This window comes from Peromyscus maniculatus, chromosome 3 (assembly GCF_049852395.1).
Source record: "Peromyscus maniculatus bairdii isolate BWxNUB_F1_BW_parent chromosome 3, HU_Pman_BW_mat_3.1, whole genome shotgun sequence".
NCBI lineage: Eukaryota > Metazoa > Chordata > Mammalia > Rodentia > Cricetidae > Peromyscus > Peromyscus maniculatus.
In genome coordinates this window covers 78,104,698-78,169,296 of record NC_134854.1, presented here as the reverse complement: position 1 = coordinate 78,169,296, position 64,599 = coordinate 78,104,698, and the positions used below count along the sequence as shown (strand labels likewise).

The 64,599-nt window shown below is 52.0% G+C and overlaps 1 protein-coding gene across 5 annotated transcripts; it reads left to right on the top strand.

Moving 5' to 3' along the window:
- Nucleotides 1-14,367: 14,367 nt before the first annotated feature.
- On the top strand, nt 14,368-58,265 carry Crhr2 (corticotropin releasing hormone receptor 2). Of its 5 annotated transcripts, none has more exons than XM_006986914.4 (13): nt 14,368-14,572; nt 23,786-23,879; nt 30,479-30,604; nt 43,440-43,525; nt 45,268-45,374; nt 45,673-45,790; nt 47,269-47,422; nt 47,955-48,015; nt 49,042-49,114; nt 55,499-55,584; nt 55,775-55,910; nt 56,305-56,346; nt 57,372-58,265. In XM_006986914.4, exons 1-13 carry the CDS (start codon nt 14,504-14,506, stop codon nt 57,510-57,512), a joined length of 1,293 nt encoding a protein of 430 aa, XP_006986976.1. In that variant the 5' UTR covers nt 14,368-14,503; the 3' UTR covers nt 57,513-58,265. The 5 variants fall into 5 exon arrangements, with proteins under 5 accessions (XP_006986976.1, XP_006986975.1, XP_076422962.1 ...); XM_006986913.4 differs by having other exon boundaries at nt 45,265-45,374; XM_076566847.1 differs by lacking the exons at nt 14,368-14,572; nt 23,786-23,879 and adding exons at nt 30,086-30,345; nt 43,330-43,367 and having other exon boundaries at nt 45,265-45,374.
- The last annotated feature ends 6,334 nt before the right edge of the window (nt 58,266-64,599 follow it).

Below are 64,599 nucleotides of genomic sequence, written 5' to 3'. Positions count from 1 at the left end.
AGTGAAGGGATTGTCTGGATGTAACTTAGCATCTGAGTCTCTTTTAGTAAAGCTGATTACCCTCTCTAATGTGGATGGACTTCATATAGTCAGGTAAAGGGTTAAGAGCAAGGACTGAGGTTTTCACAAAGAAGAAAGAATTGGGTCTCAAGACTTCCACATGGAGGCCCCCGCCTGTTCATCAGCTCTCCCGAACGTCATCCCACCTGTGTGTTAGCCCCCTTAATCACAAGCTCTCCTGTTCATCAGCCCACCTCTGCATCATCAGGGCCCGTGTTATCAGCTCTACCCACACATTAGACTTCCTGGCCTGTCTGGCCTGTTCTGCAAATTGCTGGCTCATGATTGCAACCACAATTCCTGAATTCTGCCCTGACTGATGGAGTGCAGACTTGCCACATTCTACAACAGCATGAGCTAATCTTTTGAAACATCTGTCTATTTATTTATCTATCATCTATCTACCTACTTACCTACCTACCTATCTCTATCTTTCTGTCTCTCTATCTATCTATCTATCTATCTATCTATCTATCTATCTATCTATCTACCTACCTACCTATCTATCCATCTCACTGGTTGTGTTTCTCTGGATAACTCCGAGTCTGTGAAAAGCAAAATGTCAGGGCTGCTCTGAGACCCTTTGATGGAGTTACAGCAGGCCAGAGATCCAAAGACGTGAAGGAATGGCCACCGTGGCTCTGATCATTTTGGGGCACTCTTTTCTACTGCAATCGACGTCTCACCAGACACACCCTGTAGCTCTCCTCTACCAGGGGAGCACATTGCAGAGCCCTCTGTGGCCGACACAGTGGACAACATGCTGGCCCCAGATAGTCTCGCTCCCCCGGCCAGAGCCTGTGCCTGGCCGAGGCAAGGTCCTAGACAGCAGAGGCAAGAACAGCCTGTGAGGAGAAACGGAGCACTGAGCCCACAGGAAGAGGACAGTCTCGTGGCTGAGAGCAAGAGCGGCTGCACCCTGTTTGCAGCTAAGGAGCTGTGGCGGGGCGGGGTCCACGTGTCAGCTTACGTAAGCCACCGAGAAGAGCTATGCGTGGGATCTAGAAGCTGGAACCCTGCTCAGGGGTGACCATGAGAACACGAACTTCCTGGGATGTGTGATGGCTTGACCGTCCCCTGGGAGGCAGGAGAGCATGCGCAAAGCAACTTGAGTCAAATTCCAAGTGACAGCGGCCACCACACTCAACGCTAAGAGATACAAATGGGAGAAGCTTTGAGAAAGAAGTTTCACAAAGCAAGTCCCCTTGCATGAGCCACCTCATGGAAGGCAGGGTGTAGTGTAGGCACGGTGCTCTGCTCAGGCCGTGCTTTGAGCTCTGGTCACTTCCTTGCCCCCTGGCTTACGTCTAGCCTTCGGTATCGTTGATGCCTTTGCCTGTCTTGGGAAGGGGTGTTAGCTCCACCCTCATGACCTCCCTGTCCTCTAAATGTGCTTTGCAGGACTGTGTCTTATTTCGGAAGTTCTAAGGGTTGGGAGAAGAGGAGCGCCGAGTGGAAGGAAGGGCATGCTACTCTTTAGGGGCAGGTGGCCCAGGTCAAGGAGATGAAGGACAGCCTCCACCAGCCAGTGGACCATGGTAACGCTCCGTGTATCTAAGGGGCCATCAGCCCTCAGCCAGAACATGGCCAAGTGGCAACCAGAGGGACACTGGGAAGTGAGGCCTTGAGAACCCCAAATTCCCCAGCCTCTTCCAGGACCCAAGGTATTACAAGACAGACACTGGACAGATGAGACACCTGAGGCCCTGTGGGTGGAGCTGCTTTCCAAGGGCTCCCAGGGAATAAGCTGTTTAAAGGACTGGGATCCTTCATTCCTGTCCACGCACTAGGCCGAGAGGAGTAGGCAGATGACAAACCTCCCAAGCTGCTGGCCTCATGGCCCCACCCCCTCCTTAGTCTTGCTGGCTACCAGGACAGCACACTGATGTGGCATGCTAGCTCTTATAGTCTCAACACCAGACTGGGCAGTTTGTGATGATTACAGACATTTCTTGGCTCTGGTAACTGGGAAGTTCAAGGTTGAAGGACTTCCTCCTGTCTTCATATGCAGAGGGCATTGCATGGGAGAAAGTGGGGAGCTTATAAGCTCAGATCTCTCTTCTCATAAAGCCTCAGTCCCAACACGGAGGCCCATCCTCACGACCTCATCTAACGCTAATGGCCTCCCAAAGGCTGCCCTCCAAATACCATCAACACACAGATGTGGGGATTACCTTAGCCAGGATTTCTATTGCTGTGATAAAACACTATGACCAAAAGCACCCGGGGAAGGAAAGCGTTTATTTCATCTTACAGCTTGTAATTCCATCATCCAGAGAAGTCAAGGCAGGAACCTGGAGGCAGGAACTGGTCCAGAGGCCTTGAGGAATGCTACTTACAGGCTCGTTCCTCATGGTCCTCATGGTTTCCTTGGTCTGCTTTCAAACAGCACCCAGCCCCACCTGCCCAGGGGTGGCACCATGCACAGGAGCTGAGCCCTCCCCCATCCATCACCGATCGAGAAAATGCCCTACAGACTTGCCTACAGGCCAATCCTAGGAAGGTATTTTTCTTAATTAAGATTCCTTCTTTCCCGATGACCCTCGCTTGTGTCAAGCTGACATGAAAACTAGCCAGCATAATTAAGTTCCCAGTGCATGAGCTTTGGGCACACCGTCAAAGCACTGCATGGTGATGGCTTGGTTTCCTCTGACTCCCTCCTCTGTCTGAGGAGAGTGCAGCTTTCTCAACACAGTCGACTCCATTAGAAAAGGCAGCCCCCTGCCCGGCCAGTCTGATCCCACCTGCCTATAACCTTTAGCCAACATCTTTCAGAAATGCCTTCAAGCCTCTGGGCCTGGCATTTGCCCAATAAAGACCAAACCGAGGTTCCACCAGCCACACGGGACTCTCTGACCTGATGTCTCAAGTTCCCATCCCCAAGTCCAAGGTCAAGTAAGTCACCACACAGCAGAGACAGCCTGGCCCCCAGATCATAAGAGGCTATGTCTGGGCTCCTCTCACTGCAGGTGGGTGGACTGAATGGCTGTGGAGGCCCCTTCCAGCTCAGGTCCTCTGGGGTGTTGCATCTTGTCTTAGGTAGGGTTTCTATTACTGTGAAGAGACACCATGACCATGGTAACTCTTATAAAGGAAAACATTTAATTGAGGCTGGCTTACAGTTTCAGAGGTTGAGTCCCTTATCATCATGGAGAGAAACATGGCGGCATGCAGGCAGACATGGTGCTGGAGAAATAGCTGAGAGTCCTACATCTTGATCCGAAGGCAGCAGGAGTGACAGTGACAGTGACACTCACCCTTGGTTGAGCATCTGAGACCTCAAAGCCCACCCACATTGAAGCACTTCCTCCAACAAGGCCACACCTCCTAATAGTGCCACTCCCTGTGGACCAAGCATTCAAAGACACAAGTCTATGGGGGCCTTTCCTATTCACCCACTTCACCCAAATTTTGGAGTGAATGTGTGCCCCACCCCACACACAAGTCTACTTGTAGAGGTCCTAGTTGCCAAGGCAATGGAGCTGTAGGTGGATCCTTCAGAAGGTAAGGAGACCATATAGATGGCATCCTCACAAGAGGATCGATGCCTTTAACTCTACAGCTTGTCTGCATGTGAGGACACAAGGGGATCGATCACTCAGTCTACAAACCAGAAGGTAGGTCCAGACCCAGGATCTAGAACCTTCATCTTGACCTCCTTAGCTCTAAAACTGAGAACTAAACGTCTGGGGTTTAAACTCAGTGGCATTTCGATGCCACTGAGGCAGCTGCCCCCACCCACTATCCGTCTACCTCCCCCAGCCCCCAATGCAGGGGAGAACCCTCTCAGGCAAACCAGTGGCAGGTCGTGGTCTGTCTTTTGTTTGTTTGTTTTTTTAGACAGGGTTTCTCTCTATAGACCAGGCCAGGTTGCCCTCAAACTCACTGAGATCCGCCTAGCTCTCCCTCCTGAGTGCTGGGATTAAAGGCGTGTGCCACCCAGCTCTCGGTGACCCATTCTTCCATCACAGCATCCCTCTGTCTGCCCTCTCTCACCTTTTTAGGAGCCAGCTCCATGCAGCCTCTCCGCCCACCTTCCTGATCCATTGTCGGTCTGATGATGACGACACTCACTCCATCTTGTGACCTTGGTCTCATAACTTGTCCTCCCCACCAAGCTGCAACAGTCGGTGTCTTCTTGCCCTCCCTGCACCCTGCACTTCAGAGCTACTCAATAAATAAATTAGTATTGCATGCCAATGGTGACTGTCTTCCACTGTCCCAGCTCCTGCAGTCCAGAGAAGGGGAGAGCAGAGGCCTGCTGTGTGATGGGCTCCTGTAGTCCCTCTGTCCCTCACTAGTTCATGCTTCTCACCTTGTGACCCCCACGCATTCAGTCACTCCGCCAACACTTGCTAAGGACTTGCCCTGTTCTAGGCACCCATGGCCATATTTTGCATTGAGGTCTTGAGTGTAGTAGTTTCTATTGGCTGTGAAAAGAAAAAAGTGACAGCCCCGCAGCATCTATGGACGTTGTCAGTCAAGAAGGGGCCGCATACCATTGTATCCCTTGGTAGCATTGCATCCAACGTGGTAGACTCTGTGGGGCTTGCACCACAATAAGGTCACCTTGTCAAGGCATTTCTGAGTGCTCCCATTGTAAAGTAATGCGTAGCCATAAATAACCGGATTCCTTCACGTTTCTTAGCAGCAGTATCCACACAAGCTCCATCTGGCTCCTCCCAGTATCCCCTATGAGGCATATATCCCTTTCTTACTTTATAGATGAAGGGACTGAAGTAGAAGAGGTGGACGAAACAAGCTGCATCACACTCCACAGCAACCAGCAGAGCAGGGTCAGAAGCAGGACCCACAGAGAGGCTCCTGAAGGCCCTGAACAGGCCACCTCCTCCCAGGAGCCAGCAGCAACCCGTCCTGCACTGCCCTTGGGATCCCGTCCACGGGCCTCTGCCAAGGCCAGCTTTTGGGCCCTGCTCCTAGGAGGAGCTTCCACATGGGACAAGGGAAGAACTGTGAAACCGCAGGCACGACAGCTGGAGTCAGGCTGGAGTCAGTGCCACTCCAGGACCGGAGTCCAGACCAGTCCAGAGAACAGAACCCCTGCAGCTGTTCCCGGGCATGCAGGCCAAGGCTTCTTTGTGAGGGGGGGGGAACCTCTGCCAAGGCTAAATCTATTGCTGTTAATCAAAGACGGTGACTAGTTTATCTTTAAAGACAGATGTCGGTGGAGTTGCACCCAGGCTCGTGTTCAGGCCCAGTGTTCCTGAACCAACATCTGAGAAGAGGGAGGATAATATTCCGTGGAAACTTTGGAGAAAAATAAAAAATAAAAATGAGCAAAATCAGTACCCATTTTTCTCATCACCGCTATAGAATTATATCTGAAATTTCACAGCAAAACAGCCTGCGTCTGAGGTTAAATCTGCGCAACTCCAATTCACATAACAGCTTCCCACAGCTGTGCATGCCTCCTGGCGGCAGGTGGGGGCACGATGAAGAGGACTCCCTCCGTGTGACTCAGGTTCCTTTCCTGCTGTGATGCCTGGTCCTAGAGAAGACCTGGTCTAGTGTGGTGTCTTAAGGGCAGTCGGAGCTTCTGGCTATCATGGGCCCTGCCTTTCCTGAGGCTCATTGTTGAGTGGAGAGGACCATCTGATGTCTTGCCTGAGCTGCCAACCAGCCCACTCAGCCTCTTTCACTTCAAGCTCTATCCTTAACCCAAGACCATCCTGCTGCTTAGGTAGGTGTCCTGAGCACTGACCGCCCCGTGCTCCAAGACATGTGCAACCCAAAGTCCTGAACCCCCAATTTTCAAAGTCACCTTTTCCTTTCATAGTCACACACATGCTTAACAGAAAGCCCACGCTCTCCTAAAAGTGCTGGTTCCAAGGCTTGGGGACAGTGTATTGTAACATCTTTCTGGAAGCCTTTTACGCTGGATTCTCCAAGCACTCCTCTCCATTTCTCAGAACTCCCTGGGAGATGAGCACCCAAAACATACATGAAATCACCCTAGCGACAGGGAAAATTTGTTGGAAAGCTCCTTCACTGGAGGAGAGGAGGCAGGACTGGCTTCTGGTCCAAATGAAACCAGAGGCTTGAAAGCCACAGCCTCATGGTCCTCTCACTGTCTCCTCCATTCCCTTATGTGTGGGGGTTCACACTTAGCAACACAGCCACTGATTCCGTGGGGGGGGGGATGGACTCTCCTCCCAAGGCAGGACCTGATCAGGTGCAGTCCGATTAGCTGTTCATTTCCTTATTGTAGATGGTAGAGTAAGGCCATCTCATTGGTCCCCGCCCAGTCAGTGCACTGAGAGGACCACAGCAAGCCACCTGCCAGACAGATGACATGGCTGGAGAAGAATGTGCAGTCCCAAGAAGAAGCACAGGTTCTTGGGAGGTGGGACACCCTTAGAATTCATGATGGCCATGGCCTTCCAAAAACCAATGGCGTATCAGATATGGGGTGTGTCTGTGGTGTTAAATACCGTGGGGGAGGAGTTAAGAAGCAAGTAAGTATCTAAGCCAGGCACACTGGCAAACCGGACAGCTCTGGGGAGGCTAAGGTAGGGGGATTGCATTATTAAGGCCAACCTGGGTTGCTTACACAGAAAGGGCCAGTCTCAAGAAGGAGGAGGAGGAGGGGGGAAGGGGGAGGAGGAGGGGTATAGGAGGGAGAGGAGAAGGAGGGAGGAGATTAAGAGGAAAAGAAAAACCTGAAAATGTCCTGTCTCCATCCACTCTCTATTGCTGTAACAGAAACCCTGATCTGGGTAATTGATAAAGGATGGAAGTTTGTTTTGATCACAGTCCCACCGTCCTGGAAGCTCTGGAGCCTAGCAGTGGCATCTGGTGAGAACTTCCTGCTGCACTGTTACGTGAATGACAGAGGGTATTCCATGATGCACTTCAACAAGAGGGCCAGACAGCTCACTGTAATAACCAAGTCATTTCTGACAAGGAAACCCATCCATGAATCCACACATGGGTTAGCCCATGCTTTTCTGACCCAATCACTTCACAGTCTCCCAAACCATCGTCTTCAGTAACAAGTTCCACACAGGAAGTTGGAATGCAGGTATAGTTAAACCACAACAGCTCTTTATAAGATAATCATGAAGCCAGGCAGTGTTGGCGCACGCCTTTAATCCCAGCACTTGGGAGGCAGAGGCAGGCAGATCTCTGTGAGTTCGAGGCCAGCCTGGTCTACAGAGTGAGTTCCAGGACAGCCAGGACTGTTACATACAGAAACCCTGTCTCAAACAACAACAACAAGAAAGAATAACCACGAGGAAAGAGTTGTGGTGGAGTACTCCCAGGAAGGTACCATTCTGGGACAACAATGTTGAGTCCAGCTTCCTACCTCCTGCCTCTGCTGACCCCTCCCAACTCTGTATCCTCCAGGATGAACACAGTGTAGTGCCTCTTCCTGGTTCCCCAAGTCCTCCCAATGTGAGCTAGTGAGTATCAGGGAGTCTTTGAAACAATGGATCAGTGACAATCACTGCTCACATGCACTGACCATGGGTGTCTCTCTCTAACCCCTCTTTGCTCCTTATATGTGACTTCAGTTCTGTCCCCTATTCTAATACTTTCTCTCTAGAGCACAGACGCCAACCCTCCACCCCTCCTCCCTCTGTCTAGTCCTTTCTGTTGCTTTGCTTTATGAAGAAAGTTGAGAAAAGGTGGTGAAAACTAGTCAGGGGAACCTAGAAGGCACACGGTGGTTGGTTTGCTATTGCTATAACTTGCTTCTTTTTAGCATATTATACCCAGAAGGTTGAATTCAGATATCTCTGCTCTCTGACCACACAGATTCTCCAGGACAAGCCATAAGCATCCCTGTACAATGATATGTAATGGAAGTACCCCAAGAAAGGCAGCTCAGAGAGGGGTGACTGTTCACACTTCCCTCAAAGAAATTAAATATCTAGGAAGAAACCTAACTAAGGAAGTGAAGGACCTCTACAGAGAAAACTTTAAACCCCTGAAGAGAGAGGCTTCCTCTTGCAGCAGATAGGAACAAATACAGAGACCCACAGCCATACATGACACACAGAGAGAGACCTCAGAACACACAGCTCTAAAGGAGATATCTCCATCAAATCCCTTCCCTCACAGTTTAGAGAATCCCACAGAAGAGGGGGCAGAAGGAGTGGGGGAGACAGAGGGGACAAAGGACACCAAGAAAGCCAGGCTCTCTAAAACAATTGAGCTGAGCTCATGTGAACTCACAGAGACTGAAGCAGCAGCAATCACAGCCTACATGGGTCTGCGCCAGGTCCTCTGCACATACACTGCAGCTTTCAGTTCCATGTTTTTATGACATCCCTGAATGTGAGAACAAGTGGGTCTCTGATTCTTGGGCTTTTTCCAGGGGTTCTTTCATTTTTCTTTTGGTTTGTCTTTCCAACTTCAGGTTTTGTTTCATTTTATTTTGTTAAAAATAAAATATTTTTAAAGATAAAAATAAGTAAAACTCTGAAGAAAGAGTATAGAAAGACACTAGAGAATGGAAAGACATTCCATACTCAATAATTAGTAGAATTAACATTGTGAAAATGACTATTTTACCAAAATCTATTTATAGACTCAATGTAATCCCAATCAGAACCTCCACCTCATTCTTCAGAGAAATAGGGGGAAAAACTATCCTAAAATTCATAGGAAACCACAAAAGGCCCCCAAATAGTAAATAAAAAAAGTCCTTTGCAAAAAGATCAATGCTGGAAGGATTACCATTCCAGATCTTAAGAAGTATTATAGAGCCATAGTAATAAAAACAGTATGGCATAAACACAAACACAGACACATAGACCAATGGAACATAATTAAAGACCCAAACACGAGTACATGTAACTTCTGCTTTTAATATTTGACAAAGATGTCAGAAGCATATGCTGGAGTAAAGAATGCATCTTCAACAAATAGTGCTGGGAAACTGCATGTCTACATGCCAAAGAATGAAATTAGACCTATGTCTATCACCCTGCACAAAAACTAACTCCAGCTGGATTGAAGACCTAAACCCAAAACACTGAAACAGCTGGGAGAAAACACAGGCAGTGCCCTCCAGGATACAGGTGTAGGAGTAGGCTTTCTGAATAGGACTCCATTTCCCAAGAATGAAGGACATAAGTGGACAAAAATTCATAAAATTAAAAGGTTTCTGCACCACTAAAGAAACAATCAACCAGGTAAAGGGGAAGCCCACAGGACAGGATCTTATCATTGCCATCCATGCAACTGACAGGATTAATAATCAGAATCTACAAAGAACTCAAGAAACAGAGTAGAAAAAAAAAAAACAAATGACCTACTCTTGGGCCTGAGACCTAAATACACAGATAGTTCTCAGAGGAGGAGAAGGGAAGGGAGGAGGAAAAGGAGGACAAATAGGAGGAGGAGGAGAAACTGGCTAGGAAATAGTTTAGAACATATTCATCATCCTAAGCAATTAGAGAAATAAAAATCAAAGCAACTTTGAGATTTCATCTCACCCCAGTCAGAATGATAAAGATCAACAAAACAACTCACAACAAATGCTGGAGAGGATATGGGGTAAGGGGGAGCTCCCCATTCACTGCTGGTGGGATTGCAAGCCGGGAAGGCCACTATGGAAATCAGTGTAGAAAATTCTCAAAAAGTTAAAAGCTGTACCACTCCTTCGCATATGCTCAGAGGACTCAGCACCCTCCTCCACAGACACTTGCTCAGTCATGTTCATTGCTGTTCTATTCACACCAGCTGGGAAATGGAGCTTTGTTTCCGTAGCGTAGTGGCTTTCCTGTTCACCTCACTATAGGAAGTGGAAGCAACAGAAGTGTCCTTCAACCAATGAGTTGATAATGAAAATGTGGCACATATACACTACAGGATATTATTTAGCTGAAAAGAAAAATTAAATCATATCCCTTACAGATTAATGGAAGGAATGAGAAAGGATCCTATTGAGATAACCTAGACCCATAAACACAAATGTTGCATGTTCTATTTCATGTAAGGGTCCTAGCTTTAAATTTTCAGATGTTAGTACATATCCTAGAGTAACTGCAGAAACCAGGAAAATAAAAAAAAGATCATTGCTGGCATGGGGGGGGGGAATAGAAAGAAGAATACCAGGGTAGAAGTAACCCACCTGATGGAGGAAATGGGAAAGATGGGTGAACTCTAATTAGAGAGAGGGAGGGAGATTAATACAGAAGAAGGATAAAGGAGAGTAGAATAATAGTAAGGATAGCTGAAAAAGCCATAAGGAGTAAACTATCTACTTAAAAATACCTGTTAATACTCATTAAGTCACTTTATAAATACATATACAGAGTTTAAAATAAATTTTCCCATCTGAGCTGGCAATGCTTCTTCTAGAGCCAATGACCATGTCACAAAACACCAGGCATGAGAAGCCCTCTACTGATATTGGTCAGGGTTGTGCAAGAGACTCCCCAAACATTACAGGCTATTATTGTCCTTGGTTGCCCTTCAAAGGTGGAAGGTGTGCCCCTATTGCTGAAGACACCATCACTTCAGACACAGGGCCCAGAGGCCCCTGAGCTAGAAGTGACTGAAAAGCCTCCTCCCCGAGCGCTAGATTTCATGGAACAAGAAGGTGCAAGTTTCCAGAAGCAATCGATGGTCCTACTCAACTGTGACACCTGTGAAACACATCAACAACAAGCATGGCACAATAACCTTAAGGGTGCAGTGGTGGTACACATACCTGGGCGATAACCAGTATCTCTCTAATTAGGTCTGCTCAACAAGAGGGAAACCATGCCTAGTACTGGAAATATAGCCAACTGCCCAGGGCTAGTGGAGTCATGGATCTTGAAGGTGAACCTACAGCCACCACTTTACTTAACCAACATAATCCATAACTACATTCTAAATATTTGTCCTTATACCCAAAGATAAGTGTAGCCTTCATCCCTCATCAAGGAAACTTCTCTTTGCAACAGACAGAAACTAAGTGAGTTAGTTTTGTGTGTCAACTTGACACAAGCTAGTCTTCAGGTTTGAAGGAGCCTCAGCTGAGGAAATGCCTCCATGAGATCCAGCTGTAAAGCATTTTTTCAATTAGTGATCAATGGGGTAGGACCCAGCCCATGGAGGGTGGTGTCATCCCTGGGCTGGTGGTCCTGGGTTCTATTAGAAAGCAGGCTGAGCAAGCCATGGTAAGCAAGCTAGTAAGCAGCAGCCCTCCATGGCCTCTGCATCAGCTCCTGCCTCTAGGTTTCAGCCCTGCTTGAGTTACTGTTCTGACTTCCTCCAATGATGGACTATGATCTGGAAGTGGAAGCCAAATAAACCCTTTCCTCCCCAACTTGCTTTTTGGTCTTGGTGTTTGACTGCAGCAATAGAAACCCTGACTAAGACAGAGACCATTACAGAAAACCACAACCAATCAAAATGCAGAAGAGTTTTGGAGCCCAGTCCCAACAAATACATCTACAAGTCAACACCTACACCCAAGGCTCAGGGAACATTGTGGGCTAGAGAGCCGAAAGACTGTAAGAGCCAGAGGATCAGGGAGTTTGCTCTGAGACTGTGTCTCCTATTCATGTTGTAAGTTACACCCACAAAGTCTCACCAACCTGACTGCCTAAACCAGAGCTGAACAGGGACAACAACAAAAGACATACTAAAGTGCATGAGGGACAGACCAGGAGGCTTCAACCCTACACAAAGAACTGCAGGCAACTAAGGAATGCTGAGAGCAGGAGACACCAATCGGCTGTGCCACACCCAATGGTCAGCCCTGAAGACGTGTACGTAAAAATAACATCACACAGACTGAGCAGGTTGTACTTACCTATTTAAGACTATATATGTATACACATATATGTATGTAACAACCGTTAACGGAAAAGAGGCCATGATTTTGAAAGAGATCAAGATGAGGAATGTGGTAGAGTTTGGAGGGGAAAGGGAAAAGGAGAAATGATGTAATTGTACTATAACTTTAAAAAAAAAATAAAAGAAGCAATAAAAAAAGAGAGGGGTGATGCAGGACAGCCAATAGAAAGATCTTAGGAGAAGCTCCAGCCTGGTCCCTTGGGGAGCTCTTGAGAGTCGATAATTCCTCCAGGCAAAGGTCTCTTGCCAATGATGCTAGGGCTGCCCTGGAGGCTGGAAGGAGACACACTTCTGGATACTTGGGGACTCTAACTGGTTTTTTTTTTTTTTTTAAAAAAAAAAAAAAGGAAATCTAGTTTTTTGAAGGCAGTTCTTCAAACAGGGATCAAGACTGGGTGTGGACATGTATTTGGAAACTCAGGAAAGCCAAGACAGCAACACTGCTAAGGACTGAATGTATATGTGCCACCCCCACCCCCCATCCTCATGGATTTATCCTACTCCATGTCTCTGAGAGGTTTTCGGGTTAGAAGAAATTGTGAGGATGTGGCCCCAAGAGAGCACTCTTTCTCTTATGAGAAGAGAAGGCACAAGAAGGCAGCCATTTACAAGTCAAGAAGACCCTCATTGGGACTGCCAACAATGGCACCCACAGCTCAGATTCCCCAGGCCTCAGAGCCATGAAAGCCCATCTGCTGATGAGCCACCCAGCCTGTGGCCTTGTGCTATGGCAGCCACGTGACCAAGGCAAAGCTACCATGAAGGAATGTGTGCTGAGTGTCACAACACCAGCCTGCCTCCCACTCCGGGCCACACCACCCTACCCCAGCTAAACTCTGGCCATACTCTAGCATCCTGCCCTGGCCCAGCTCCTGCCTACGGCCCATCCTGATTCCTCCAAATGACTGGAGGTCTCCCCTTTTCCATTGTCGTAAGTCCGTCAAAGCGTGCCTGTAACGCCTGTCCCAGGAAGTCCCGAATGCACACCACAAACTGCCTGCCCAGAGCTCCTGCAATCCCATCCCTTTCTCTCCCTTATTTTTCTGCCCCACCCTTTGGCTAATCCCCTCTCTCTTCCCTTTTCCCTCCCCTCCCCTTCTCTTTCCCTTCCCTTCCCTTACCCTAGAGGTTGTGATGTTTGTCCTGAGGACTCCCTCTTTCATCTTGGCACTCACTGTGAGGTAGGTCCCAGGCATGTTCCACAAAGTGGGCTCAACAAAACTACACACTCTCCTGCTGGCCCAGTCAACTCTCAGAGCCTACCACCCCAGGTCGTGTTGAGCCCTTACTTCCTACAAGAGCCCTCTCTGATCAAGGCCATTTACCTGAGTCCAGTAAAGCCACTTCCTGCCCGGGGTTTGGGAAGGAAGTTGCCTCCCCTACCCCTGTCATCTCCAAAATGAACAAGAAATCTGGTCCATTCTTCCTCAGTTTTTCCCAAGAAGATTCCCTTGCACCAACCATGGGGTCAAGTTTTTTGGCAAAAGAGAGGGAAGGGGGAAGAGGAAGCAGGAAGGGAAGACCACACTCATCCAGGCAGGGAAATCGGAGAAGAGTCCCAACAGGTGAGCAGGTGAGCGGTGACAGTTCCCACTGAGTCCCTGAGATTTCAGGGAAGGAGCAGGGGAGAAATCTGCCCAGAGAGATGGAGCAGAGGTCCTGCAGGAACAGACCGGGCAGAAAGACCGGAGGACAGACACATGGAGTGTCTGAGTGTCTTGAACCAGGCTGAGTTCTCCACAGCCTCTCCTGGATGGCTGGGAAAAGCCTGTGCCTACCTCTTAATCACATTCCTGGAATGCCTTCCCCTCAGAGTTTGAGGACAACCACTGCTTAAGCTTTAACCCATGCACAAAAGGCCTACTTGCCAGGAACATTGCCTGTGCTTCCCAGATCTGCAGCTGTCACCAATGAGAGCAGGGATGCTCAGCTCTACATGGTTCTAGGACTCTGGATCCCTATACCAATCTCTGAGGTCCAAATCCCCGGGAGCTCTCCTCCCCAACTTGCTCTCACTGCTTCAGTTGTCTTTATTTTCAGCATTTTTGTTTTGATATAAGTTCAGATGTACAGAAAAATTGTGCTGTGATTGGATTATACGCTCGTCCTCTTGTCCAGCCCTTCCCTGTATATGCTACACCAACATACTGACCTCCATGCTCCTGTAGGCTTATGGACCAGTTTGAAGCTTCCTGGGTAATTGGGACCTCTCAAACCAGTGGGGATTGCTGGTCCAGATGGCCTCAGGAAGCCCCCGTGAATCCGTGGGACCACCCTGCCTCTCTATTCCTGGCTCTTGGCTCTGAGAAGCTTCAGTCCTGGCAATGCTGGTGGGAAGACCATGCACATTAAGCCCTGCTCTGGGAACTGGAGTTTGTCCCCAGGCCGCCTGCAGAAGTTGCTGCCCAGAGCCAGCTATAAATAACTTGGAGGCGGCTGGCTGTGGGGTGGTGTCACTGCTACCCTGGGGGAGGCGGGTGAAGAATGCCCTGGTGCCCAGGACTTTACCTTGGCCCCGTAGGTCGGGCAAGGCAAGACAGGCCTGGGGGAGGGACCAGGCAGACCTCCTTCGGGAAGCAGCCTCTTCTGGTCCCCATCCCCTAGCGGCTGTATCGGGAGTCCCATGGGGGCTCCAGGCTGTCTTCCCAGTGCACGGCTCCTCCGCCTGCTTTGCCTGCTCCCGCTGCTCCAGGTAAGTGGCTGAGTGGCTGTGCTGGGGGCATCAGAACGGGAGCTCCCAGCTCTGTGACAGAGGGCAAGAAGGGAGTCTCAGGATTTGGTGGCTGGGTAGCACTGGGGATCTGTGTCTCTGAAAATGAGAGAGAGGAGTCTCATACCCAGAGGGGTCAGGAAAAGGAACAAGGAGAGTGACATCAGTTAGGACAGGAGAGGAGGTCCTGTGTGCATGAGCATGGGGCTCTGAGGTGACAGCATGGAGTGTAGAACCAGTCCTTCCTGGTTAGCATTTCTCTCTCTGCTGCCCAGCCTCCCCTCCCCCACAGCCCCTTCCACCCATTCTGATGATCCCCAGATCTCTTCTCCACTCTTCCTCCAGCAAATCACCAGAGAGCCACCCCCACTCACTGCCGCCTACCCTCACCTCCGCTAACCCCCGCCACCCCCCCCCCAGTACCAAATGAGCCACGGGCAAGAGGGCCAGGAGAAAACCTGCTGTCTGAGGAGCTGGTGTGAAGAATGGGGGGCAACTAAGAAGAAAGAGCCGAGGAAGTGGGGTGGCTTCCCAGAAACAGGTACAGAAGCAAGACATCTATCTCCAGCTGTCGTCTCCTTTTACGTATGGGGAAACTGAGGCTCGGAGAGCAAGGTGACCTTCCTGAGGCCACCCTTCTCATGAAAAACTATATTCAAGTGACCCCACGAGACAGAGCCAAGCTAGAAGTCCTGTATGCCCTGGAGTAGCTTCAGGGACAGCGTCTTGGACCTCAGTATCCCCAGGTGTGCCAGGACTGATACATTAGACCATCATTCCACGGACACCTAGTGTCAGCTATCTGAGGCTGTATGGCTTTTACCACCCTGGGCAGGCTCCTCAAACTTACCCAGCCTGAGTTTCCTCAACAGGAAAATGAAGACGCTTCCTCAGTAGGGTTCTCCTAAAGAATAACTAAGAAGATACAAGTCAAGTGCCTGTGTGGAGAAAATTCTAGGTGTGGGTGTCAGGTGTGAGGACATCAGGGCCCTGTCCTCCCTGAGGCCTGGCCAGGGCCAAGAGGTGGGTACCAGACAGAAGTATGGGCCATGATATTCAACATCCCTCAGGACCAGCCCACATCTTCCTCCACCTTTGCTAAGGTCCTCAGACTGAGACAGAAATTAGTTCCTTGCCACAGTTACTCGCACACCAGCAGATGGAGCATAAATACACCCTGGTCTTTCTGACCCCCAAGCCCCTTCCTTGGCCCAGGCCTTCTCGGTAATAGGATTGATTTCTGGGTCCTTGGCCAACTATTCTGAGATTTCAGCCCCCAGGGAAATGCGAACTTGAGAGCGAGGCAGCAGTGTGTGGGGGAAAGCAGCAGGAAGAATGTAGCTCGAAGCTCTCTCACTGATCCAATCTGGACTTAACAAGTACCCACAGACCAAGGCTGCCGCTGTGGAAGCCCACCCCGGGCTTCTGTCCTGGTGTGCGCACAGCCGGAAAGGGCCCTGGCAGGGAGAACAGCAAAGAAATAGTGTGTATTTATAACCTTTGTAAATTGGGTCTGCAGAACGAGAGAAAAGGTGTGAGAGACCCTGGCAGGAAGTAGAGAAGTCTGGTGGGGGGAGGCGGAGGCCGATCAGCAGCCTGGGGTGGCTATGAAAGGAGGGCTGTGGGGGGGGGGGAGGCTGTCAAGAGCCAGACCTAGGGGCTTTGCCTGCGGAAGAGATCTACATCCCGGGTGCACAGGGAGACCTCTAAACAGAAATGGGATGGGGCTGGTTTACGGGAGAGGGGTCAACATAGAGAAGGGAGAATATCCCTCTCCCTCTCCGCTCTTCCAGAGCCTGGAGGATATAGCCGGTCTTGAACTAGGCCTTCCAACTTACCCTCGAGGGCCTCTGAGGGCCTCTGGGGACCTCAGAGAAATGATGCTTGACAGGCCCTGTGCTGGTCCGCAGACCGGTGGTTCAGGCAGGGCAAGCATACTAGAGGAAGTGTTCCAAAAGCCCAAACTTTTAAAGTAAATTTTATACTTGGGATTTCAAATTTGGGGATTATGGATGTTCAACCAGTGAAGTCCATATATTCCAAACTCTGGGAAATTTCCGAAGTCTGAGACATTTGAAGTCCCAAGCACGTCACATGAAGACACCCTAGATGCCATATCTCCCATCTAACCTCTGCCGAGGCCCAGGAGTCCAGCCCCTCTCAGCCAGCTCCAGCCCCTCCTCACCTTGGGACAAGGATGGTTTCCCTTGAGCCCCTTACCCCAGGTGCTGGTTTTTGTCCAGAGAAGGCCCAGCAAAGGAAGGAGACACAGAGATGGCAGGCTGTGTCCAAACAGCTGTAGGAAACTGGACCTTATAACCCACTCCATCCTCTCCCGAAGCGGAGTTCATACCCACGCTTCTGCATCTCCCCCTACACTACCCCTTGCCAAGAACAGCATACCCAAGGCCATTTCCCAGAAGCTCTGTCATCTAATGAGTTTCCACCAAAAATTCAACTCCCTTCTGAGTGTTTTCTAACCTAATCAGCTAATTTAGTCTCTTTGGTTTGGCCATTTTGCCGGTGTTTAAGTAATTTTTTTTCCCTGAAGTGATTTGTCTGTGGGCGCTGCCTACTGAGTTCTGCAGAACTCGGCGGGCCTGAATTGGCGGCTGTAGATTGACAGCAGGACTCAGCAGCCTTTGCATGTCCTTCGTCTGGTCGGAAACAGTGTGTCTGGCATGACTATCCAAAATGCTAACTTCTGAAGATGGCATCTTAGATCTACAGGGGTGGGGAGGATGGCCTGCCCCACATCCGGATTTGGCTGGGTTTTCTGTGCAGCGGGCCTGCCCAGAACACGTGGGGCTCCAGCTAGGTGCCCTGTGCTTCCCTGCTTGAAGTTCCAAGACAACACAAGGAACCCAGACCTAAGACCCTCCTATCTCCATCTGTCAGTTGAGGAAGGAGGTCAGGGCTCAGGGTCAGTGCTCTGATGAAGGGCAGGGTCAGAATCCTAAACATGCAGTTGACCCTGTTGCCTTAACAAAACCTTAATTTTAGTGTCAAGCTATTTTTATGACATTCGGACAGACGCCACAGGTCAGAAGGTGACTAGGAGGCCAAGTGGACCCTAGATGAGTTGATAGATAAGGAGAGTGCTCTTAAACCAAGTGACCTGCCCTAAGGCCTCCTGCTGGCCAGCTCCCTCCACACAGCAGCAAGGAACTCCTCCCTTCTACCCCCACTGCTTCTGGAGCCCAGGTGAGAAAGAGGGATGGAATGGAAGAAGTAACTTCACCAGCTCTCAGGGAGAAGAGCAGAGGGAGGAGGCCAGAGTCCCTCCCAGGGCCTGGCAGGTGATTCGGGACTTGAAAGGAGACATCAAGACATCTTAGGAAGAGAGACTCACCGAGGGGCCCACTGGTAAAAATGCAGGGGTGAGAAGACCACCAGAGACCGCCCTTGAGGTCCCACACCCTGTGAGTTACATTTGAGCATTGAGAGTCTCTCATTAAGGTTGTTGACCCCAATGCTCTAGAAAGCGGTGGCCCCTCCATAGACTGTCTAGTCCCACATTCATCTGCAGGAAGTATAGCTCCGTTACTGCCTCCCCTGAATCCCAATGGGACCCAGACTCATCCTTCTCTTCTGGTCCCTTTCCATTCTCCTCCTCCCTCTTCCTCCTCTTTCTCTTCCTCTTTGTCCTCCCCCACTCCTCACTTTTCTCTCTCACTCATTTCCTACCCTGTCTTCTCCCCTTCTTCCTAGTCTCCCCTCCCTCCCCTCCTTCCTCCCCACTCTGCCCTCCTCCTCCTCCTCCCCTGTCCCCTCCCCTCCCCTTCCTCCTTTTCCTCTCCTCTTCCTGACTGCCTCGCTGAGCACAGTTCAATGGACTCACTGACCGAGCCAGATGGTGGGAGGAACTCTCCCTCCCTGGTTCCTTCCCTGACCTTGGACAGCAGCGAGAAGAGCCAGGGAGGGGCTGATTCCCGGTTGCAGGCCCAAGACTCGAGGGCCATAAATCTGCCAGGCTTAGGCAGAGGCCTAAATTTAGAGGGAACGTGTCATCAGACCCAGGAGGAGGAGGAGGTCCAGCCAGACCCCCTGGCTCCTGTGCGGTGGCCTCTGGAGCACAAGCTCTGCTTGGATAGGGCCCAGGTAGAGGAAGAGCAGCTGGAGGCTTGGCTCTGGGCTCCTGCCTTCTTTCCTGCCAGGGCCTCTGCTGTCTTCCTCAATGAGGGCACATCCTAGAGACAGGAAATGGGCCCCACTTAACCTCTGAGGAAACATCAAAGCAAAGGCAACCTGAGAAACAGCAAAAGCTCAGAGCTCAAGCTCCCAGAACTGGGCGTGGCATTGACCCTAACTAGCCCAGGTAAGAGACCTCATCCATCCATCCATCCATCCATCCATCCATCCATCCATCCATCCATCCATCTATCCATCCATCCAGACACTCAGTCAATCAGCAAACATTTGTTGAGCACTTGCTATGTACTAGGCAGCCATGATTTAGGAACTTTGAGTATAGCTGTGGACCCTGACCTGCAGTGGGACTCCTGTGGTAGACGTGAGGGTGAAGGCAGCATTTTGGTCCCAGGCTAACCAAGAGTAGTGTAGAAGTCAAAGCTGGCCAGTCGGAATGGCCAAAGAAAACAAAGGCTGTTCTCTGCACACCAAGCAGGTCCCTGGTTCCCTGGAGTCCCCCTGAGCCCCGGCAATCTCATTCTTCTCTGACACTGCCTCTGTGGAGGTGGTACAGCATCTTCCCTGAGGGCTTAGCTGGCCCTCTCAGATAACAGTTGCATGTATCCAGGCTCTCAGGCTTCAGAGAGCCCGTGGGCAACCCGGGCCCTGTAACCAGTCTTTGAGTCCCCTGCTGGACAAGGCCTCGGGAAAACATCTGTTCCAGATGCTGATTGACCACCATGGGGGCTTCAGGCTTCAGGAGCTCCATGTCACAGTGGACCAGGGATCAAGGCCAAAAGAGGCTCTATTCCATATCCCAATATCACAATGCAAATTTCTTACCTCCCCACTTGGCACTCTGACCTGAGCAGGCTGCACCTGCCTCCTGTCCACTCAGCTCTCTGTGAGGTCTCCCTCCCTTCCACTCTGCTCTTATGTGGCCAGCGAGGGTCTTCTTACTTGTGGGGCAACTGAGTGCCACATTTGGGCTCACGTCCTATTGGCCTCTGTCCATCTCGAGTTGCATCCTTCTATAGGACCGCTCTTCCTGTGAGTAATAAGACCAGGCACACATAGCTCATCAGGTGGTCTGGGCTGGGATCTTGCCCTGGGCTCTTACCTGCTGTGTGGTCTTGGCTTCTGTGAAGTGCAGTTATTCACAGCTCCTTTAGAAGCTGTGACAAGGAGCAAATGAGCTGTCTCCTGGGCTGCATTTAGAGCTGAGGCCAGCACACAGCAAGGACTACGCAGAGCAGAAAAGTGTCTCTCTCCCACTGCCTCCTGCTCCCTCAGCAGCCCCCGCCAAACAAGTTCTGCTGGCCTGTGTCCTCCCATCCCCCAACAGCATCCCTAACCAGGTTCTGCTGGTCTGTGTCCTCCCATCCCCCAACAGCATCCCTAACCAGGTTCTGCTGGTCTATGTCCTCCCATGCTCCAACAGCATCCCTAACCAAGTTCTGCTGGTCTATGTCCTCCCATGCTCCAACAGCATCCCTAACCAAGTTCTGCTGGTCTATGTCCTCCCATTCCCCAACAGCATCCCTAACCAGGTTCTGCTGGTCTATGTCCTCCCATGCTCCAACAGCATCCCTAACCAAGTTCTGCTGGTCTATGTCCTCCCATTCCCCAACAGCATCCCTAACCAAGTTCTGCTGGGCTATGTCCTCCCATGCTCCAACAGCATCCCTAACCAAGTTCTGCTGGTCTATGTCCTCCCATTCCCCAACAGCATCCCTAACCAAGTTCTGCTGGGCTATGTCCTCCCATGCTCCAACAGCATCCCTAACCAGGTTCTGCTGGCTGCCTTGAGCCTTTGTTCATTTGCTTCATGGAGTCATTCATTTTCTTACTCTTCATCCGGATACTTCCCCACTCATCTCCCCTTTGGATTCAGTTTTCAGTCCAGGCTTCCCAGAGCCTCAGATGTCTTGACAATCATTCATTATACACGACTAAGGCTCAGCCTGGTGAAGGAAGTGGAGGTCATGTCTTCAGGAGCTTGTCCATTGAAGAGATGAGAAGACTAAGGCCCAGAGAGGCTTGGTAGCTTTGTCAAGGCCACACAGTATAGCAGCAATATCCCCTAGAAGACTGAATGTGGGGATGTCTGAAGCTCCATTCATACTACCCATTATGCTACCCTTTCCCTATTCATTCACAATCTCAACTGCCACCAGGGATTCTGCTCAAAATAGGCACCTGCAGGATGTGCTATGGGCTTGAACTGAGTCAAATGTAATCAAGCAGACCCTGAGAGAGAGAGAGAGAGAGAGAGAGAGAGAGAGAGAGAGAGAGAGAGAGAGAGAGCGAGAGAGAGCATTCTTGGCTATGCCAGCTTTTGGACCCACAGAAGGAGGAGTTAGGAGAGACAGAGCCAAGGTGTGGGAAGATTCCAAAGCTCACTCAGGCTAGCTCTTCTTCTTGCCCAAGGTGGAGCAATGTGGCCCTACGCTGAGCACAGTGCCCCTGTGCCCACCCTCAACAATGAGTTTTGCTCAGCGAGAGACCTGGCACAATCTGAGACGAGATATCTGAGACAAGGTTAAGCCCACATCACCTGAGTCCTGAGAACAGCGCCCTCACACCTGTGGGCTCAGAGCTGGTGGCAGGAGGAGACACCTGGGCCCACAGATGCTGTGGTGGGGTCTCTGAGAAATGGAGATGGCATCTGAGAGCCTGGCTAGACAGGGTACAAGTCTCTAGACTTCAAATACCTCCAGGAAGATCTAGATAAACGCTAGCATGTGCACGCACACGCACACGCACACGCACACACACACACACACACACACATAAAAAGGAAGGAAGGAAGGAAGGAAGGAAGGAAGGAAGGAAGGAAGGAAGGAAGGAAGGAAGGAAGGAAGGAAGGAAGGAAAGAAGAAAGGAAGGAAAGAGTGCAGAGGGGTGACAGCGGGGCCTGGCCCCCTCTCCCTTGTCTACTCTGATACTTCCCGCTCATTCCCCCTTAGGACTCAGCTCTAAGTCCTGGCATCCCACAGCCTCGACTGCCCATGACAAGACAAGACAGGCATTCATCATGCAGTACTGCCGGCTGAGCCCAGAGAGGAAGGCAGAGGCCATGAAGACAAGAGGAGACTAAGTAGCAGAGGGTGTGACCAGAAATCTCCCCTAGCCACCTGGTGGGGGGTCTTTCCACTGAGCAAGCAGCATCTTCCTGATGCCCATGAAGCTGGGGTAAAGGAGTTGCCAGCAGCCAGCAGAGCCTGTGCACAGAATCCCTGGCCCCTTATGGAGGCACAAGGCAAGAGCTTAAGATTGACAGCTCAGAATTCCCCCTTAGAACACAAGCGCGTGTGCGCGCGCGCGTACACACACACACACACACACACACACACACACACACACACACCACACACACACACACACACACACCCCCACACACACACACCACACACACACACACAACACAACACACACACACCACACACACACACACACACACACACCCCACACACCACACACACACACACACACACACACACACACACACACACACCACACACACACACACACACAACACAACACACACACAACACACACCACACACACACACACACACACCCCACACCCCACACACCACACACACACACACACACACACACACACACACACCCTGACCTCTGCCCCAGATTTCTCTGGGCACCCAGGGCTATCAGCGAGGTTCCAGTAAGCTATGTAGGCACAAGCTTGCCATCTGAGTGGTGGGATTACTAACCAGCAGCTCCAAGCCAGCATGGGGAGACCAAATGCTCAGCCTTCAGCCCCAGTCCAGGAAGTTGACTAAATGTGATGTCTGGGGGCTTCAGCCTGTGTTTACATCCTGGGGCAAACATGTGCCCAGCTGTCCAGGAAAGAAACCCTGACAAGCAAGAGAAAGACAGCTGCTTGCTAAGGGAACAATGCCTTCTGCAGCCTCAGAATCAAAAGTGACAGGGCTGGGAGGAACCCAAAAGCACACGTGTGCATACACACACACACACACACACACACACACACACACACACACACACACAGACACACACACACACACATGCACCCGCATGCTAGTTGCAGAGTAAGAGGAGTGTGGTCTTGGGAGGAGCTGGAGGCCAGGGTTAGGATTTTAGAGTGCTTTGCTCTAATCCAGCCTGATGCCATTTTTTTTCCTACTTCTGCCTTGGCTCATGCTGTGCTCCCCACTTAGGCAGGGACTCTTATCAGCTGAGCAACTCCTATTCAATAGCAAAATCCTATTCACATTTCAAAACCCACTTCCCCACGATCTCTTCCATGCTGCTACTCTAGCTTCCCTCAGTAAAGCTGGTCACTAATCCGTCATTCTCACCAGAAAATGCTCTCATCCAGAGCAGACATGCTCCCATCTGCTTTCTCCACGGTGCCCAGCAATCACTCTGGACACTTTCCCGGAAGATGGGATCCGAGATGGCTTTGTCTTCTGGGTTGGATTTCCGCTGTCACATCTGCTCCCTGATGGGCGTCTGAGCGGGCACTGTAGTCCTTCCTCTTACCTGCTCTTCCTTTCACTAGCATCCAACTCCTCCTCTTGCAGGAAGCCCTCCAGGAGCTGCTTAGTTGTCTCTCCCATGTATTAACCTAAGGCCCTTTATGTCTCTCCCATCTATCTGGGGCAGAAAAGCTAAACTGCAGCCTGCCTTTCCCACCTCTGCTCTCTCCATAAGCGTAGGATATGTTCACCTTGGCTGAGACACCTAAGGTCATCATCACAGGTCCTAACACGCAGAAGGTCATCTGGAAGTATTTTCTGGGGGCTTTGGTGATAGAGAGCAGGGCACTAGCCTTGGTGCATTTCATCCAGTGGGGAAGGGACCAGCTTTGGTGCTGAGGGAAGGAGTCGACTCCTGCCTCAAAGGTGTCCCTTCCTTGATCACAGCCTTTGTGGGGCACCAGGGGAGGCAGGAGCGCTGCTTTCCAAGGGGGCTTGAGCACCAACCTGTTCAGCTGTCCCTCTCAGGGGTGGGAGCAGATGTATGCTGTCCACGGCCAGCCAGACCTGGACCGGAACCCTCACCTCTGCTCTCCTAGGTGGCCAGACCAGGCCAAGTGCCCCAGGACCAGCCCCTGTGGGCCCTTTTGGAGCAGCACTGCCACAGGACCACGGCGCTCATCAATCTTTCAGGTACGCATGCTTTCCAACCCCCGCCCCGTCCTGCAGTAGCCCTGGGAGCTGAGGGGAGCCCTGGAGCTTGAGCAAGGAAGCTCAGGTAGCACAGAGAGCCCTGGCTTGGTGTCTTCATCGCGGTCTTTGCATAGATAGTATCCTTCCCCATTTGAGACCCGGGCTCTTTATCAATGACAAGATTTGGGCTAGACGGCCTCTTCTTGCTCACTGTCCCTGCAGGAGCACCTGAAAAATTTGGCTAGACTGGTGTGTTCAGGAGCCCAAGGAGAGGATGACCCTTCTGCTTTCAAACTCAGTCCAAAGGCAAGACCATCAGAAGGTGTAAAAACATCTCTGGTTGCCGTGGCTACAGGCTTCACCCTAGTGTGGCCCTGTGAAACAGCAGCCAGGCTCCAGGGTCTCACCCTCTTGAGGCTTCCTGAAGCTGATTCACACTGTCAGGGGAAGTGCCGAAGAATGCTGAGTGGAGGGCTCTAGGGAGGTATCTCCAGGGCCCCATCCCCTCTCCTGGCTTCCAAGGGCTGGTCCACAGAAACAGCAGGGAAAGAGAGATGGCTAACCTAGGCAGTGGTAGTGCACGCCTTTAATCCCAGCACTCAGGAGGCAGAGGCAGGCAGATCTCTGCTGTGGATATCGTTCTATATAAATAAAACACTGATGGCCAGTGACCAGACAGGAAGTATAGGCGGGACAAGGAGAGAGGAGAATTGGGGAAACAGGAAGAAGGGGGGAGAGACACTGCAGCCACCGCTAGGACAAGCAGCATGTAAAGATGCTGGTAAGCCACCAGCCACGTGGCAAGGTATAGATTTATAAAAATGGGTTGATTTAAGATATAAGAACAGTTAGCAAGAAGCCTGCCACGGCCATACAGTTTATAAGCAATATAAGCGTCTGAGCGATTATTTTATATGTGGATTGTGGGACTATGGGGCTTGGTGGAACCTGGAGAGAAGCCCTCCAGCAACAGATCTCTCTGAGTTCAAGGCCAGCCTGGTCTACAGAGTGAGTTCCAGGACAGCGAGGGCTGGGTAGGTGAGGGTGCTTTGTGGCTCAGAGCCTCTGTCGGGGCTCAAGAGGACAAGAGTGCTAGCCAGCCCTGGACATCCAAACACAACATGAAGCAGGCAGCAAAGAGTTAAATCCTATCACCTACATCTCTACTGTGGGGCTGTTCAGAACTCAGCTCTCAGAGGCACAGGCCATTCTTGTCCCAGCTCCTCCATCCAGCAGCTGTGGGACATTGGGCAAGTCACCTGTCTATATGAGTTTCCTGGACTGTTGTGACAGAGCACTGTACGGGGTGGTTTGGTGGATTCTAACCCATTTTCTCCCTGTTCTGGAGTCTGAAAGGGCATGGCCAAGTGGTGGCATGGGTTGGTTATTCCAAAGCCTCTCTCTCTCTCTGGCTTGCAGACTTTTCCTGTCCTCACAAAGTCTTCCCTCTGAGAGACTCTGTCCCACCTCCTCTTCCTAGAAGGTCACTCATCATATTGGGCTGGGTCAACCGGCTGAATTGCATTCATATTATTTGAATCACCTCCTTAAAGACCCCAGACCCAATTAAGGCCACATTCCGAGGTCCTGGGACTTCAGATTTCAGCACATGAATTTGGAGGGGCCCCACTCAGTCTAGGCCTCTGTTTCTTCACCTACTAGAAATGAGGTTTAAGTCTATGTGAGAGGCACACTTTGGCAGTGGGGACAGACAGCATGGACCATGTCTAGCAGACATGGACAGGACCAGAGGTTTCTTACTTCAGAAGTGCCATCTCTTCTTGCACTTTGCCATCTGAGGCAACACTGCTATTCAAAGACACCCTGGCCTCTCCCTGCTCCCCTCGGCCACCTCGATGTTTGAAAAGGTAGCACAGATGGCCCACCTCCAACCTGAGCTCAGAGACAAGGATCTCCTCTTTGACACCAGCCCCCCCCCCTCCCCTGCTTAGTTTTTAAGGCCTCCATCAGCTGACAAAAGGCACCCATACTATTTATACAAAATTTGGTGGAGGACCTTTTTGAATCATAAGAACTCATGATCTCACAGCCCAATGATTTTGACGGTGTTTTGTGTTCCTTAGGAGTTCATCGTCCACAGAACCTCATGTTGTTTTTTGGGATGTGGGGTTTTTCTCATTTTGTTTTCTTTTTTCACCAGAAATGAGCTGTGATTGTGTCCATAGCTCTCTAACCTGTTTTTCTCTAATGACTGAGAGTGAATGCTTCCCCGTGTCATTAAATATTCATCCCGCACGTTGCTGGTGACGCTGCCTAGCAGCCACTGTGGGGACACATCATCCCTCATTAGCCACGGCCCTGGGGTGGACATGTGAACCGTTCAGATGTCTGCCGGGCTGCAGAGATTGCTTCTCTAACCCCCACATGTGGGTGCTTTCTTATCTTGTCCCCACTAGTTAGGAGAATGTTCAATGTCTAAAAAGTGTGAAACCAAGCAAAACCTCACTCACAATTGTTCAGAGAATCTCCCATGCAAAAAACTGAAAAAAAAAATACGAGCCAGGGAGTGACAAATGTAATGTTCAAGAGAATGCTCCCTCTGGGAAGGCAGGCATGGATAAATGCGGGAATGACTGGTAATATCTGTTCCAGATTGGGCGGCCCGCTCATTATGATTTCTGCTATACGCAAACCCCCATAAAAGAAGAGACCATAAAATAGAGTTAGGCCATGTGTGGGCTGATAATGACAAGAGACCATGAATCAAAGACTATGACCAATTGGGCTGTACGCCCCCGTGGTCCAAATAAATGAAAAAAAAAATACACACAGTCAGGAGAGCAATTATGACTTCCAGCAAGCTTTTAATGGAATATTTCTATTTTATTCATCACACATGCATCTACATATTATTTGAAAAATGCTAGGGCATTATTGGGAGGCATATTATTTATTCTATTCATAGATAATATAAGGGTCCAAAGGCATCCAAGAAATCTTTGGGGTAACTTTCCTGTCCAAGGCATGCACGCGCGCGCGCGCGCACACACACACACACACTCATGTGTGCACAGAGAGGCATACTAGTGTTAGTCAAGGGGGCACAAAGTCTGGCCAAAGAGACAGAACCCTGGGTTTTTCCCAGCCCCAAGGCCAAAGAACTTGTTTTTTCCCATGCAATGGCTACCATCTCTGGGACATTCTGATGGGTGCTGGGGACTCTGGGGAAACCATGGAGTCTCCGGTTGGTAGAGCTTTGGTGGGACCTACATGAGCCCCTACAAATAGAAGTATCAGGGAAGCATCCGGAGCAGTAGGGCAGGAGAGGTAAGACCACAGCTGAATGCTTGAAGGAAGAGGAGAGAGGCTGGACTGGACTGCAGAGCTGAAGAGCATCCTAAATGGTGGGCACAGCAGGGCAGAGGCACAGAGATCTCATGAAAGTAGGGTCTTCCAAAGGGCATCTCAGCCAGCAACAGGGTGGAGCAGGGGATGATCACAAGTGTCTTCTTTACAATGCCAAAGACACAGACTTCACTTTGGAGACTACGAGGAGCCAGTCATGGAAGTAAAATGATATATCATAACTAGAAAGGTCCTTTTCATCTGCCTTGTGGAGGAAATGGGAGTCCAGCGGAGCTGATCCAGAGATCAGTACAGCCTGGCAGAATGGGACAGGGAATTGGCTCTTCCTCCTCTGGGCCTCCTACTGCCCAATCATGCACTGAATATGTGTGGTGGGGGTGATCACTATGGGCCTTTTCTGGTCCCACAGCTTGGATCTACCAGGACACTGTATCACCTCTTCTCTCCTTAGGCAGGCTTATGGAAGGGGTGGCCTGGAGCACCCCTCCATGTCATAGGTTAAGAGAGATGCCCCACACCTCACTATAACTTCCAGAAGACCTTATTGCTTGTCCTTAGCTATCCCTGAATAGACTCCCTGTCTGCACAGTCTCACGGAGGACAGCAGCCCCTCAGAGAAGCAAAATGGTTGTCCCTGCAAACCTTGTTGTCCACTTGGCATTGTCGTAGTGGTGGGGGTGTACATGAGAGCGTGTGTGATTTTGTCCTCGTGTACTGTCTCTGACGGTAGAGTGCCTCTGTGGTGCTCTGTGGTCCCACTTGACAGCATGTATGGAGCTGTGCAGCAGATGTGTCTAAGCTGACTTGGCGCTGTTCATCACCACCATAGCTGGTATCAGTGCTGGTCTCATGCCTCACCCCAGGCCGCTCATGACAACAAGGCGCTCTCTGGCACTGGACACACTTCCCCGAACCGACTCTCCAACGTCTCTGGCCCCACCAGCCTAGGACACACAGACTTTCCAAATACTTGTCCCCTCGTGCCTATCTTGGGTCTGTGATAGGACTGGCTGGCAGCCCTAGGACCCTGTGTCCACCCATTCACCAGCATTAACATGTGAATGCCGGTCTCCCTGCCAGTGGCAGATCCTGGAGAGATTCCAGGGCTCTGCCTGGTCTCACTGCTGTGAAGTCCATTGGTTTCCTTATGTTACATCTTGAATGATGGAAAGTTGTGCCTGTAAACAGGAGATTATGAAGAAATGATACCTGGGATCCTAGAGATCTTAGCTGTTCACACATTTAGGGTGCACAGTAGCTTTTGGCCCTGACACTGAGCTGGTCACTTTCTGGAGGAAACTCTGTTAAGCAACGCAGGTCACCTAGGCCGATTCCTGTTCTGCAGAATTCTCCATGTAAAGCAGCACGTCGCTGGTGCCCACCACCTCCTTACAATGGTAGATGTCTTCTGAGCTCTGATGATAAACAAAGTTACCCTTGTCTGAGCTGTGATGCTGTGTAACGGGCCATCCTTCGCTAGTGAAGGAGACTGCATCCCTGTGAGGACCGTCCCAGCCAGTCATGCTCTCTCTGGCCTAAGGCTCTGCTGGGAGTTGGGCCAGGGCCCTAACTGTCCATTCAGGAGGCCGAGGGTAGATCTCTCTGGTAGCTCTGCTGGTCTCCCTGCCAGTGGCAGGTCCTGGAGAGATTCCAGGGCTCTGCCTGGTCTCACTGCTCACTCACTCTCTCACGTACTCACTCGCTCTGCTTAGGAGTGACAGGAACATGAATACGGAGGCTAGGAAGAGTGTAGAGAGACACTGGCCTGTTCTCTGTCTCTCTCCACCTGCAGCGCTGGCCTCTTCAGGGGGACTTTGCCCTTCACCAGCGCCTGGTTTCCAAGGGAGGGCTGGGGGGGGGGCACGGGAATGGTTCTAGAGCCTCTAAAACCACAGACTCTGTGGGCTGTGGAGGATGCTAGAGAACATGCCACTGATGGAGAAAACTCTTGCCTGGAGCAACCTGGTGGAGAGGAGAGACAAAGCAGAACCTAGACTGAGAGCAAGACACACCTATGCTAACCTAGGCCTGCTTCACAGGCATGTAGAGACCCACCCACCTCACAGGCCTGAGCACTCCGAGGCAGTTGGGTCCAACTAATCTCCAGGCAAACAGTGCTTGGTAGCCCAGCAGATTCTCTACAGGGGTGATCATTCCTCCACACCTACTGGTGAGGAAGACTGACTTTTTCTCCCCTCCTCAGAGGGCCCTCCATAATCCAGAAGGAAAAGAGACATGTTTTCACCTCTCACTTACTCTATCTGGTGCCCAGGACACTAAGACCTTCAAGTCTTCCAGATGATTTTAATTAATTCCTTCCTAGATATCCCCATCTCGCCGCTGGTGGCAAATCTGTCAGGGTGGAACCTGATGTTGTTCCTGGTTCCTAGCTCTGGCTGAGTGCTGCCTACTACTCCATCCATATTCTCCACCTCTGTTAGACCCTCTCTGGTAACTTCTCTGCTACCCTCCCGGGCCCCTTCAATCCATTTCCTTCCCCAGGGCACAGATCTGCTCCAGGACTGGCCAGTCGCCCCTACCCAGCTCTAATGTTCTCCTTCAGGAGAAGAAATTTCTGGTCAAGAGCCGCCCAACTTTGGTTGGCTAAGGGTATAGGATGTAGTCGTGGATTTCCTGCAGCCCCCGGGCCTGCGACCCTCGACCTTCAGATGAGCTATTCGGCCACCCCAGATAGCCAGCCCGGCCAGTATTCTCGCGACTTGTCGGGTTGAAAGCGCATCGGGGGCTGCGGGCCCGACGGGGCCTGAGACAGAGCCCCGCCCCCGACGCCGCCATTGGCCGTGGTGTAGCGGGCGGCCCCGCAGCTCCTTGAGCCTCGCGGATCGTCTTGGCCAAGGTCCTGGCTCCGCGGCTGAGCGCGATCGGTTGCGGCGCCCCGGAGCTGCCCGCTTGGTCCGGGGTGGGCGGGCAGGGACCTGGACGCTGCGCTCTCTGGCCGCTCCCCGTCGCGCCCGCTCCCTCGCAGCCACGCGGGGCGCGCACTCCCACTCCCTCCGCGCGCGGCTCCGGGGCGCAATGGACGCCGCGCTGCTCCACAGCCTGCTGGAGGCCAACTGCAGCCTGTCGCTGGCCGAAGAGCTGCTCCTGGACGGCTGGGGGGTGCCCCCGGATCCCGAGGGTAGGCAGGAGGCGAGCGGACTAGCCACACGTGGGTTCGCTCTCCCGCGCTCTCCTAGAGCGGGTCTGAGCAGCACCCCGCGCCGTTCCCGGGCCATCCCTCTGAGCTCCGCTGCGCTCCCTCCTGTCACTAGGTCTCTACTCCTACTGCAACACGACCTTGGACCAGATCGGGACTTGCTGGCCCCAGAGCACGCCCGGAGCCCTGGTGGAGAGACCGTGCCCCGAGTACTTCAATGGCATCAAGTACAACACGACCCGTGAGTACCCCTCGTTTGCCGGCTTTCCAGAAAGGCGGTTCAGGAAGAGGGGAGGTCTCTCGACCCTGAATCAGACACCTACCGAGGGCCTTCATACCGCTATAGCAATTACTCCGGGGACTCTGGAAATGTGGGGGCTCGCCGTCTGTGCCTAACCCTATGACGCTTCTAACCCCGGTTAGGTGGTGCTTTGCCCAGAGTTCTTGTGCTACACGTTTGGAAAGAGCCAAGCAAGGGAGTAGAAAATACTTCTCCTTGGCCGCAAGTGTCCCTTGCACTATTTGCTCAGGTGCCTGAAGTTCACCCGTTCGGGCTTCTGCTGAACAGAGAGCATTGTATGAACAGATACAATGCTCTCCCATCTCTAAGGCGACGCAGCATATAGACGTTAAGGCCCCAATCCTGTACGCACGTTGTGACTAAGGTAATCAGACCCTAGCGCTGGAGAGGAGAGATCAGAAGGAGGTAGAGAACTGAGGTGAGCGCGTGTGTTAGCGAACATACTGAGCCTACACTCAGGGTCTTGCTCACCGGGCTTTTAAAAGTCTGGAGCTCTGGGTCAGCATTACCTCTAAGCAACCTCAGGTTAACAGTGGTTTTGAATCAGGACCACACCCCCCACCTCCCCGGGAAGAACAGCCTGCGTTCCTTCCTGCTGACAAGCTCCATGAAGGCTACAGACTATAGGAAGAGGGCAGCAGGGAGTGTTGAGGTGGGGGCGGGGGCATTCAATCTGGGGTGGTGGTGGTTGTGTGCATGCACATGTCAACACAAATGACCTGATAGGAGCCGGTGCTGAGCTCTGTGAGGTCATAGGTAGCCATGGCTGGCCCACCCGGACACCTTCACCTGTCCAGCCCTACATGTTAACAGGGCACAGCGGAGACTCTGCAGCTAGCTGTTTGTCTACAGCCTTTACATCCTAGCGGAGCTGTGTCTGATTGTAACACATACGCATGCGTGTCCCAGCTGTCTGAGGGCAAGGAGGCCTTCACCTTCTAGGTGCTTAAGACGAGGAAGCAGTGCCTGCTCTGGGGCCAGGCCATGCTCCCTGGGAGCCAGGGGCAGCCTGCTCTGAGAAAGCTAGGACCAGATGCTCCTAAGAAGAGAGAAGTCAGTGGAGATAGGGGAAGCCCTGAGGAAGGTTTCCCTACCACCTGAGAAATGCCTCCCAAGCATAGTTCAAACAGATCTCATTGGGAGGTAGTGAGGATCCTGACCCAGGAGGTATGCAAGAAAAGGAGTGACTTCCAGCTCCTTCCCAGGAGTAACGAACACAATTGTATTTTTAGGATGTGACCTCCATGAGTTGGGCAGTGGAGACCAGGCACCTAATTCAAAGGGCTGAGACTAAGTGCCATGCAGCGCTAAGTGGGGGGACTGAGCCTGAGGAAGCTCTGCTTCAGCTCTTACCCCGACCCCGTTACCCCCACCCACCTGGAGCCCCACCTGCCTGGGGCAGTGCCTGACTCTTCCCTCCGGAGCACAGCCCAGCACGGCGTTACATAACCGATTTGCTGAACACCTACTATGTTTCAGCTGCAGCAACTGTACTGTATCGAGGCTGCCCCTCCCAGCTGTAGACAGATGAACACAGAGCGGCAACTGCCCTGCTTCAGAAATTGCAAGGGGATTGTGGGAAGAAGGGGGGGCAGGGACATCATACACCAGACCCCTCTTATCAAATCAAATGAGAAGCTGAAAAAGGGCCAGTATACCACTGAGGTTGGTAAATGTGGTGGCAATTAGTCCTTGGTGTCTAATGAACAATTTTCTCCGTTGGCCCAAAGTTCCGTCTGCACCTTAGCTCCCTCCCGGGGAACACTTGAGCTGGGGGTAGGGTGTTGGCTTAGAGAGATACCTGGAGCTGGGAGGGTGCAGTCACCCTGCCTGGAAGAGGCCTCTGACAGCAGAGGAACTACCTGATTGATGGTCCTCCTACCTCCGGCCAGCCTGCACACAGCTTCCTCCTGTTGGCCTTTCCAGCAGGATCCTTTAGAAAGGACTGGGGAGAAAACCGTTCAGTGAAAAGCCTGAGGGGAGAGTGCCCTAATCTCATCAAGTCACAGCCACCCTTTCCCCTCCCTGAAGCCAGGCTCCTGCGAGGGCAGAAACTGCTTGAGGCCAGGAAACGCCCTGTGGGGATGACAGTGACTGCTGACATCTCTGTGGTCTGTTAACTCAGCTGAGCACAGAGGACCTGCCACAGAACCTCTAAGTGCTAATCGCTGCCAGGTGCCAGACTCACCGGGAGAACCTAGTACCCACAATCCCACTCCTGCCCACCCCTCCTCCCCGGAAGACCCAGATGTTTTCAGGCCCAGGTTGCAGAGCCCAGAGGTGGAGCACAGCTAGCTAGCCAGGCAGGAAGCCACCACCCTCAGGCAACCTCAGGACAACACCGTCTCCAGGAGTAACAGACAGTTAGTTCACTTTGTAAGGAGGATCTGAGAAGACTCAAGCCTTCAGATGGGGTGTGCTTAGTGCCTTGGAACTATGGAGTGTTATAGAACATAGTAAGTAAAAAACTAAGACCAGAGAGGGACATGGAGGACTGAGATGCACAGCACTGCCAGGGGCTTTATTGGAGGTATAGGATGGAGCCTGGGCAAGGTTGTGAGTATAGAGGAGCTAAGCTGAGGTCCTCTCGGTCTCGGGCGGGGAGAGAAGGGTAAGAACACTGCAGCAGCCCTCTGGTGGAGAAGATGCTTTGGGAGTTGAGGAGGGTTCCATGAAAGTGGTCTTGGTGACTGGAATTGACAAGAGAGAGAAGAGATGACAAGGGATGAGGAATTGCAGGAAAGAAATGTCTGGGCACAGTGGGGCATGTGCTGGCTCTGAGACATGGAGGGGATCTCTGAGCAGAGGCATCCAAGAAGCCGCTGACTGGGTAGCAACCGCCCAGGAGAGCACCAGGGAGGGCACCAGGGTGGAGCTGTTGGAACAGGTGTCCGAGAGCACATCAGAGCTGTGACTGGTCCTGTGCAGAGACTGTCACCAGATGTCACAGTCCACAGTGGCCAAAAGAAGGGAAGGCAAGGTCCCAAAGGAAGGGACCCCGGCAGAACCACCTTAGTGTCTGCGTATCTCTTCTAACACCCTGAGCCCTGGTGTGTCTACGCCAGTGCCCAATTAATTTACCATGCCCAGAGATGGAGACTTGGGGTTATCCTCATGTTACACATGGGGAAACAGAGGCTTGAAGTCCTGAAATAACTTACCTCCTAATGAAACAAGGATCCTAAACCTAGGCAGCTAGATTTTGGGGCCCCAGACAGGAACATAGGACAGAGCTGACCCAATGAGAAGACCCCTGCTTTCCCTGGGTGGCCGATGCCATCATCCCTGACCACCAGCTGCGCAATGCCACGCTGCTCAGATAGAGCTCCTTGCAGTGATCTCTGGAGGGAGGGGCGCTCATCTCTACTTTGTGAGTAGGCAGTCTGATGGGTAGGGAGCATGGTGATTCCTGCTCACACGCTCAAGTTCTGACTGCCAGGGCTCCTCATGCTCCAGGGGGAGGTGGGCCCTGTCTCCCCTAGGTTTCCCCAGCTTAGGTTCAAATCCTGGGCAGCTAAAACTAATCTTAAAATGTCCATGCAGAGCATAACCTATAGTGAGCCCCCCATCCTTCCTGGGTCTCAGTCTCCCACCTGTAAGGAGAAAGGAATGGGTTTTTAGCAGCAGCTTGTTGGGGAGACAGGGCACTTAAATTGCACTTTACCTCCCCATTCACACAGACTTCTCTGAGCACACACCTCCAAATATTCCCCCCTCCTCTCTCTTCCCCTTTCCCTCTCTCCCTTCCTCCCCTGCTCCTCTTCATTTCTTCCTTCTTCTATCGCTCTGTCTTCATTCCAACTCTCTCCATCTCTACTTCTTCTCTACCCCTGATCTCCCCGCGTCCATAGATCAGTGTGCATTACCTCTTCCTGCTCTCCCAGTCCTGGCCCCTCCTTTCGTCTGTGCCATGGTCCTATGGCTACATATGAGGGTCCCCTGGCTCCCCAGGATGTACCCCATCTTCCTCTTTCAGGAGCACTGGTCTCCACCTTGTCTTCCTTGTCCATGTCAAGAGGAAACAAGGGGGCCCATATGTACTGAGGCATCCTTGGGCAGGGAGAAGGGATATCTATCTACCTTAACTACCTCTGGAGGAGACTGAAGCCTCACTTCCCAGAACCCCATTCTAAAACAGAAACACAACCTAAGGGGCCCCTAGACAGAGAACCTCCCGCCAGGTCTGTGTCCTTGGGCAGAAATTCCCTCTTCAGTGCTATGGGAGAGAGGTGTCAAAAAGGTTGCGAAGCCCTTGGCCTCCGGAGCCCTGGACTGCTTATAGACCAAACTTGGACAAGTCAACAGCCCAAGATTGGGATAAGGGGCGTAGCAGGCACCAGGCTACGCCTGGGAGGCTTCCTGGAGGGCTGCAACAGCAATCATTTGACACTTGTTGAGGCTGCAAGTCTGAGGGTCCCAGACAGACCACAGCCTCTGGACAAGGAGTTAGAGGCCACAGATTCAGAAACGGGACCGCCTCCATCTCCAGGGAGACATGGTCATACCGTTTCATTTTCCAGAGGCAGGAAGTCCTCTGTGTGTGAGGACTGTTTCCCTGCTGAGAGAGAGGGGGGAGGCAGGACGCCGTTCCCCCATCACAGAAGGTGGCTAATGAGGGTGGAGGGGAGAGAGCAGGTGGGGAGGCTCTCTGGCCACCGGTACCTAGAACTAACTATCCACCTGCCTCCAGCCACCCTCCCCTGTCACTTCAGGTAGAAAAAGACCAGCCACGCTCTAACGTCCATCTGCCTGTGTGGAAGGAGCTGGGGACAGAGAAGTTTCTCTTTCCAAACTCCACTCCCTCCCCCGCCCCTGGGTGGAGCAGCCCCAAAACACAAATTATTGAATCTTTGCTGTGTTGCCCTCCCCTCCCCTGCAAGAATCCAAGAAATCGGCTCCCCAAAGACGTTTAAGACCTCACCCCACTATCCAAGGGCTCTTGTCCCAAAGAGTAAGGCAGCAGATGTTGCCAGAAAACATAGTATTGGTTCCTAGGTGGAACAGTGCAGTCACAGCTGCCAGAGCCAATGGAAGGATGGAGAATAAGGGGAGAAGGCTTCCTGGAGTAAGAGTTTCACTAGAGCTGAAAGGAGGAGAGAGGGTAAGTGAGCAGGAAAGAGGAGGACCATGGAGGCGCTGAAGGCCTTCATTCTGCAAGACCCAAAGATGCTGACTGATTGTCCATCGCCTCATGGTGAGGTACCAAGAATTCTGGAGGGATGCTGCTTGATTTTCAGGACGTGCCAGCTGAATCTTGGTCCAAGGCCACCAGGACCTGTCCTGTTGTCCTGATCTCTCTTCTGCACCGTGCCCTGTCCTCTCTCTGACGACCACCAGCAACCATGGAAGTCTGGAGTCCTGGAGTCCTGACACCTGCCCTCCCGCACCCCCAAAGGGCCTGTTCTTAGCTGTGCACAAATTCAGTCACTTGAGCGCTGCTGACCACCTCTAGCCATGCTTCACAGTCAGAAAGGAAGTTACTTCTGCAGTACCCGTGGAGGCAGGAGGATGCAAAGAGCCTGTCGAGATGTGGGAGGTGGCCTCAGTGCAGGGCTGGGGTTCCCTGGTGACTGGCCACCTCCTGATTTGCGTCTTAGCTCTCTTTCCTTTTTCCATTTTATGAATTTTGCAATTTCATTATTATGTGTGCAACTGTGTGCGTGATGTGGTAGGTGGGGGACCACGCCACAGCACACGTGTGGCGGTCAGGGGACAACTTGACTGAGCCAGTTCTTTATGTGGATTCCAGAAATGGCAAGTCAGGCTGCCAAGCTGTCTGGGGGAGTGTCTCTTCCCTCTGCGCTATCTTCCTGCCCCAGTATGTTTTCATTAGCTTACACTACTAATGATTTGGTTTGGTTTTGTTGAGAATACGAATAATTAAGTTTTGCTGTTTTTCTTCCTTCTTCTTCTCCCTGTCTACTCTCCTGCCCCAGGAACTCCTTCCCAGTTTCATGGCACATTTATCATTCCTTTGCCACCAGACTCACACACCTGTCTCCACATTTCTTGCTCCCCTCTCCTTATCTCCCATGTCACTTTATGGTCTACACCCACTCTCGTACTCTCTTATTTACATACACGCTAACAATAAAATTAGGATCAAATATGACATTTTTGTTTTTCTGAGTCTGGGTTACCTCATTTAATATAATACTTCCCAGGTCCATCCATTTTTCATAATTTCATCTTTTCTGTACAGCTGAGTCAACTTCCATTGAATTTTTACCACGTTTTCATTATCTGCTCATCTGCTGATGGACATCGAAGCTGGTTTCATTTCCCTGCCATTATTGATACTAAATTACCTTAGTTTTCTTCTCTGTGTGAAGAGAAAATACTGACTTCGTGGGGCCATGTCAAAGGGGAGAGGGGACAGTGCTTGGGGATCCCTGGGGACTCTAGGGAACAGTCACCGAGGGACAAGAGGAGAGGGGAGCAGGCAGCGATCTGGGACCTGGAAGGAGGAGCATCCCTGTTCTTGGGCATGACAGGGACATCCCACACCACAGAGGTTGTCATTCTAGGGTGGTATAGTCTCTGCAATGTCTTGGAAGTAGTCTGTCCATCCCACCTGAGAATATCTGGGGTCCAAAGACTGCTAGAAGGAGGCAGGCCTTTCAGCCTTCAGAAGGCTGCTCCGCTTTGGGGGGCGGGTTGGAGCAGCCATTACTTTGCAAGAGCATTGGGCTGAGAGCCAGGCCTAATTCTTCTCATAATGGCTACTTGTCTTCCTCTGGCAATGGCATCTCCTTCTTTGGGCCTCCATTTCTGGGCTTTAGGGGGGTCCCTTTTCCTCTACAGTCCTTGTTTCCCAAACAGCCTGTACCTCAAGGTCCCCAACTCACCTCCTTTTTCAGGCCCTTCACAGGCTAGCATTATGACAGACCAACATCATGAAAACAGGCCCACTGAGCATTGCATGGGATGGCTGGAATGAGGAGCACTGAGGAGCAGAGGCTGGGGCACCAGGTGAGGTTCTCTTAAAGGTTCCTCTCCCAAGGAAGGAGTGACGACCACAGTGATGTGGATCCCACTCACTCCTGCCCCCCTTCATGGACCTAGTGTGACCACCATTAAAGTGCACAGTGTCTCCGTAACTCAGTTTCCCCATTGTGCCCTGTAAGTACAGGCTGCTGTCCTCACTCTGTCCACTCAGAGATGGCAGGACATAATGAGTGAAAAGCCCCGTGGAACTAGGAAGCCTGAGACCCAGTGTAGACAGTCAAAAATCCAGAGCGCAGTGCCCACACAGCATAGTAGCAGTGCGGTGGCCATTCTCTGGCCCTAGGTGTCCTAGGCCCTTTCCCGCCCAGTATCCAGTCTGGACAATAGCAGATGACCAGCCTTGGGAATTCAGCCCAACAAGCTTTCTAGGTCAGGCTGGGCCTGGGCAAGTGTGGATATCACCAACCACCCAATCTCTGGTTACCTGCTTCCCAAGGGCTGTGATAAGACCAAGGAGATGTGCAAGGTGACCCTAGATCCAGCCCGTCCTAACTGTCCTGTACAGAACCACTCTTATGGCGGTCCACCTCATTTGGGGGGATCAGGGAATTCTCTGTTGGTGATATGACTGTGTCTCAACCACCCAGCTCTGGCTATGCCTCCCCAGCGGTCTCTTTAGCACTTAGTCATGGCATACCTTGTTGCCCAGGCCAGGCAGTGGGAGAGGTTGGATAAACTTTCTTCTCACCAAGCAAGAAAAATGAGTCCATCAAGGCCCAATAGTTCAGTAAAGAAACAGCTTGATCTGGGCATTTGGACTTCAGGCAATGGGGAGATTGAAGTAGGCTATGTGGTCCCTAAGGTATTTCTTCGATCAGTGTGGTCACTAGGAGTCCCAAAGCCCCCCAGAGATGGCACAGTTGGCTGCAGGGAACTTAGGTGCAATGGGAAAGGCTCCTTTCTTTTGGGGGGGGGAGACTGGCCCTATGGCAACTCAGGAGGATGTGTTCCCCAAGGAAGGCCCACACTGTTGGGTGACCACAGACATGTCACTTCCCTTCCCTTGTTGATCACAACCAGACAAAATGAGGGAGAAGTTTCCTTCCTCTCTTACATTCTCAAGGAAGGACCCACTGACTAGATTTCTAATGCGCCCTCCTCAGAGCAAAAAAAAAAAGACTAGAGTCTTTGTAGCTAGAGTTTTCCTGCCTTGCCCACAGTCAGGACAAATCTTTGTCACCCGCCAGTCCCACAGCTGCTCAGACCCAACCAAGTAAACACAGAGACTTATATTGCATACAAACTGTATGGCCGTGGCAGGCTTCTTGCTGACTGTCCTTATAGCTTAAATTAATCCATTTCTATAAATCTATACCTTGCCACGTGGCTTGTGGCTTACCAGAGTCTTCACATAGTGCTTGTCATGGCGGCAGCTGGCAGTGACTCTGCCTCAGCCTTCCACTTCCCAGAATTCTTCTCCTCCTTGTCCCGCCTATACTTCCTCCTGCCTGGCCACTGGCCAATCTGTGTTTTATTTATTGACCAATCAGAGCAACAGATTTGACATACAGACCATCCCACAGCAGTCTGGCAAGTAAAGGATGCTGCTGCCACAGGGCTTTCGGAGACCGGTGCCCCACAGGACAGGGGCTTGGACTTGGGTGGCTGAAGTTTCAGCAGTGGGGTTGGCCTGTCATTGGATGTTTGAGAGATGGGATTGCCTTCTTTGTGTGTGTTGCCGTGCAGGGTGGTAGGGTCCCGACATCTAAGGCTGTCAACCCTCCTCTTGGCTTGCCCTGAATCTCTGTCACCCTTTGAGTTCCCCAGTAACCGAGGCTACAACGGTCTGGGTCCATCCCTGTGTATTCAGCTCTGTTCAGCACTTAAGACGTGGTCAGATGAGAGGGAAATGTAGGCCTTGCCTTCGGGGATCTCAGCCTTGAGATGAAGGTTCTCACTCCAGGCAGCCTGTGGGCAGGGTGGGAGCAAAGGGTCTTTTTAAACAGGAGTCATCGAAAGAACAATCCCAGCCCCGCATGTACCAGGCAGAGATGAATAGCTGGATCCTTGGGGCAACAGCATCTGTGGAAGCTGCTAGAGGAACTGGGTTGACTCTGGACCTATGCAGACAGGAGCTCTCCAAGGTCTTCCCACCTCCAGAGATGGCTTGGAGCGTTGGTTTTGCTGTCCGTGGTGCTGAATGGGCCACGCCTGTGCCCTGGCTTCTGTAAATGTCACTTCTAGCCTCTCCCTCTCTGCTGCCATCACCTGCCCTCCTTATAATTCTTTCCAAATAGCCAATGACAGCATCTCCACCTGCACCACAACCTCACTCACTCTTTCTCCTATGCCCAACCTGCCTCTTGAATTATTTCGCCACACTTCTTTACATGGTCCTATCTCATCAGTGAGGATATGAGAGATGGAGGTGGTCATATAGGGAGCATTTGGTATTAGGGATTCTTGGAACTGTCAGAATGGCTTTATGGTTGGCATTTAGCAAATTAGAAAGGCTCACTGATTAGATGAGCCACCTACCTAAGATGTCAATGGTTTCATTGGGAACCAATGGGAATGGCTTTTTCTGAGAGGGCAAACTGAGACAAAAGGGAGAAGACTTGGCCATGGTCACCTAGCCACCAAAAACAAAGTTAGAGATAGATGATAGGCTCTCATCTCCCAGTCAGGCTTCTGAACCACCTTGGGTGAGCCTCTGAACAAGGAACTGGTAGCAAAGCATTGGCACCTGAAATGGGAAGAGCCTGTTGCTTCAACCATCCAGTGCCACTCTGGGCATCCATACCCTAATGCCTCTGGAAGGACACACGGCACACCATTGACATCGATCCTCAGCAGGTGCACCTGTGTTGCTGTGGTAACGGGTACCCACCTCACTGCATCCAGCCCCACAGTTCTGGCCTGGAATCTGCCCTTAGACTGTATGTGCCCATCCTCCTGTGGTTTAGGGGGAGGGAGGAGCAGGGCTTTTCTACTCTCTTGTCCAAGACTGTGCCTGAGGGCTTGGTGCCCTCATTAGCTGTAGCAGACAGCTCCCTCAAAGAGCAGGCACATCTGTCTTCCAGTCTTCTGGTACCCAGTGTTGATAGCCAGAAACTCATCCCCAGACAGCATCGGTCCCCCGGAGGGAAGCCCTTTCCACTCCCACATACAGCATCTCAGATAATGATTTTCGAGGTTTAGCAAATCTAAGTCAGTTCAGGGCTGTCCACATGTACTCAGCCTTGCTCCTGAGGGGCACAAAGTGGCCCCAATATGAACTCTGCCTCCTTGTCTGTCACCAGGGAGCTAAGTTCAGTAGCAAAGGGAAGGACCAGATTCAAAGAGACAGAGCCCACACTGAATCATGGCAAATGCTCTAAAATAGATTTTTGTTTTTCAAACTACAGATTGTGTGACAATAGGGGACGGTGAAATTGATTTTGTGGGTCATGACTAGCATTTGTATATGAAGCAAATAGATACATTAGAACAGAGTAGAATGCAAAACATTATAGCTGTGGTCAAACTAAATTTTACTTTGTGAAACTGGATCCAAGCACTCATGTGTGTGTGTGTGTGTGTGTGTATTCAATAATACAAAAATGTATGTGTTAATGGAGCCTGAGGGCAATAAAAGGTGAAGTGCTATGTTCCAAGAAGTGAGACTCTCTGGAAGAGGTACTTAGAGGGAGAAGAATGATGGATTCAGGTATAGAGTGTTGGACAGGCCCTGTGGAGGAGCTGGCACTGGGCCAGTGTGAGGATAAGCAGGAGTTCGTTGGAGAGCAGAGAACAGAAGAGCCTGGAGCTGGAGCAGCATTGCTCTGAACATGTGCTAGATCCACTAAAAAAAAAAATGTCAGCTGTGTATGGGATGCTAGGCAGACATCGTGTCCAGGGGGTGGAGAAATCTTAATATTATGCCAAGAAAGTTGAACTTCATTCTTGAGAGTAATAAAGAGACACTTATTGATGATTCTTAAGCAGGCGTGACATTTAATCAGTGGCCTGTACCACCTTTCTTACCAACAGTGACGGAGGTGTTCTCACAACATGCCAGGTAAGAGATATCACTGGCTAAAGGAGCAGCAGGACCTTGGGAGTCTGGGTCTTTCTACAGAGTGCATAAAGATTTCTTTTTATTTTACGTGTATGAGTGTTTTTGCCTACACGTATGTCTGTTCACCCTGTATGTTGTTAGTGTCAGAGGTCAGAACCAGACATTAGATTCCCTGGACCTGGAGTTAGGGGTGATTGTGCACTGCTATAGGGGTACTAGGAGCTGAACCCCGCCCTTAATCACTGAGCCATCTCTCAGTCCTTTCTGACTGGGACTGAGTGCCGGAGAGGTGCCGGGGTCTCTTGTTGAGGGTCACAATCATTGTGAGACAGCACAGGCTGACTCAGGATATGACAGAGATGGGCCTCGGGCTGATGGTCCCGGAGGCAAAGTTTTTCTGAACTCTGAATTTGAAAACTCTGTTGGCTTGGAGCCCCGGATTAAAGAATAATTAAGCTAATAGAATCTCGCCCCATTGTTCTCTGCTCCTCGGCAATGCTCCTTAATAATCCCATCTCTCTGAGCTCACTGTCAGCTCAGTGGAAGTGAGTTTCTAAGTAACTTAATATTTTTTTTTCAGAACTCACTGCTTCCACAAACAATCTAAAGTTCCCCTTCCAGCCCCATGACTCTGTGCTCCGAGCTATTTATTTTAATTAGCTTTATATTGTATATCTAACATGAGCCAAAAAAGAAAACCCACGAACAGCTGCCCATTAGCCAGTAAGCAGAGCCCTGGAACAAGTCAGCCTCAAACAATGGATTATTCGGGATTGTAATCAAAGCGGGGGTGAGCTCCCTGCTAACCGCGTGCTGCCGAGCAGAGACTGGGGAAGGGCTTTGGGGGGACTCAGGGAGGAGGCACCCTCCTGCCTGGAGGGGGCAGGCTATGGAGAGAGCTGCTTCGGATCCAGACTTCCCAGGTCAGAGCTCGGGTTGAACGCTGGGTCTGAACATATTTGCCTCATGCTTTACCCTTGATGAAGCCCAAGCTTCTGCTCACTGGACGCTACTGCTCCAAAATGTCCCATTGGACACCACGTTCAGCTTTGATGTAAATACTGGTTCTCTGAACATATACAACACACAATGGCCCACAAAGTGGTCACAGGTCCAGGGCAGGAGCACAGGCCTGCATCCCCAAACTTTGGTGTTACCACAGCCTGGTGACCTAGAAGTCATGAACACAAAACCCAGAGCCAACCCTTGCCATCTTGGTATTCTTGCCTCTCCCTGCCTCAGTTTCCCCCTCTCTAGATAAAGGATCAGAACAAAGACTGACCGGCAAGTCGACCTTATCCATTAGACTCAGCTAGAAGAGTCCCTGGGCAGGCAAGCACGTACCGTGTAAGTGGCAGCTATTGTTGAAATGCTATTGGAGAAGAGGATGGGCACACATGGGAAATGATGGAGGCAGGGACGGAAATTGTTTGTTGTGCTAAAAGCAGCCAATCTTCAGCCACACCCCAGGACTCACAATTGGGTTCAGTTTTGTAGCAGAGGAATAAAATGGAAGAAGGTGCACAAAGCGCTGGTCAAAGAGTGTGTCTGAAATGGGTTTTAGCATGCCTCCCAGCCAGAGTGTAAGATAAAGCCCTTTGTGCAATTGTCCTATAAATGACTCATATAAGCGTTCAGATATGCATTGTGTTTTCAGGTCCAGGGGAACTAAGGAGTGTGGATCTCATCCTGCAGGTACCAGGGAGCCAGGGAGGGTACTTGAGGGGGGAGAGTGACCTGACTCTCAGTGGTTGGCATCTTCTCTAGGGAATGCCTACCGAGAATGCTTGGAGAATGGAACATGGGCCTCCAGGATCAACTACTCACACTGTGAACCCATTTTGGATGACCAGGTGAGTGACCCTGTTTTCCCCCACCCGGGTCCTCATAGAGTGTTAGGACTCAGGCTGAGCACAAAGGACCTTATGGGCAACAGAACCAGTATTCATGTTACCCAGATCCTTTTTTCTGTGTCTCCTGTCCTGCCTGGAGTCCTCCTCCAAGAGAGCTTGGGCTGGTGGCATGAAACTTGGGAAGGGTACAGCCATGTAGCGGGTGCTCCCTACAGCTAGCAGGTTCTGTGAGCACATTCCTTCCTCTACCACTGAGCCTCACTCTCCCCACCTGGCATTTGCTTCTGCCGTTCCATGGAGAAGCACGTACAGCCTCATCAGGACCATCAGGGCAGGAAGCTGGGCCTGCCTGGGCCTTGCCACCCAGTACTGGTTCTTGCTCTGGAAATGGATTCAGTGCTGACAAATATCTGGCCTCCCTTGCCTTTGGGTGCAGTACCGAGATCCAACCCAGGGCCTCATATGTGCTAAGCAAATGCCCTCCCTCTCAGCTCCCCCTCCAACAAGCTGTGCTTCACTTCTGACCCAAAATGATATGTCCCAGTTCCATCCCCTCCCCTCATTCACCCAAGGAAGTCCTCAGTTGGTCTGGAGCTCTTCCTCAGATAAAGTCCCAGTGCAGAGGCTGGAACATTGGCCTCTTCTGAGAAGTGGTGCCACAGAATGTGAGCCCAGGCATTCCACAGGGAGGCCTCAGGGGAGCAGGAGGAGAGCCAGACAACCTGGATAGGAAGAACCCTCTGTTCTTCCTCTATGTTCTTACAGCCCCTCAGGTGCTGGTGCAAGGTAGACTGACTTGTATTCCATTTGAGTGTTATTCCTAAGTATTCTACAATGTGTATCTTCACTGCTCTGCTCAGGGACCAATCCAAACCTACCCCTCCGGGCCTCCCAGAGGTCACTGCCTCTAAGGTACGAGGGAAGATTGGTCCCATAGTATAGATGTCATAGCTAAGGGCCATCTCATCCTGAGTTGCTCTGCCAGCTGGGGTCTGAGGAGAGACTAAACCCAGATGTGGCACTGCAGAGGCTCAAAGTTTAAATCTGTATCTGTAGCTCCAGGGTATCTCAGAACAGACTGTGTCTGATGGGCAGTGGTGGCTCACGCCTTTAATCTCACGCCTTTAACACTCAGGAGACAGAGGCAGGTGGATCTCTGTGAGTCTGAGGCCAGCCTGGTCTACAAAAGAGTTCCAGGATAGCCAGAGCTGCTACACAGAGAAACCTTGTCTTGAAAAACAAAAACAGACAAACAAAAAGAGTAGATCATGACCATGTCCATGTCCAAATGTGCCCCTAAAAGTTCATGTTGGGAGGCCTGATTACAGTTTCTGTGAATGAGTGTGTGTGTGTGTGTGTGTGTGTGTGTGTGTGTGTGTGTTGCTGAGGATTGAACCCAGGATTGCACATGATAGATAAGCTCTCTACCAGTGATCCTCAGCTCCAGCCTTCTATTATTTTTCTTTCTTTCTTCCTTTTTTTTTTAGACATTAAGTTGTCCAGAGAGGTCCTCCTAACTCAGCCTCTCGAGTAGCTAGATTACAGGTCTGCACCTCCCAGGCTTTAGCCATTTATAGTAATAGAGCCACCAGGCCAACAGAGGAAAGATCTAGAAGCCAGGATTGGTGGGAATACTTAAAGCCTCTTTTGTCCCAAGGTTAGGACAGAAATGGCTGGAATAGCAGCCCTACTCCCACATAGCCATACTTCTGTCTTCCCATGCCTGTCTGTCTGTCCAGCAGAGGAATTATGACCTGCATTACCGAATCGCCCTCATTGTCAACTACCTGGGCCACTGTGTTTCCGTGGTGGCCCTGGTGGCCGCTTTCCTGCTCTTCCTGGTCCTGCGGTGAGTCCACCTCCACCCTGCTTTCTCCTCATCTTTGTCTCTCCCAGATTTTGTCTCCTCCACTCTGGGGCCCAGGGAAGAGTGGACAGAGATGGGTTAAGCCGGGTGCTGGAGCATGACCACCATCCTAGCCTAGCCTGAAGGGTGCAGAGCAGGCTGTGATCGCCAGGGGGATCTTGGGCTCTGATGCAGCCCCACTTCACCCCAGACCGTGTCTTTCCCAGTGGGTCCTTACCCCGCTGACCCCCCAGCCTCCGCCCCAGCCGACCCTGGCTGACCCTGACCTGGGTCTCCACAGGAGCATTCGCTGCCTGCGGAACGTGATCCACTGGAACCTCGTCACCACCTTCATCCTGAGGAACATCACGTGGTTCCTGCTGCAGCTCATCGACCACGAAGTGCACGAGGGGAACGAGGTCACTGCTGGGGGCCTCAGACTTGGGGCTGCCTGTCTCATTGCCTGACACTTGATAGTCGGTCTCGTGTAGTGACCCGCCCCGGGCCTGGCCTTGAGGGTTGCTCCCAGCTAAAACCACCACCATTCCCTGCCCTCACCCATCTTGTAAGTCCAGGTACCTTAGAGGAAAAGGAGCCGGCAGTAACTTCTACCAAGGGTTTTATTGCTTAATCTTAGCATAGGACTGGAGAGATTAATTCCCCTCCCACGGACATGGAAACTGAAGCTCGGAGAGGTGAGCTTCACCACCAGGTCACGATAGCAGCCCTGACCACAGCTCCCATTCCTGTGCCTTCCTTTCCTCTCACCACCAGGTAAGGTGGCTATATCGAGGCTTAGAGAAGAGCCCAGATGTGTAGAAACCTCAAAACTAGCAAGACTGTTCCCCCTAACCCCCATGAGACAACATGATCCCCTCCAATACCTCAGCGGCCATGACCCCACACTGCTCCTTATGGCTTCTTTCCCTCGCATTGTTTTCATTTTTTTGTTTGTTTATTTGTTTTGGTTCTTCGAGACAGGATTTCTTTGTATAGCCCTGGCTGTCCTGGAACTCACTCTGTAGACCAAGCTAGCCGAAAACTCAGAGAGATCCACCTGCCTCTGCCTCCCAAGTGCCAGGATTAAGGTGTGCTCCACCACCGCCCGGCATTTCATTCTTTTAAAGTGAAAGCTCAGTCTATCCCTAATTGGAACCCAGTCTGACTAGCTATGTAGATGAAGGGACCCGAACACTGAAAACAGGGCTGGTCAGACCCAGCTCTGGTTGCAGAAAGCCGACCAGCCTCCCTTTCTGGACTGAAAAAAAGAAATCACACATGGTGATGTAGGCCTGTAATCTCAGCTACTTGGGAAACTGAGAAAGAGTTTGATACGTTCGAAGCTTACCTGGGTCACATAGTGAGTTCACAGCCAGCCTGGGCAATTTAGTGAGACACTGTTACAAGTGTTTTCAGATGTCTTAAAAGGCTAAGACTAGCCGGGCGGTGGTGGCACACGCCTTTAATCCCAGCACTCGGGAGGCAGAGCCAGGTGGATCTCTGTGAGTTCGAGGCCAGCCTGGGCTACCAAGTGAGTTCCAGGAAAGGCGCAAAGCTACACAGAGAAACCCTGTCTCGAAAAACCAAAAAAAAAAAAAAAAAGGCTAAGACTGTAGCTCAGAGTGCTTGCCCAGCAGGTGGGGGAGCGTGGGTGCTGTCCCCTATAGCACAGAAGCAAAGAGAGACGGAGGAGGTAGGGGAGGAGAAGGAAGTGGGGGGGGGGGGCTGGGAGAAACACTGCTGCCCAGAAGTGAGGGTGGGCGGCCGAGCTCCCCTACTGAGAGCTGGTGTTATTTGGAACCCTGTCTCTGAGCCCCGAAGCCGGAGGTGCTTCGTCTCCCTGTGGGACCTGCTCTCCCGCCCCCGCAGCCTCTCACCACCCCACCCCCACGCGCAGGTCTGGTGTCGCTGCATCACCACGATCTTCAACTACTTCGTGGTCACCAACTTCTTCTGGATGTTTGTGGAGGGCTGCTACCTGCACACGGCCATCGTCATGACGTACTCCACGGAGCACCTGCGCAAGTGGCTCTTCCTCTTCACTGGATGGTGTGAGGGTCCCCGGGTGGGCGGGAGGGCCTCCTGGGAAAGGGGCACTGCTGGTAAAACACCCCCCTTGGTCTTGAGGCTAAGGGCTGGAGCCCAGCCTGCCCCGCTACCCCCATGCAGCCCATGTTGTCGCCCTATGCCGTCTCGGCCAATGCCCCAGGACAGCTCTGCCCGCCACCCATGCGCCATCTCAGGATGCATCTGCTTCCTCCCTTCTGCCCGCCCCCCAAGCCCTCCAAAGGTCATTCCAGGAAGCCTTCCTCCTACCCAAGGTGGCCAGACCAAAGGTCCTTGTGTCTGACTTCAAAAGATAAAGGAGTTGGCTCCACTTGTCCACCACAGCATCCTCTCTGCTTGGAGAGGATGGCTGAGAGCTGGGGCAGGGGCCGAGACAGGCACCATAGTGTCGCAGATGGCCTGTGGTTGGAAGACCGAACACACAGTCCCAGCCCCCTTGTGACCTCCTGCCTTGATACAAGCAAGGGGGTCTTTCCGCATCTGTCCATCCTGTGCAGCACGTATCTCTCCTTTCAGGCATCCCCTGCCCCATTATCGTCGCCTGGGCGGTTGGCAAACTCTACTATGAGAACGAACAGTAAGTGGGACAGATGTTGGCGGGGGGAGGTGAGTTAAGATAGGTCAGCCTTGGCTCTGGCCCAGCCCTGAGTCGGGTAGAATCGCAACCCTTACCCGAGCAGACCACGCTTTTGTAAGTCCTCAGGCAGAAAGAATTAGGTCCATCCCCATGAGTCCTCACACACCAGGCTCACACAGTGTATCTGTGGAGTTCAATTCAGCCTTCCTTCCGACTGGGATACAGGACCACAGCCCAGATGATCGCAGCTCCCTAGGGGATCCCTGGGGTACTGGACCACACAGCCCAGATGACAGCAGCTCCCCATGAGATCCCTGGGGTACTGGACCACACAACCCAGATGACAGCAGCTCCCCATGGGATCACAGGGGCAAGAGGTGGCGAGTAGAATTTAGGATGTGGAACAAGCATAGGATCACCTTTGAGGACCTTAGCTTTGGGGAGTCTCACAAAGACGAAAGCTGCTCAGGAAGCAGAGGCCCTCGTAGCTTATAAGCTTTCTCTCAAAGGGGCTGTTCAAACAGAAAACAGAAATTTGGGGTGTTCTGAGATGGCTGTCTGAGACTGGCCTGCAGTAGGTGACCTCCGAACTTCCATACTTGCTGGTAGGGTCAGGAACTTACCCTGGCCTTTCTCCTGGGTCCCAAAGCATTCCCAGCAGTCAGTGAACAACGGGGTGGCATGGGACAGCTAGGCCCTAGACCAGTGAAGGGGAGCCCAGCTCTTCCGAGGTTCCTATAACTGCTGAATTCCAAGTCCTGGGACCCCAGAACCTGCAACAGAGTAGCGGACAGTGTGGGGGCCCCAGGCAAGCCCTGAGGCTGGCCACAGGAGGCCAGCCCCACCAGATACAACCAAGGACAGGGCAGGACCTTGCAAGGGCAGTGCATGGAACTATCTACCACGAACTGCCCTGGAGGCTGGGCTCAGGAAGGGTCGCATCACCCCAGAGGGTCCTAGTTCTGAGTTGAGAATGGCCCACCGGGCACAGGCCAGGAGGCCGCCTCAGCTGCCCTGTCTTTGCAGGTGCTGGTTTGGGAAGGAACCTGGTGACTTGGTGGACTACATCTACCAGGGCCCCATCATCCTCGTGCTCTTGGTACGTCCTCTGGGGGTGAAGGGGCTGGGGCACTAGGAGGCACAGCAGGAGACCCACCCGGGCAGAGACACTGACGAAGGCCTGGCCTGGGCAGCACCCTGTACTGCTCCTGTGCCCTGCCCGAGGCACCCAGCTTCCATCGTCACTGGTTCTCCTTTGGGCTCTGCCTGGGGCCGCCTGCCCATGGCTCCAGACTCTCTTTGGGTGGAGACATGGTCTGACTGGTTGGTTCTATCCTTCCTGGTCCTGTGCTCTTTGCCAGGTACAGTGCTGAGATGGGAAGGTAGGCAAGCAGTCGGTACAAGCGAAAGGTGTGCCGGCTTCTGTTCGGCACAGAACTGAGCTCCTCTGCCCCCAGGAACACCCTCTAGGGCCCCGCCCACCGCCCTCAGGCTGGCAGTAGATTCCAGAATGCAACATAATGAGCAATTGTTCCTAGGCCAGCTCCCCGCCCTTTGCCAAGTGTATTCGCATCTAAGATATAATTGCCACCACATCTTTAATCCACAACAAGCTTTAATTAAGATAGAGTTTAAGTAGGGGCTGCATTCTGAAGAAAAAAAAATCCCATTATATATCATACATTAAAAAATATACAAAAAAAACCATAAGAAATTGACATTTCTATAAGATTTATTTCAGGCTTCTGTGTGTACTAGCTCTCTTAAAGGGCCATGGAGCTTTCTGGAAAACTCAGAGGATGCCATCCTCTTGCACACAGCAGGTGCCTAGCAGGGCCCACCTTTGTCTATCACGGCGACAAGTACCATTTACATCTTCCATTTCCTGACTCTCTCCTTCCTGTGACTGTTGGAGTCACTGGACCCCCATCTTTGGAGTGTCCTTGATGGACATCAGCTAAAGATGGCTAGAAAGGTTTTCCACCCACCTTCAGGGCTCCACGCACTTGAGAGGCAGAAGCTGGTCTTTGTCAGCAGTGAGGGAAGGATTGTCCTTGGCCAGGCAGCTGCAGTGACTCACTCTTCAGTGTGAATGAAAACCTCCCAGGCAGCTGCCAGGAGCTCATGTGGAGAGATGGGGCTTTTGATAAACCTGGGACCCAGCCAAGAAGGCTGGCCTGGATGGGAACCAAAAGCTTGGGAATAGCTCCTGCCGGATGCTGTTGTTCAGGTAGTGAGGAAACCATGAAGGAGTGAGGAGAGGTGTTTGGAGGCCAGCTCCCTACTGCCTGAGTATGCGCCCCTTCTCCTGCTGCACACACACACACACACACACACACACACACACACACACACACACACATATGCACGCACGCACACGCACACACACACTCTTCCTGTGGAGCCGGTTAGTTATATTAGCAGAGGCTTCCAGGACGTGAGCTGAGCCCTTCTCCAGGTTCTGTTCCCAGCACTTTCCATCCTCACACTTCTGCTACATAGAGAGAGGGTGCTCCCCATTGCAGAGATGAGCTCAAGGTCTCCAGCACAGCTCATGGAGCTGAGACCCAGGGACCAGCCTCCCTGCTTCACCACCCTGCCCGCCTGGCCTTTCTGCCTCTCCCGTTCTAAAGCGGCTCGCCGTCATTCATTGCTGGATTCTGTGAATAGAATCCGGTGGTGGAGTCTGTGAGAAGCCTGGCCACGGCCTAGTGGTTGTTGTGGGAAAAGGATGTTCATTCTTTACAACTGACACCAGGGTCTTTTCACCATGATGGCCACGCTGCGCCAATCTTCAAGGCCAAGGAAGCAGAATGTGTGGTTAGTGATTTGCTGCCCAAGGTCACAAAAATGCAGGGAATTTGAAGCTGGAGGCCCACTCTTGGAGCCAAGAGTTCCCTGGAGATGGTCCTAGGACCTGCAGTAGGCGAAAGGGGCAGAAGCAAGGTCAGGGTTATCTCCAAGACAAACAGCCTTGGTCTCAACCTGGCTCCTTGGAAGAGCTGTGTGAACCAAGGTCTTAGCCATGTCCCTTTGAAGGTGGGGAGGCTGTCCCCGCTACCTGCCCTGGAGGTTGCCTCAGGACTATTAACTCTCCGCATCTTCATTCTACCTTTTCTTGTGCTGAACGATCCCTGTGACAGCGGAGAAAGTCCCAGGCTGAGCGCTGTCCCCTCAAGTGATCTTGGGCTCAAAGGACACAGGATAGACATCTAAAGCATGTGATGCTTCAGGTCTGACTGGCTGGTCCTGGGCTTTGTAGCTCATGGGTGGTGGCTCCTTACTCTCATACCTCCCCAAAGCACCTTCAGCATCCCTACAGCATCCCTACAGTCCTTGGCCATACCTGTTTCTTGTGCAGATAGATGCCCGAGGCCCCAGTCTGCTCCAGCAACATGCACACGTACCAACATCCAGGGGCTTGGCTATGCACATCTGGAGTCCTGAGTATGATGTCAGGTGTGCATCATCCCAGCTGCTGGGAGGGGAAGTGAGCTCTCGGAGCTTCCTCCCTGTGCTAGTCAGCTCCGTGCATGTAGTAATTCATCTGGTGAGGAGTAATCTCCCAGGGGCTGTAGCTGCTAACCAAGTCCATCTTGTGTGGTTTCCCAGGCTGCATAGATCCATGTAGAGCAGACAGGTGTGGTCCCCAAGTAGGTGTGGTGCAGAGAGCTGCAAGACAGGTGAGAGCCAAAAGGAGGAGGCAAGTACAAAGGCTGGAGAGGCCTGCTCAGAGCCAGGAGAAGGCAGGGTAGAGATGTCCCTTAGGCCTGAGGTGATGATCTTAAAGATGACAGGAGGTGCCGGGCGGTGGTGGCACACGCATTTAATCCCAGTGCTTGGGAGGCAGAGGCAGGTGGATCTCTGTGAGATCGAGGCCAGCCTGGGCTACAGAGTCAGTTCCAGGATAGGCACCAAAAGCTACACAGAGAAATCCTGTCTCAAAAAAACAAACAAACAAACAAACAAAAAGATGACAGGAGGCAAGTCTAAAGCCCACAGAGAGATGAAGCAAGTCACCTGTTTTGTTATCTGGTCTTCTCCCCTACCCACCCACCGCCCTTCATCCCCTGCCTCCCTCTCAGCCTGTGCCTACAGTGAGGATGTGGCAACAACAGGGCTCTTGTGAGCAACAACATGACCTACTAAGTACTTCCCCCTCCAGCAGGCTTGGGAGCCTTACGTACTGGGGTGCAGAAGCAGCGAGCTGGCTTTGGACTTTCCCTACCTTGGATTATGGAGGCAGGCAGGGCTGTGCCATGTGCCCTGTGGGGTAGGCAGTGGCTGCAGCCTCTGGTTTGTAGTGTGATGCTGAGGGAACTCAGCCCTCTCGGTCCCATGCTCTCCCTCTATAATGCATAGGTGCAGCGTATATCTAGAGGACCAGATGTATGCTGGTGTGCTGGACTCTTTCTCAGCAGGTCCTGGAGTACCCAAAGCCTCCCTGGGACAGACTTCCAATGAGGAGGGGAGCCAAGCTGCTGGGGGTAGTCAGTTTCTGTCTGCCCATGTCTCCTTAATCCCCGCAGCAGCATATGCAGGGGCTAGGAGAACGGAGCTTCTGAAGCCAGTGCAGCTGTCTATGGCTTGACAAATCAGTCTATTGTACCTGGGCATCTCTAAAGCACGGCTGGCTGGTGGGGCCTGCCTGCAAAAGAGGCTGCAGCTTGAGGAATAGCTGTGTAGCGTTTGGGACTGCATCCGGAATGGTGTGAACACTAGAGCTTCATTGTTGAGCTCTAGGCACGCATAGGCCTCCCCAGGCCTGGCCTGTCAAAGCGTGAGGAGACTGAAATGCTGACATTGTGGGAATCAAGGCAAGATCTTCTCGCATGGTGGCTGCCTTGATACCTACCACCGCTTTCCAGGCTCAGTCCCTCTCCAGGCCTGGCACCCACTCCAATGAGGCTCCTGAGGAGAAGCAGATGGAATGCAAGTGTCCGTGGCACTGAACCACCAATGGTAGGGGTGTGGGAAGACAAGACTTCTTAGGGGAAAGCTTCTTCAGGGAGCTAGCCTCACCTGTACCACTCCAGCATGCTCAAAATCCAGCCACGTGGGCCACCTTAAGAACATTCCAGGCCGGGTGGGAGTGCCCTGCAAGAGAGATGCTGAGGGAAACAGGATTTTCCTATGTGAGCTTTCAGGTGCTTCTGCCTTGTGGAGCTTGTCTTGACTCCCACAAGCACCATTACACTGCACCGTCAGGGGCTGGCTCCTCCACCCAAGACCCCTCTCTCCTGGTCTGGTCTCTGCCAGGAAGCTTCCCGCTTTCACAACTGACATTGCCACCGGATCTCAGGTTATTTCAGTGCCATTTCTCCAGGATTTCTGAGCGAGTCCCTAAGAAAAAGGCAGTCCCTCCCCATCTGCAACTGGTACGTAGATCTCCGTGAGCAGGTGCTGTTGCTTGTCCACATACCCTCTCACTGGTGCCCAGCACAGAGGCTGGCATGGTAAGGTGATTGGTTGGGTGCAAGAATGGTTAAATACCACCAAGAGCCAGGTTGGACAAAGTCTGGGTACAGCGGCCCGTTGAGGAGCTCTATGCCTTGCTTTAGTGTGCGGGGTAGAGTTTAAGGTGGAGTACTGAAGAGTTCAGTTTGGGCTGGAATGGCCAGGGGGCTCCCTGGAGAGAGAGGAAGGTGTCTGGAGTGATGTAGACACCGTGAAGGAGGAGGCTGAGAAACAAGTTCAGAAGGAAATAGTAGCTTTCTGGGGGTACAACCCCAGGTGGTAGCCTGTTAGTCAAAGCAAAGGGCCGGTTCTCTATGCCCTCCCTATTAACCACCTTTCGTGCCCTGCTCACCCCAGAGAACAGGGGCCTGTAGCCAAGGGGTACTCAGTGACCACTGGGTGCGTGGGAGGGTGGGTGGGTGGGTGAATGGATGGATGGATGGATGGATGGATGGATGGATGGATGGATGGATGGATGGATGGATGGATGGGCAAAAACAAAGAGTGGACAATGGAATGAAGCACTTTTTGGTAGATGGACAAATGTTTGGTAGGTTAATGGATAGATGAAATACTGGATAGACCATTGAATGAACTAGTGAATTAGACAATATTTAATGCAAGAAAATGATATAGAAATTTGAATATCTTTTTTATTCCAACAGTCTCTACTCTCAGAGAAGTCAGAAAGAATTGGAAAAAGATCAAGGACTTTGTGTTACCTTAGGCTAGGTGAGCCTTTAGAGAAACAGGTGGCAGGCGATGGGCAGCCTCCTGGAAGGCTTCCCCTCCAGCCGTCTGTGGGCTCACGTGGCTGTATACTAGATAAGCGTGTGAGAGAGCTGTGAGCTGCAGAGAGGTGAGAGTCTGAGTCCTCCTGTCCCTCTACGTTCCAGCTTGGGAGATAGTCAGGGGCTATGCGGCTGATCCATGCCAGTGTCCCTTACCGCCTGCCTAGAATCTATAGTATAGGAGGATTAGAAGGGCTGGCTCAGTCTATAGAAGCAATGGATTTTTATGGACAGAGACTGGAGCAGGGGGCATGTGTGTGTCTCCACACACATGGGCCGGCAGACATCCCTAGGCTAATTACGAGTCTCCTAGCCTGTGAACACTTTCTGAGGGAAGAGTCGCAACAGGCTTGTACACACTCCCGTTCCTGTTTGCTTGCACTTGGCAGTACGTGAGGAGAAATGCAAGTACACAGTGTTCCCAGATAGACACACACGCATGGTCGCACAGGACCCACTCTGAGACAAGCACATATGGATAAGCATACAGTGCAACGCACACAGAGCACAGCCACGGGGACCAGCTGACCCATTTACTGACCCTGGAGATCCCCTCAGAGACCAAGAGACTCTGGGGACCCACAGAGAGCCCCGCAGCATGAAGCTGACTCAGGAGCCCGCAGACCCATGGCAGTGAGAGGTGGGAGCATCTTTGATGTTAAGGGAAAGCGCAAATGAAGATAAATTAGTCCTTTCCCAGAACTGCCGGGCAGCCCATTCATCTTCCTTGCCTGTGGGCGTCTGAAGGCCTAGGAGCGCCTAGGGGGTGGTAGAGATTAGCCACTCCATCTGGACTGTGTCCCTCTCCCTCCAGGGCTAAGCTGAAAGGACCTTTGACCAACCTAGAGCTGGTGACAGTTTGAAGGCCTCTGAGATCTTCCATCAGTAAATAGGGACCCTGTGACAGAGAGAAGACAGAAGGATCCAAGATCTGGGGTGTGGTTCTTTGTAGCCTTGGAGCAGGGCATCAGTTGGGGCTCTCAGAAGTGACTCCAGGGGAGTGCTCACGTCTCCCACCCACTGCTTTAACAAGCTGCCTGAGCCACGGGTGGAGATCAGGACCTGGAGTCAATGGATGCCTCCTGGTTAGGGAAGAGCAGAAGTTGGTAGGGGAGGGACCCAAAGCAGGTGCTGGAGCCTGTGACTGGAAGGCAGGTGTCAGGGATTCGGGGAGGAGGTCTGCTTCTCAGCCACCCCTGACAGACCTTCTGTGGCCCTTCTCTGCTTTCTTCCAGATCAATTTTATATTTCTGTTCAACATCGTCCGGATCCTGATGACAAAATTACGAGCATCCACCACGTCTGAGACAATCCAGTACAGGTATGGGAACGCCCGGATGCCTGGCCTGGCAGGCAGGGAAGAAGCAAGAAGGCCTGCCCCCTCACCAGAGCCCTCGGAGTCCTCACCCCTAGAGCTTGCTTGAGAAGCCAAGCCAGGCAGCCCATCTTCCCACCTGAGCGAGTCCTGCCTGTCGGTGAACTCCAGTTTGTCATTGGCCTCTCCCATCCAGGAAGGCGGTGAAAGCCACGCTGGTCCTCCTCCCCCTGCTGGGCATCACCTACATGCTCTTCTTCATCAATCCTGGAGAGGACGACCTGTCCCAGATTGTGTTCATCTATTTCAACTCTTTCCTGCAGTCCTTCCAGGTAGGCACCCCAGCGGGGCGGTGCACTTCCCAGGTCTGGAGGCTCACACTGGGCCTGCGTGCTAGCATCCGTTATACGAGCACTGAAACCCAAGGGCTGGCCCACTCAGAACCCCACAGGGCCCCAGATGCTGACCAGGCTGCCCTGGTCATGTCACCCCCACCCCAGGGTTCAGCTGTGTTAGCACTTCTGAAAGCATCTTAGGGCAAGCTCAGGAAGTTGAGGCCAGAGGCCACAGCCACTCGGAGCAGACCCTGTTGGACTGCATCCCTTGTCTGGGCCCAGGACTTCTGAGGTCCCACCCAGTTCTGAGCCCTAGGTCCTGGGTCCTCCCGTACCTCCAGCTGGAATGACCCCTCAGCAGATGTCTGACTCCTCCTTCCTTCCTTTCCAGGGTTTCTTTGTGTCTGTTTTCTATTGCTTCTTCAATGGAGAGGTAGGAGACGGGCCTTTCGGGTTGTCTAGGGGCTCAGGCCTCTTACATGGCACTCCCGGGTGATCTGGTCAAGCTGCCCAGCCCTTCAGAAGAGTTTCAGCACTGGCTCTGCTCAGCTCCGTGTGATGGGAGAGGGGCTGAGGAACCAACCACTCAGCTTTAGGCAAATAGAACTTCTCCTGCAGAACCAGTGTAGATCAACCACACAGGCCAGGCATAACATGTCAGCGCCCAGTGCATGCTCTCTGAGCCAGGGAGCAAGGTGCACAGATAGCAGGGCCAGTGGAAGCCAGACAGAGGGCATAACAGAAGGAAGCTTCTAGGAAATGCCATTCATGCAGTTCTTTACAAACTCAGCAGAAAAGAAACGGCCAGGGGCTGGTGGAGAGGCTCAGTGAATAAGAGCATTTGCCTGCCAAACCTGATGACCTGAGTTCAACCCCTGAAACTCACAGAGTGGAAGAAGAGAATCGATGCTTGAATGAAAGCTGACCTCCACACACATGCCATGGCGCTCACTGGACACACACACACACACACACACACACACACGAAGCTGATGTCTTCCATTACAATACAAACAGAAGAGGCCCCATCAGGTGTAGAGAACGAGCCAGGAGCTGCCCCTTAGACAATGGTAGGGGAGGCAGGACTGCTGAGGGGTAAGGAGAGGCCCTTCCTGTGAGGAGGAAGCTAGGCCTCCAGAAGGGGCTGAGCTGAGCTGGGGGGCTGACTTACAAAGCCAGAGACTCCTAATTCATGGTGGCAGGGGCATCCACAGGAAACTGGAACCTTAAGGGAGCCAATGGCCTCTCCTGGAGGAGAGGGAAGATGGATCTCTGAAAGATGCTGCAGGGCAGGCAACAGGGCTTAGGGGAGGACCTCCGTTTGGAACCTCATCAGCTCCTTGGAGTGAGGGTGGCAGGCTGAGGGCCATCCCAGACTCCTTAATAGCGCTTGGGGTGGGGCTGGGGGACTGGCAGAGGCCTAGGCCAGCAGGTGACTGAGCCTCCCCCTCCCTGCAGGTGCGCTCGGCCCTGAGGAAGCGGTGGCACCGTTGGCAGGACCATCACTCCCTCCGAGTGCCTGTGGCCCGGGCCATGTCCATCCCCACATCACCCACCAGGATCAGCTTCCACAGCATCAAGCAGACAGCCGCGGTGTGACCCTCCATCCTCCATCACTACACCACTGAGGCAGCTTCCCCATCCTCCACAGCCTTCCCCTGGGTCCTCCTTGCCACACTGACCCTTGGGGTCCAGGAAAAGGAGGGGAGAGATCGACTCTCCAGCCTGGAAGGAAAGGAACGCTATGGGAGGGGCCTCTGAAGGACCAGGGTCCAGTGCGGCCACAAGTCTGCAAGCAAGAGGGAGCAGAGGGATGCTGCAGACCCCTCAAAAAGAGAGGCTCTCACATCCTCAAGGCTTTGCGCACCCAGCCTCCTGCAGATCCTCACTGTAGCACCATTTGCATATGAAGAAATGGAGGTGCAGATTGGGTAAGGGCCTGGCCAAGTCACACAGTTACTTGTCCCACTCACAGCACCCACGGTTGGCTCTGCTCCTTGCTTCCTGGCTCCGTACTTAGGGGTGCCCTCTGTAGGTGAAAGAGACAAGAATTTACTTACCTGGCTTCATCCCAGGGACTGTCTAGCAGAGAAGCCTCCCTCCTCGGTACCAGCCCCTCACAAAACTACCCCTCCATCCTTTCTCAGTCCTCCTCCCCCACCCCACCCCACCCCCGTGTCTCCAGGAGAATGCGGTCTTGTCTTCCAGTCTGCTGCCCCTCCTGGGAGGCCCCCATTCAGCCTGGGCTCGGCCTGAGGACCTGGAGATGCCATGGGCAAGTGACACAGAGAGACTGTCACACTCTCAGGCCAATCAGATACACAGGGCCCGACAGAAGGGGAGCAGCACAGGCCTGGGGGGGCGGGGGGGGGGGAGTGGTGGAAGGCTCGCCCAAATCAGAGCATTTCTCCTCCGACTGCTTCAGCCTCTGCTGCAGAAACGGCTCCTGTGATGTCAGCCAGGTGTCTGCGGCGGGGGTGGGGGGTGGGGGTGGGGGTGGCAAGCTTCAAGTCAAGCAACTAGACATGGGAGAGATGATGTGGGCCAACGATGAGGACAGAGTGTCTGGAGGGCATAGCCATGCCCCTCTCCTTAGAGATGACGGCCTGGGCCCCAGCAGGCATTCCTCTGGCCTGTGGTGGGTTTGGAGTCTTCAGGTTCAGAGGGCCTGAATCATCCTTGTCATCCCTGAGGATGACATCTGCCCCATCCCCAATGCAAAGCCTGCCTGTGCCAGGGACTAGGATTCTGGAACTGGGAGGGAGGGGAGGCAAGGCCCCTCAAGCTCCACAAACAAGAAGAAACAGAGCTTGGATTCGGGCTCCACCTCCATTCCCCTGTCTCCCTCCCCTCAGCAGAAGAGGAGAGAGAAGCCAGCAGACTATAGTCGTGAAAAGGGCCCCTTGTCTAGCTACGGCACAAAAATAAACTTTGAAAAATCATCCCGTTTTATACATATTTAGTTTGGCATTTAATACATTTTAAAGCGTGGAAAGATGGGGTTTCTGACATTTGGTAAATATTTGAATTCTAGATGAAACCTGTCACAGCTCTCTTAGATCATACCAAACGACACCGAGATATTGCATGATTCCAGGGCCACTGTGACCTGTCTGCAAACACTCTGTCAGCAGGTGGCTTCTGTTTCCCCTTCCTTCCTAGGCCCCGCCTTCACCCCACTGTCCCTAGGGGGTTTTATTCCTAGAGGTCCCTTTGACCTCCTTATCGGACTTCTCTGCCTGGCTCTTAGCTATCCTGTTTAGAGTCTTCTAGATTGGGCTATCACAGCTCTCTTACTTTTCTGGATTTGTTGGACAGGGCCTCACTGTTTAGCTCAGGCTAGACTCAAACTTGCTGAGCAGCTCAGGCTCACCTTGAACTTACGATCCTGCCTCAGCGTTCTGAGTGCTAGGATTATAGACACATGCTCAAAACGATTTTTAAATATAAACAACTTATTGAAGTCACATTAGAGATTGAAGGGTGTTTTTTACACTTATTTCCTTGAGGGGAGTGCATGTGTACCGCTGCTGTGTTGTAGAGTTAGAGGAAATCTTCTGGAAATCAGCTCTCTCTCTCTACCATGTGGGTCCTTGGGATCAAACTCAGGTCGGCGGGCTTTGGCGGGAGCACCTTTACCTGCCGACCCATCTCGCTAGCCCTAGATATTGACACTTACAGACAATTTTATAACTAATTGTTAAACCCAAAATGGAAATTATATTGAAACCATACCTTAAATCAATGAACAGAAATTTAATAGTTCAGGAATCCTTGGATGCATTTTTTTACAGCAAAAATGTGTCAGGATTCAGAATCAATTTCTTTCCTCTCCCTCCCCATCCCCCTCCCGACTCCCGACTCCCTCCTCCCTTTTTTTTTACAGCTGTATAAACAAGAAGCTGTAGGCATACCACTCACTTCCTTATACTGCTTCTGAGATGTATGTCCCAAATTGCATGGCAATCTATAACCAAAAATGCTCTATCAGCTGCCTCTTAAGCCCTCTTTGTATCTGACCAAAAAGAATGATTCTGCAGCAGGCTTTGCGGCTCCAGTAGCACGTGTTTGGTGTCTGCTCCCTGTCCCGTGTATCAGATAGTGTTGGTGGGGGCTGGTGAAGGGGAATCTCACGCTTGATGATGCCCTGGAGAGTGGTGTGGGCAAGGCTTTGGCTCTGCTTCTCTTCTTATTGAGGAGGTAGGTGGCAGGAGTGCCTAGGCTTGGCTTTCTCAAGGAACAGAAGTCAGGCATGCAAAATCTCCCTGCCTAGTCAGAGGAGAGGTAATGGCTGAGTGGATGAGCGTTGTAGATGCTCTTGTAGAGCAAAGAGGTATAAATGGCTTGGCCCAAGAGGTCATTTGAAGAGCTGTTGAGACTAGAAGAGACAGCTGGACTTATCAGAGCTGATGCCACAGAGCCTCCTCAGTACCACCCATCAGTGCTCCTCAGATGCCCTCCCTCCTCAGTACCACCCATCAGTGCTCCTCAGATGCCCTCCCTCCTCAGTACCACCCATCAGTGCTCCTCAGATGCCCTCCCTCCTCAGTACCACCCATCAGTGCTCCTCAGATGTCCTTCCTCCTCAGTACCACCCATCAGTGCTCCTCAGATGCCCTCCCCCCTCAGTACCACCCATCAGTGCTCCTCAGATGCCCTCCTCCCTCAACACCACCCATCAGTGCTCCTCAGATGCCCTCCTCCCTCAACACCACCCACCAGTGCTCCTCAGATGCCCTCCCCCCTCAGTACCACTTATTATTTCTCCTGCATGAGTTACCTGGAGGGTTCAGGGTTCTGTGGTCCATGCTGGGTGGGGACAGTACTACCCATGCCAGCACCATGAGAAAGCGTCAAGTTACAGACCTTTTGGGTAGAGATTCCACCCCAGCCCTGCATCGTTCTGCTCCCTGGACTCCTGGTTATGGCCCTGGCTGAGTGGTGCCCTTGAAGTGCCACCAGACATCAGGCCATCCGTCTGGGTCCCCACTAGTTAACCTCGCTCAGCTTCCGATCCCTACAGCCCAGCTAGTCCTCATTAGTGTTGTCTTGCAGTCCCTCACTGAGCGGCCTTTCTGGAAAGAGGTCTCATTATCAGACTCTGTCAGAACAACTTCCAACACCCAGACCCTGCAGGGCCCCGCCCGAGCTCTCGTTTAACCCTTTCTCCAACTCTGTAGAGCTGGGGAAGATGAGCACACAGGAAATCTCTCACCCTAACCAATGCTCCTATTTGCAGTAAGACTGCAGACCGAGCTGCAGCCTGCTTCCAAGCCCAGGGGTCCCTTCATAAAGTGGGGCCAGAAAGTGCAGGCTGGGGTAAGAGCTGGTAAACTGTAAATGTGGCTTCAAGAAAGGCAGGTGATGGAGCATCTGTGGGGCGGAAGTCGGAGATGACGACAACATTTCCCAGGATGCTTTGCTGAGAGTCCATGGTAGAAAAGCTACTGAAGGCCTGAAGCCTCTAGAGCTGCAGGGTCCTGTGGAGGGTGGCTGGCAAGCCATGGAGAAATTGGACTCTGGTGGAGCTAAGACAGTACGAAAAGTGACCTAACATTCACTTGTCCAGAGGTGGGGATACAGGCCTCTCAGGAGTGGAGTGTTTCAAGGTTCAGCAGGAACTAGAAGCCAGTAAGCGGCCCTCTGACAGCTGTGGGCTCTGTGCCTGAGCTAACAGGCTGGGAGGTCATACCAAGTCCTCTTTCCACTGTGTGCGTGTGTGCATGCATGTGTGTGCATGCATGTGTGTGTGTTTGTGCGCGCGCGCGCGCGCGCGCGCGTGCGTGCATACGTGCGTGCGTGCGTATGCGCGCGCGCGCGTGCGTACATACGTGCGTGCGTGCGTGCGCGCATGCGTGCTTGGATGCTATAGAAAACCAAGGTGAGACTTGTCTCTCTGGAAACCTCTAAGGGAAGGTAGCTGTGGTAGGAGGGGAAGAGGCCTGTTTAACATGCACATCTATTTACTCACTGGTATGACTGGGTATGGTTTCTAGGCTCTGCCCACAAGGTCACCCCTTATTCTCTTGCGGGGCTCAGCATTACTTAAAGATGCTAATTAGCAGGAGCGATGGGACGATCTCTCCACCTCTTGGTGGCTGATGATCTCTCCACCTCTTGGTGGCTGATCCCTCCAGGTTTCCTCGCAGAACAGAACCACCAGTAGCCTCTGCCTCTAGCTGGCAAAGCCTGACCAACAGCCCCTTTCTGAGAGCCTTATGCAGGTGTCGGCCAGACATGAGCATCTAGGTGCTCCTGCGACAGAAGCCACTGCCGGGCTAGGTATCTCTGGCCCTGTGCTGTCCTCTAGAACTCTCTAACCACTCACTGAACGTTCAGTCCCTTCTCATTTGCTCTGTTCAAGGCTGGGCTAGCTCACAGGAGTCCAGTGCCAGCAGGACAGAACAAGGGCCCAAGAAAGCAATCAGCATTGGCAAAGGGAAAAATCTATTCCTCCTTTCCATTCCTGTTCTGACCTCCTATCAGAGCCAAGGGGCAGTCCCCAACATGGCATCCCCTCTTTTCCATTTCACAAGAATGACAGAAACGGGGGTCTTGGGGGGTATTTCTGTCACATCCTAGAAAATCTTCAACGGAAGGCTGGGGTGTGGTTCAATAGTAGAGTGCTTTGCCTAACAGCTAAGGCCCCAGGCTTCATCCCCAACAGCACTAAATAGTGTAACCCCTTCCTGAGGATGTAGTGGCTCACGTCTGTAATCTCAACACTCTGGAGGAAGAGGCAGGTGGATATCAAGTTCAAGGCTAGCCTAGGCTACATAATGAGTTCAAGGCCAGCCTGGGCTACATAGCCAGTTCAAGGCCAGCCTAGCTACACATCAAGTTCAAGGCCGCAGTCACATAGTAAGACCTTGTCCCCATCATCATCAGCATCTCCTCTGAGGACTCCAGCCTGCTGGAACGAGACTTCCTGATGGTGGAGGATGCAGTCTGCTCTTCACCAGCTCCTAAAGATGGAACCAGACATGGTTTACACTTGTGTCCTGGTGCAGTTAATGCCTTTCCTTCTTGCATGTGTCCCGGTTTAGACAGTAAATGACAAGATCACCCTACTTGACTCCAAACCGTCTTTGCACTGGAGAGGAGGATCACAAATGTGGCTGGAAGAAGTGAGTGGTGAAAATCAGGTCTACAGAAAACCCTGCGGTTTGGGAAGAGACTGGAATAAAAGGGATCTTCCCCGGCAGAGTCCCGAGTTCCATCTCAGTATCTGCTGGTTAAATACACAGGTTAGCATAGGCAGAGACAAGCTAATGATGCTCCATCTGGAATAAAATTGCCCTTCACTACTGCTGGGAAGACGGCACGGCAATAAACTGTGCTCTTAACTAGCTTTGCAGGGAACCAAGCAAGGCTCCCTCTGGGTCCTCGAGGCTCAGCCTCCCATCCACACCTCAGCATCATGGATCCTCACAGAGGATCCTTTGCCCAGGAAGGCAGAACAATTCAAACTCGTCACTGCTTATAAAAGGCTATGTAGGGAACTAAAGACAGATCATAGCAATTTGGTTCCAGACCTCCAACATCCAGTTCTCCACAACCACTAAGGCTAATCCATCAATCAGTCCTGTGGAATCTTTAACACGGGTGTGGCATCTTGGCTTTTTTTTTTTTTTTTTTTATGGTGTGGTGGTGGGGTTTCAAGTCAACTGTTGAATTCCTTGTTCCTGGCCACAAGAACGTGAACATTTCTGGAGACACCCACAAATCCCCAATTATCTGCCAGTATCAATTGCACCAGGTGGCCCTACTTTTCCAGGTTAGAGAGAGCACACCTCAGGGGCCACACTCACATTGTATTGTAGCCATTTTCCCAAGCTCAAGCTGGCGAGGGCTTGCGGGCAGGACCACATCTGTGCGGGCAGGACCACATCTGGTCCAGATGCGAGTACCAGTCCTGATAATAGATAACCTGCCTCTTCTGGGGTACCCAGGCCTCATCTTCCACTGTCCACATGGAACTTCTTTTCTCAGAGTACACAGTTTAGAGGTTCTTACATTTCTGCCTTAATTTTGTGGTAATTTTGAAAAACGGCTTGCAAGACACATCATTTACTGGATGTCAACTGAAAGATGGTTTACAGTTCATAATATGAGCTGAAGTTTCTCCAGCGAGGGGTTTGTGAAGGATTGAGATTTCATTTCCCTAAAAACTAGTCTCCACCAAATTTAATAATCTATCTAGTGGCTTCCGGCCTTCTGCTGGGTGGAAAACTGAATTCTAACCAAAGTTGAGGTGTGTGATAGGCAAGGGGTAGTCAATTCAAAGTAAACCAAATTTATCATCCAACTTACTGTGTATTGCTTCTTTTGATTGCTTTGGGCCTTTGGGCGAGTTCAAAACCCCAGCAGTGATGACAGAAAAAGGGTGTGGGGTGCTGGGGGGCTGGGGCATCAGGAAAGGGCCAGTGGGAGAGCGGTGGAAGGTTAGGGAGGGATAAAGTACACAGTGTCCCGTTCCCCTCCTCCCCCAGGGACATGAAAAGCCACTGAGTTTAAGGGCAGAAAGGGACCACTTTAGCTACTGGATATGACACAAACCATTAAGTGACAAGAAGTTCAGACAAGTCTTCCCCCAAAGAGCGCCAATGCACATGTGTGCTGGTGGCGAGACAGAGCGGTGTCTGAGGAGGTGGTGAGAGGAGGCCTAGTTCTCCCATCTGGGGTG

Coding starts and splice junctions, on each gene's coding strand:
- Crhr2 (XM_006986913.4), top strand. CDS start 14,504: ATGGGGGCTCCAGGCTGTCTTCCCAGTGCACGGCTCCTCCGCCTGCTT. Junction 45,375..45,672: donor CTGCTCTTCCTGGTCCTGCG/GTGAGTCCACCT, acceptor GGGTCTCCACAG/GAGCATTCGCTGCCTGCGGA. Junction 47,423..47,954: donor CTTCCTCTTCACTGGATGGT/GTGAGGGTCCCC, acceptor CTCTCCTTTCAG/GCATCCCCTGCCCCATTATC.